Source organism: Quercus robur, chromosome 10, assembly GCF_932294415.1.
Source record: "Quercus robur chromosome 10, dhQueRobu3.1, whole genome shotgun sequence".
Lineage (NCBI taxonomy): Eukaryota > Viridiplantae > Streptophyta > Magnoliopsida > Fagales > Fagaceae > Quercus > Quercus robur.
Genome location: NC_065543.1, coordinates 13313540 through 13373616, shown reverse-complemented (window position 1 = coordinate 13373616; position 60077 = coordinate 13313540). Strand labels below are relative to the sequence as shown.

Genomic DNA, 60077 nt, shown 5'->3' with positions numbered 1-60077 from the left:
AATCACGTGGGAATCAGTTTTAAAGATAACTTCTTGTTCGCCAACATCCCATGCAAACGAAACCACTATGTCCATCGCCTTTGCTTCAGCCTCCAAGGGACCCAACGGCAAGTGCAGATGTTGAATGAGAGCTGCGATGACCGTTCCAGCATGGTCCCCAATCACTGTACCGATGCCCACTGTGCCAAGATTCTTGAAGACGGCTGCGTCGGTGTTCACCTTGAACCACAGATTTGAAGGAGGAACCCAGCGAGTGTCTGATGGATCCCTTTCACAGTTTGCGTAAAAATCTCTCCAATATTAATTTCAGAACATGCGCGCAAAAATCATAACAAGGAAGTCAACTTCAGTTTCTCTTTCCAGTCCCCACCAAGTCAAGTGGCAATGCAGGTGCCAACTGCCAAGTGGTGCAAGCAAAGTTGTAATAAATTCATAATTTTTATTTTATTAAAGATTGACTATTTAAAGAGTGGTCAAATCAGCCTGAACAAAAAAGTAACGTGTGGAATGGGACATCTTCCATCTATACAGTACAATTTAGTGACGTCAAAGTTAGCTTAACTAAGCTATGAGTAACTTTATTACCATTTCTCCCTATACGAGAGTATGACAATTTTGAAACAAACCGAAAAATAAGGAAACATCATTTGTCAAATGGGCAAACTGAGTTAACCCATTGTCCTTACACCTCAAGGCCTTCACAACCAATTTCGAATCAATCTCTACGATAGCGCTGTCAATTTTTAACTCACTGCCCAGCTCCACTACTCTACACGCTGGCATTGCCTCCACTTCCACGAGTTGATATGTGTTAGAGATATATTAGCCCATTAGCATAGGCCCAAGCCTAATTCTACTTTGTGTGCAAGTCAAGTCTCCTACTTATACTAGAAGTCTATTAGTCTAAGGTTTAGTCTACTATATATACACATGTTATAATTCATTGTAACACAGGATTTGTACTACACTATAATATATTATTAATGTAACCCTTTAGGGTTTCCTCCGTAGATGTAAGCCGTTAGGCTGAACCACGTAACCCTCGTGTGTTATTATGTTTTATACTTTATACTTTCGCTTCCACAAATAAGGTTTGTTACCTTCGGCATGCTCTTTATGGCCTTAAACAAGCTCCACGAGCTTGGTTTGCCAAATTCAGCTCTACCATCTCTCGCTTAGGTTACATGGCCAATTATTATGATTCTGCCTTATTTCTTCGTCGCACTGACAAAGGCACTATTTTACTTGTATGTGGATGATATGATCATAACTGGTGATGACCTTAGTGGCATTCAAGAACTCAAGGGTTTTCTCAGTCAGCAGTTTGAGATGAAAGATCTTGGACATCTCAGCTACTTCTTGGGTCTTGAAATCACTCATTCTACAGATGGACTTTATATTACTCAAGCCAAGTATGCCTCTGAACTCTTGTTTCGAGCTGGACTCACTGATAGCAAGACTGTTGACACTCCAGTTGAGCTTAATGTGCATCTGACTCCGTCAGGGGGGAAACCGTTGTCTAATCCCTCTCTTTACAGACGCTTGGTTGGCAGCCTAGTTTATCTCACTGTCACTCGTCCAGACATTTCCTATGCTGTTCACCAGGTGAGTCAGTATCTGTCTGCTCCACGATTGACTCACTATGCTGCTGTTCTGCGCATACTTCGATACCTAAAGGGCACTCTCTTCCATGGTCTTTTCTACTCTGCTTAGTCTACTCTTGTTCTCCGTGCATTTTCTGATGCTGATTGGGCAGGAGATCCCACTGATCGCAGGTCCACCACTGGCTATTGCTTTCTTCTTGGTTCTTCTCTGATTTCTTGGCGAAGTAAGAAACAAACTCATGTGGCCCGCTCCAGTACTGAAGCAGAATATCGTGCCCTTGCTAATACCACATCTGAGCTCCTTTGGCTATGGTGGCTTCTCAAAGACTTAGGTGTATCCACATCCTCTGTTACTCCTCTTTATTGTGACAACCAAAGTGCCATTCATATTGCTCACAATGATGTCTTCCATGAACGGACTAAACACATCGAGATCGATTGTCATTTTATCCATTATCATCTTGTCCATGGTGCTCTCAAGCTGATCTCAGTTTCTTCTAAAGATCAACTTGCAGATATCTTCACCAAGTCACATCCTAAGGGATGTCTTCGCACTTTAGTTGACAACCTCAAGTTGGTCTCACATCCACCTTGAGTTTGAGGGGGGCTGTTAACGTGTATTAGGGTATGTGGGCTTTAGGTCCACCTTGTTTACTTGTATAGCACACTTACTTGTACTGCACACTCTGCCTCCTATATAAAGGCACTTATGTATATTCTATTACTTGAGAAATACAATACAATCATTCAGTATTTCTAACAGTATGCTTGATCCAGCTGTTGAACTAGTGATGCAATTACCTCCCCATGGTACTCCCGAACAACCACACCAATCCCAACTGTGTTGTCTGTGTTTGAGATTACTCCATCATAGTTAATCTTGTATTTGTTGGGTGGCAGTGCTTTCCATCTTGCTTGAGGCTTTGATTTGACTTGTTCTGGTGTGAGTTTACATCTTTTGATCTCATTCCAGTGTTCTTTTGCACTCTGTTGTGGGTCCTTGGTAAGGCAACAAGCTTGGTTCATCCTAGTTTTATTTCTCTGATGCCATATACTTCATACAAGGATAGCAAAAAGATCCATTGACTTCCCATTCTCAACCATCCATCTGCATAATTCCTTAAAATCAGCAAATACTTCCCTTTGCCTAAAGTTCCATCTGTCACCTTCCCATACCTCATCCAAACCCAAACAACTCCAAAGTGCATGCAATGAATCCTCTGCCTGTAGAGAGCATCGGTCATAGATGGGGTTGCCTATTAATGTTCTTAGGGTTAGATTTTGTTTTGTTGGAAAGGAGTTCCTACATGCATGCCACACCAAATTCTTGAACTTGTTAGGAAATTCTAAGGACCAAATACTCTTCCAAAACTTCTTGTCCACCTCTGGTTGAATACTCACCTTAGAATCCATCTCCAAATCCTTGAGAAATTTATACCCAGACTCACAATTGTACTGTCCACTTGCAGTGAAAGGGCAATACAAGATATTCTTTATTTGGCTTCGTGGCAGAGGTATCTTTTTTGCAATTTCCGCTTCAGCTGGTATAAGAACTCCTTCAAGCATTTTAGCATCCCATTTTCCTGTGTTCTCATCAATGAGGCAGTCCACAGTAGCATTCTCCATAGACTCTATGATTGGTGAGGTGACTAATGCAGGGTGCTTTATGGGCAGCTAGTGGTGCTGCCATATTTTGATGCCTTTCCCATTGTCCACCCAGAATCTTGAACCCATTTGTATTACCTCTCTCCCTTTCAAGATGTTTTTCCAAGCCCACGAACCGATTCCCAATTCTTTTGCTTCCATGAACGAGCAATGAGGGAAAAATCTTGCCTTGAAAATTTTGTAATCATCATGTAAAGAAAACATGTAAAGTTTTATTAGTAATTATCCCCTATACTTGTAGGGACCACATTCGAGATCCAAGCCCAAAGTATGAATGGACTTAGGCCAAAAAAGCTTAAAACAATGAATTTGTAGAGAATGAGTTAGAAAAACTGGGCTTTAGTTAGCCGAACAACAAGTTAGGTAGGTTTGATCTCAAAAGAATGAAAATACATGAGTGTATGCTAAAGAAAAATCATCCTCGACAGAGCACAAGGACACTAGTTTTTATATAATGCTCTTAGGTAATGTTACAAGTTTGATTCTTAATTGCTACAGTGTTTCTTTCCTCCTTTTTCCTTGATCCCCTTTCTCACTCACTCCTTCTTATTTTATACTGTCTTTCCCTTTCATCTCCACCTTCCATGTGCATTCTAGATGGTTGGTTTGGATACTTGTCCTATCAGCACTCCTCATAAGTCCTTATGTAGTTGCTGTAAGGCTGAAACTCACTGTTCAGGCATCACCTCCACATTAATACGACCAGAGAGTTAGCTACAGTGCGTTTAATGTGGAGGTAGCAGCTTTCACCCAAGATATTTTAGGACTCCTCCTTATCTGATGTCTCTGCAATGCTTGTCCGCTACAACTGAATTTTCGGGATCGTCACTTTTGCTGATAAACCATCTCTTAAGACCTCGGCTTTGTCTAGCCGAGGACTCCTTCATCCTCGACACACTCTCTTGAGCTATTATGACCAAATCCCACATTTTTATTTATCAACAAAGTCTCATCTGACGAAGACTTCTCCTCGTTGGGTAGATCCTTGTTCTCAGCTTGAGCCACAAGCCCAATATACGAGTAGATAATGAACTCCTGGGCCCAAGGGCCCTACAATAGCCCCACGAGATTCTTCTTTCTGGCTCCTTAAGAAGAAAGGAGGATTTCGATGTCTCTATATTAGCTCCGTGCCCATTTCGCCCTTCCTTTGCTCATAAAGACGCCTTTTTGACTGCCTAAGACACGCTCTTAGTGTTGTAGCATTTGAGACACGTCCTCATTAAATTCTTACAGCTCTTTGTCCCCCACGTTCTATAGTGTGATGCGAATCCTACAGTTGAGGGCTTCGCTAGGAATCGAGCGGGAATATTGCTCAAATCAAATATTGCTCAAATCAAACCTTCTTTTTACTTTTAGCAGTCACTTAGCTTTAACACACATACACTGAACCTACCAACCTTCCTATTTTATTCGTGATCTCTACAAATATCTAAAGTTTGTTCGAGGAGACCCTTCTTATTTCTGTAAGTCTTCACAAATCTCTACATTCTATTTTTCCACATATTTTTTCTGTTTTTCATACGTTTCCTCTTTTCGGCCCTCTTTTCTCCTTCCAACCTTTCAAGTTCCCTCCAAACCCTTATAGATATGGGTACATTTTTGTGTTTGGTAGACTCCGAGGAGGGGATAGAAAACTTTAGGGCTTGTTATAGGATCCCCTCAAGAGTAGGCATTAGGTACTATAGTGAGGGTCAGTGGCACGAGGATAGGCAAGTCGAGGAGGTAGTAATCCCAATGATTGCCTTCATAGAGGAAGGGATGAAAATCCCTATGGGTGGAGTCACTAGAGACTACCTTAGAGCTCATAGGTTGGCTCCCACTTAGTATGCCCCTAATATGTTTATGATCTTAGGCTCCGTAGATGCCCTCAACGAAAAGATGGATTTAGGTCTAACCCACCACAATGTCAATTGGGGCTATAATCTTTACCGTCTAAAGGGGGGTATTACTTGAAATCAAGGTATCTCGAGGTTAGGCTCATCCAATGCCTTCCCAAATCCAATAAGGGGCTGAACACAAATTTCCTGATCTTGTCAGGGGAATGAAGTAATGGTCTCCCCTTCCCGAAGAGAGAGGGAGACTAGGTGGGGTACTAGGTCTAGGGTACTTATTTATAAATCCTTTCTTTTGGTTTGTTGTATTTTCATATCAGATAAAATTCTATTTTCCTGATGAATTTGCAAACAAATGTGCTGCTGAGCCGAATCTTAGCATGGTCAACAAGGAAACTTTAGATAAAATACTCTGCGTCGAGGTCTTTGTACACGATGACGACCAACTGCGAGCGGCTCACATAATCTTATGGTACAAGCTGATCTCGTCCAGCTTTCAAGCATTGAAGTGCATGATCAAAGCCAAAGACCCCCGTCTTCATCACATAACTGTAGCTGTCCCCGACTTTCTCCTTCCCGAAGATGCTCCTGTTCTAGAAGACACCTTCTCCACCCAACCTATCTAAGAAAGTAATTTTTCACTCAATCGATCCCGGAGGGTGTTCCTAGAGTAGATCTTCCCTTCCAACACCCAGCTAGTGCATCTAGTTCTTCTCAACTTATCGATAAAGAAGAAGAAGTAGTTGAAGTACTAGAGTCTAAGGACAAATTTGAAGCCTTCAACCGAGCTTTATCCCCAGAAACTTCAACTCCTGATCCTGGCCCACCATTCTCACCAATAATTGACAAAATGGGGATACAACGCAAAACAAAATCCAGTTTGATGGATTTGATAAAGTCCCAGCTAGGAAGGGATGCACCGATGAAAACTGCCCAGACAAAGCCTCCCACTCTTCCACCTGCTTTGCCCTTCCCACCTGGACCTGCTGACCTAAAGAGGAAGAGGGAGAGAAAAGGCAAGGAGGTGGTGGATGCTAGTAAATTCCACCCCCCTCAAGAGGACAAGGCTCAGAGGGTGGCTAAGCAGGCCAAAGTGGGGTAAAGGGGTGCCGAGAGGAGAGGTGACATTTAGGCCAAGCCTTCAGCTTGGCTCCTCACACCAATGCTAGATGGGTTTGCTCTATTAGCCGATGCCTTCATTAGGGACTTCCAAGGAGGAAAAGCCGGCTATAAGGCCGATGCAGTGGAGCAGCTCCTACTGCTCCTTCGGGACATGGTCGAGTTGAGGTCCATGAGAAGGCATGAGGTCTTCCTCAGTCTCAAGAGATATTTGGCCATGGTATGATTTCTTCTTTTCTTTTCCTTCTTAATTTTCTTCCTTAACTTTCTTCCTTAACTTTCTTTTTCCAATTCTCATTTCTTTCTTTGGCAGGCTGTTCAAGCCTCCTTCTGGATAGAAGAGATGACCAACTATTGCCATTGGCAGATGAAGGAAGAGGAAGGAAGGTGTATTGCTGTTGTGGAGGCCTTTTAGGTAGCCGATAAGAGCCTCCAAGAGCTTAAGAAGAGGCTGCAGGAGGAGGAAAAAGAAAGAAAATATGCAGCAGCCGCTCTTGAAAATGTTGAAAAACATGCTGAGAGCCAAAGGTTACTGTTGCATAGTGTTGAGGACCAACTGGCCTCCTCTAAGACCCAAATTACTGCATTGAAAAAGAAATTGGAAGAGGTTGAGAAAGCCAAGGCTCTAGCTGAAAAGGCCAAGGATGAAGCTGAGCAGTATAGGTATGATGTTGGGGTGGCTGAGATCAAGGATGCCCTTAGGGCTAAGGTCCTTACCATATGTAGGACTTCCTGTGCCCTGATATGGGATGAAGCTCTCAACCAAGTCAAGATTGAGGCTTCTTCCATGCTTAGGAAAGCAGAAAGCGTTTACTAGCCCCTAGCTATACGCCCTTCAAGCTCTTTAGACTCTAAAACCGACCCAGCGTCCTCGAAGACAGGTGACATTCAAGGCAGCCTACCCAAAGTTCCTCCTGCAGCCAACACTCCTTCAAAGGGGGCAAAGCAGGCTGAGGACACTTCAAAGACAAGGGAGATCAATAAGGATGTAGTCCAAGGCTCTGGCTTACCTCCAATTGCTCCAAAGGACCCTTCAAAGGTTGAAGAGACTTCACAAAACATGGAGTTGGTATTGGCAACTCTCACCGTACCCCCAAAAGAGGATCCTAAGGATAAGGCCAAAGTGTCCTCCGTGGCAGCAAGTACACAACCTCCCAAGGACTCAAAAGAAAAACTTGTAATAAAGATGAAGTAATAGGTTGTCTTTTTTTTTTTTTTTTTCTCTTCAAAAATTATGATCAACTTGCCTCTTTGCATCTGATCTACCTTTTTTTAAGGCTGTTTATTAATGAAAATTATGGGCGTTTTCTTTCTTCTTTGTTGTGACTTACATATTGAAGTCAATATGATTTTTGTTTTATCTAACATTTAACGAAAGTAGTGATAAAATAGAATTTCTCTCACTAATCTACTCGAGTGACAGAAAATTTCTCCCATTTCATATGATCAGCAGCAATAATAAGTGAAATTTACTAAGTCCACCATCTTAGCAAGGGATAATTCCAATTTCAAGAACATACTTTATAACATCACTTGCATATAGGTTCAAATGTGCTATGTTCCTTACTTATTGGTAATTTTAAAGGAGCAAAAGGATAATCATCTCTTGAACAAATATAAGTAATCCTGTAAATGCTTTAAGTGATGCTCATCAGCATGTCATTATGACTCTTATTGTAGCGAATATCATTGCCGTTTGAAGTGGTTTTACCTGATATTGAAGTCATCAATAAGGGATACTAACTCACCTTAAATTTGTAATCCAAGAAGTCTTTAATAACTAAGACTTTGCCCTGACCCTTAGTGATTTAATAGAAAGCGTTGGTTTAACCAAAGTGTGTGGTCCGAGGAGCCAGGCACGGGCGAGATTTAGTTCAATACTTAGAACAATGATTGAAAGTTATCAATTTTCCCAAGGCATGTGGTTCGAGGATCCAGGCATGACCAATGTTCTGTTTGATTCTTAGGTAGATGTCAAGGAGTATTAATTTTCCCAAAGCAGGTGGTCCGAGGAAGCAGGCATAGCTAAGGTTATGTTTAATACTTAAAAAAATAATTGAAAGTTATCAATTTTCCCAAGGCATGTGGTTCGAGGAGCCAGACATGACCAAGGTTTTGTTTGATACTTAGGTAGATGTTAAGGAGTATTAATTTTTCCAAAGCAGATGGTCCGAGAAACTAGGCATAGCTAAGGTTCTGTTTAATACTTAAAACAATGATTAAAAGTTATCAATTTTCCCAAGGCTTGTGGTTCGAGGAATCAGGCATGACCAAGGTTCTGTTTGATACTTAGGTAGATGTCAAGGACACATGACAAACAATATAACAAACCTAAATAGGGTGAAGAAAATCTCCGTTAATAATAATATCTCCTAAGGTTATATACATTCCAGGGGCATGGTATAGTCTTTTCCTCTAGATCTTTAAGATAATATGCTCCAATCCCGTCCACTAATGTGATACGATAGGGCCCCTCCCAGTTGGGTCCTAACTTCCCCCATGCTAGATTCTTGGCAATCCCCATAACCTTTCTTAAAACCAAATCTCCAAGTGCCAGTGGCTTTAGCTTCATGTTAGCATCATATGCTTGTTTGAGCTTGTGTTGATAGTAAGTCAATTGGACCATGGCATTTTCTCTCCATTCTTCAATTAAATCTAGGCTTTTTTCCAATAGCCCATTGTTGCCGCTTGGAGAGAAAGAACTTGTTCTTAGCGTGGGAAACCCAGTTTCCAAAGGAATGACAGTCTCGACACCATAGGTCATTGAGAAAGGCATCTCCCCAGTAGATCTATGAGGTGTAGTCCGGTATGTCCAAAGGACATGTGGCAATTCTTTCACCCACTTCCCCTTTGCATCGTCTTGTCTTTTTTTGAGTCCACTCACTATAACCTTGTTAACAGCCTCGGCTTGCCCATTTCTTTGTGGATAGGCCGGAGTGGAATACCTATTCTTTATTCTCATATCGTAGCAGTACCTCCTAAAGGTTTTACTATCAAATTGAAGTCCATTGTCCGAGATGAGGGTATGAGGAATTCCAAACCGAGTGATAATATTCTTCCAAACAAATTTTTTGGCGTCCACATCCCTAATATTTGCCAGTGGTTCAGGTTCAACCCATTTGGTGAAGTAACCCGTGCCGACTAAGAGATACCTCTTATTCCCTGCTGCCTTAGGGAAAGGCCCTACAATATCCAAGCCCCACTGGGCAAAAGGCCAAGGATTGGTCATGGGATTAAGGACTCCTCCAGGTTAGTGAATGTTTGATGCAAATCTTTGGCATTGGTCACACTTCTTCACATAGTCTTGTGCTTCTTTTTGCATGTTGGGCCACCAGTAGCCTTGTGTGAAGGCCTTGTGAGACAGAGATCCACCCCCCATGTGGCTTCCACAAATTCCTTCGTGTAATTCTTCCAAGAGAAGCTCAACTACTTCAGGGTGCACGCACAACAAATACAGGCCTGTAAAAGATCTCTTATACAGTTTTTGGTCCTCAGACAGCCAAAACTGAGGAGCTTTTCTTCGCACCTTGTTAGCCTCAGATTTATTCTCAGGCAAAACATCTTCCTTAAGGAATAGCACAATAGGGTCCATCCAGCTAGGCCCCACCCTTATTTGGTGAACATGAACCACATTTCTTTCCATTTCATAAGGTTGGCACAAGTCCTCCACAAGGATTACTCGAGGCAAGCCCTGTGCTAAGGAGGTTGCCAGTGTGGCAAGAGAGTCTGCATGTGCATTCCTACTTCTAGGAACTTGTGATAAAACAAAAGACTTAAATCTAGATAGTAAGTGTCTAACCTGACTCAAATATTCCTGCATTCTGGGATCTCTTGCCTCCAACTTCCCTTGGACTTGGCCTACAACTATCCTTGAATCAGAGAATATCTCCACTACTTTTCCACCTATTTTCTGAACCATGGTCATCCCTACCAAGAGAGCTTCGTATTCGTCCTCATTGTTTGTAGCCGAGAATCCTAATCTTAAGGATTTCTCAATTGTGATCTTTTCTGGGGATAGTAGAACTAGCCCCACTCCAGATCCTCTGTGATTAGGTGCACCATCAATGTAGACCTTCCAAGACAAAGGCTCTTGTGAAGAGATTACGCCAACCGATTTTCCATCCATGTTTTGCTTTTCTAATTTATCTTCTGATGGGGTCTCGACAAACTTAGCCACTAGATTGGTGAGGACCTGACTTTTGGCAGAGGTGCGAGGCATATATTTGATATCAAAAATCCCTAGGATTGTGCTCTATTTTGCAATTCTCTCTGTGTAGTCGGCACTTTGAAGTAGAGATCTGAGCGGAAGTTGAGTCAAGACAACCACCATATGTGATTGGAAATAATAAGGGAGCTTATGTGTGCCATGCATCACAGCCAAAATGGCCATTTTAAGTGGTAAGTACCGGACCTCGGCTTCTTGTAGTGATTTGCTTACGTAATAGATTGTCCTTTGCATGTCACTGTCAACATAGATCAAAACTAAACTTACTATGTGGGAGGCAACGACGATGAAAGCAAACAAAACCTCGTCCACCTCGAGCCTTGACATAATGGGCAACCGAGAAAGGTACTCTTTCAATTGCTGGAAAGCCAGGCACACTCCTCGGTCCATTCAAAACCCTTCCATTTGTTCAATAGTTGAAAGAAAGGCCTACACCTATCTTCTGATTGAGAGATGAATCGGTTTAAAGCAACAGTCTTCCCAGTTAACCTCTGGACTTCTTTGGGATTCTGAGGTGGTTGTAGATTGTTGATTGCCTTAATTTGGTCAGGGTTGACCTCAATCCCGTGGTGTGTGACCATGTAGCTCAAGAACTTCCCTGATCCAACGCCAAAAGAACACTTGGAAGCATTAAATTGCAGCTAATGTTTTCTCAAGATATCAAAGATATTTCCAAGGTCATTAACATGCTCGGATTCTACCTTGCTTTCTACCATCATATCGTCAATATAAATTTCAATGTTTTTTCCTAACTGTGGCTTAAACATCCCGGTCATCATCTTCTGGAAAGTTGTCCCTGCATTCTTCAAACCAAAGGGCATCACCTTATAATGGTAGTCTCCAACAGGAGTAACAAAAGATGTCCTCTCTTGGTCATCCAAGGCTAAAGGTATTTGATGGTACCCCTAAAAGGCATCCAAAAAACTCATTCGAGGATGGCCCACCGTTGCGTCCACCAGTTAGTCAATCCAAGGCATAGGGAAAGGGTCCTTTGGACAGGCTTTGTTCAAGTCTGTGAAATCTACACATACGCGCCACTTCCCAGTCTTTTTCTTTACCACTACAGTGTTAGCTAACCATTCAGGGTAAAAAACTTCTTTAATAGCCCCAGCTTGCTTAAGTTTCGTCACCTCATCTTTAACAGCGTCTGAGTATTCCTTAGACGAACGCCAAGGTGGTTGCTTCCTGGGGGTGACCACTAGATCAACATTTAGATGATGGCAAATGAAGCTTGGATCCACCCCCGGAGCTTGATAAGCATTCCAAGCGAAAATATCAACGTTCTCCTTGAGAAATATCACCAACTCCTCCTTCTCTCTAGGTGGTAGCTGAGCTCCAACCTGAAAAATCTTTTTCAGATCATCACCTATGGTGAATTTCTCTAAATCTTCACATTTGGCCTGCTCGGCCAGTCCCTTTGCAGATAATTTTGGAGACTTTGATTGCTATCAACCTTTCTTAATCATAGCCGAGGACTCAGCTGTTGGTTGATGCAAAATTGCAGACACGAGGCACTGCCTAGCCATGGATTGGTTCCCTACTAGCTCCTCAATCCGGTCTCCGGACGGATACCTAACCTTTTGATGCAGAGTTGAAGAAACAGCACCCAAGGTATGAAGCCAGGGACTGGCGACAATTGTCGTGTAGAGGGAGTATGCATCCACCACTATGAAGTCCACTTCCACCACTTTTGAGCCGGCCTATACGAGCAACCTAATCTGGCCCTTCGAGGCAACAAGCTTCCCATCAAAGCTTACCAGAGGTGAATCGTACATTGTCAGGTCTTCAGGCTTCAAATTCAGTCTTCTGTACAAGTCAGGATACATGACTTCTACACAACTGCCTTGGTCTACCATTACTCTCTTTACATCATACCCCTCTATCTTGAGGGTGACCACCAAAGCGTCATCATGTGGTTGGATAATTCCAATCTTGTCTTCATCTGAGAAACTTAGCGAAGGTTGGATTTCCAGTATAACCCTTTTTGGCTCAGAGTTGGAGCCCTCAGCTGGTAATCTAGCTACAAAAATCACCCTAGAAGGGCAAGAACCCGTTCTCCCTAGCGCAGCAAAAATGACATTGATTGTACCTAAAGGGGGCCTTGAAGGAGCACTTCCCTGAGCCCCTACCCTTGATTGATCTCTTTATCCATTGGGTCGATACAAAGATTGTTATAATCTCCCTTTTTTACCAGTTGCTGTAGATGGTTCCATGGCGTTCGGCAATCCTCAGTGGTATGCCCCTGCTCTTGGTGATACAGGCAATGAAGGCTTTGGTTGAGACTCAAAAGGTCTCCACTCATCTTGTTCGAACATCTGAAGTATGGCTTATTCTTGATCTTCTCTAGAACTTGATGCACTAGTTCTCTGAAGACAGTGCTCACCACTTAAGAAGTTGCAGGTTTAGACTGTCCAGCAAAATCACTTCGGGCTCTGATATTAATGTAACAGTCCGACCTGAAATCCCTCCTTTCCTAAGGGATAATCTTACCCTTCCCCTTATTCTACTGTTGGTCCTCTTCAACCCTCTTGTACTTGTCAATCCAATCCATGAGTTGGCGTATACTAGTGACAGGTTTCCCAGTCAAAGATTTCCTTAAACCATGCTTGGCAAGTTGGCCGAGCTTGAAAGTACTGATGGCTACATCCTCAAAATCACCATCTATCACGTTAAACATCTCCCAATATTTATCCGAATATGTTTTTAGGGTTTCTCCTTCTCTCACGGACAAAGATAACAAGGAAGCCAAAGGTCAAGGAACCTTGCTGCATGTAATAAAGCGGGACCCAAACGCTTGGATGAGTTCCTTAAAGGAATCAATGGAACCTGCCTTCAGACCGTCAAACCACCTCATCGCCACAGGCCCTAGGCTAGATAGGAATATCTTGCACATTAAGGCTTCATTCTTGGAATGTATAGCTATCCTTTGATTAAAGTGACTAACATGCTCTATAGGGTCTGTTATGCTGTTATACAAGGTGAATGTGGGTTGAGTGAACCACTGAGGAAATCTCCCTCCCTCAATCCAACGGGCGAAGGCGACTTGGAAATTTGGTTGAGTACTTTACTCATGGCGTCATTTCCCAGGCCTCTCAAAGATGAATTTCTGTTTCGACGTTCATGGCAGTAGTCTTCATCATACGAGAAGGACTCGCTGGGGGGAGTCCTTGACCTCTGTCTATAGTCTCTATCCTTCTCATCACTGGAAGAGTAATCAGAGTTTGAAGGAGCTTGCTTTCTGTGTTCATAGCGTAAGCTTCTCTTTAGATAATCAATCTCCTTCTGCATGTTTCTGGAATTCTCTTCATGAAAGACATGGCTTTTACCTTGAGATTGACTCTCACTAGAGTGGGTAGTGTGTACACTTCCCTCCTGGTCTCTCTTTCGTTCAAGTTCACGGAAATGATCTTGATGTTGAGACCCCGCGGATTCTACTTGGTTTGGACTTGATCCTACCATCATTGAACATCAAAATCACTATCACACCAGTAATCCCCATAGACGGCGCCAATTGTAGGGACCAGATTTTAGATCCAAGCCCAAAGTATGAATGGACTTAGGCCCAAAAAGCCCAAAACAATAAATTTGTAGAGAATGGGTTAGAAAAATTGGGCTTTAGTTAGCTGAACAACAAGTTAGGTAGGTTTGATGTCAAAAGAATAAAAATACACGAGTGTATGCTGAAGAAAAATCGTCTCGATGAAGTCCGAGTACACTGGTTTTTATATAATGCTCTTAGGTAATGTTACAAGTTTGATTCTCAATTGCTACAGTGCTTCTTTCCTCCTTTTTCCTCGATCCCCTTTCTCACTCACTCCTTCTCATTTTATACTGTCTTTCCCTTTCATCTCCACCTTCCACGTGCATTCTAGACGGTTGGTTTGGATACTTGTCCTATCAGCACTCCCCATAAGTCATTATGTAGTAGTTGTAAGGCTGGAACCCACTGTTCATGCATCACCTCCATATTAATGCGGCCAGAGAGTTAGTTGCAGTGCATTTAATGCAGAGGCAATAGCTTTCACCTAAGATATTTTGGGACTCCTCCTTATCTGATGTTTCTGCCATGCTTGTCCGCTCCAACTGAATTTCTGGGATCGTCACTTTTGCTGATAAACCATCTCTTAGGACCTCGGCTTTGTTTAGCCAAGGACTCCTTCATCCTTGGCACACTCTCTTAAGCTATTATGACCAAATCCCACATTTTTATTCATCAACACAGTCTCCTTTGACGATGACTTCTCCTCCTCGGGTAGATCCATGTTCTCGGCTTGGGCCACAGGCCCAATATATGAGTAGATAATGAACTCTTGGGCCCAAGTGCCCTACAATACCAAATCAAACATTGGCCTCTCTTATTATTGGCCCCTGCAAGTTATTCACTTTTTTTAAATTGAGAAAGAAATTGAGGAATAATTTTCTTACGACAATGCAGATATAAATTGAAATTCAAAAAAATTTTACTTAAAATTTTTTTTTCCCAATATTCTAGGCCGTCACTACTGTCAAAAGATTAGATAGTTAATATCTGGTTAAATTACAAATACCACTATATTTGTGGTTTACCCTTAAAATATGGAACTATGATATGTTCTATTTTAAGACACTTACCTCTCTTGTAATTTTTTTTTGAAGCATTTATCTCCCTTGTAATTTGCTAATTTGCTTTATAAGACATTTCTGTTAATTTATAGAATTTGATGGTGTGGCAAGTGCGAACAATACCCCTTGGAAAGAATTAAAGTAAAATATTGTTCTACTTTAAATCTAATGTCTTGTAAACTTACAAAAACTAAGGGTCGGTAATAAGTCGGACCAGCCCATTTTTACTATGCCCATGGGTTAGATGTGCCGAGCATGGCAGGATGTCGATTAGCGATGATCCCAACTCAAGAGAAAAATCCAAGCCCGTGGCCTAACCCATGGTATGCCCATTAGGCCTTTAGTGGGTTCTCCTCCCTCGTATCACAGGTTCAACCCATCCTAAAAAGTTTTCTAATAAATTACAGGTTGATGGGTTGAGCTAGCAGGCCAGCCCAACGGGTGCCGATAGGCAGAATAATATGTCCACAACTTGTCCCACCAAACTAGTGGCCTACCCATAAGACTCAATAGTATCAAGCTCAGCTGCCCATTAGCGGGTGGGTGGATGGGCTATTGAGTAGGACCATGGATTGTGAACTTTTCAGTGACACTTAGTACAAGCTCAAATGAGGGTTGAATGAGAAAGCTAGAGAGATAACCAAAAATGTGATGATAGAATAATTTTTTTTTTCTTCAATTTTTTAAAATAATTTTTATGTGTGATGTTGGTACTTGCTACATTATCAATCCTGTTAAAATTAACACAAAGGGCTCATAAAGCAAATTATGAGGGAGGTGAATGTCTCATTAAACAAACCACAAATGGAATTAAGTATCATAAAATAAACTACATAACACTTCCATATTTTAAGGGTATACCATAGGGTATGTGTAATTTACCCTTAATATTTTTTTACCATAACTATATAAATATATTATATGATTGTGTATTCATTCTATTTTATTGAGTATTATTAATTGCACACCTCTTTCCACACTTCTTTACATGAAAAATTATTGCTTTCGTCTTGTCATATATTGTCATAGAGGTTAGGCCTTAGTGCAATCACAAGTGCCTTTCATTAGAAACGATAGGTCAAGGGTTCAAATTTAGGAATCAGCTTCACAATAAAAAATATATATTAAAAAAAAAAAAATTAGGATAAGGGTGGCTGCCTATCAATCACCTTTCCTATAACCCAAAATAGTAGAAGTTTTGTGCATCACTTACGCTCCACTTGAGGCATTAGTTTGTTTATATATAAATAAGACTATACAGCTATTTTTCCCTAGATCATATGGTAATAGGGGGACCATAAGTATAATATAATACAACATCGTCATTTTTGACCATACAGCTATTTTCCCCGGGATCATATGGTAATAGGGGGACCATAAGTATAATATAATACAACATCGTCATTTTTGACCATACAGCTATGCCCTTTTTTGACCATTTTTGACCATACAACATCGTCATTATATTATAATATAATATAATATAATACAACATCATCATTTTGTTGAAGAAAAGGTTTTGCTTAGGATATATATCAAGGGAAAAAAAATAGTTTTCTTTTAGTACCTATCTAGCTGCGGAATATTGTTCGTTATTAGCTCTCCCAGAAGGACTTACGTGGTAGGCCAATTCCGCTTATGCCCTTACAATCTTGCACTCACCAAACAGGAAGTATATTTTTGCATATAAAGATTGGACACGTTAGTTTGGAAGAAAAGCAATTGAGAAACAAATGATTGAATGCAGTGATGGTTACAAGAATTTTTTTGATGCTGTTTCTTAAGAAACATAAATTATACAATCTAATAAAAAGAAAATTTTATATATTGACAACAACAACAATAAAAAAACATGCAAATACATCAAATTTACAATTGCCTTCTACGAGTTTTCATATTTTGAAATAATTACATGATAGTCTCATATCAATGCTACAAGTTACATTTCTTTTAATGTATACAACTAAGTAATCATTCATCCACTGAATGTAGAACAAATTATGGAGCAAAATTTAATTTTGTTAACACAAAAAAAAACTGAGAGTGTTCCCATATTTTTTTTTTTTGAAGAATAGACAAATAATTTTTTTTTAAAATTATTATATATAAAAAGAAATAAAATTTCAGGTCACCACCCTAACCTTAAGGTGGCGCCGCCCTGGTTGAATGTTTCAAAATCATGGACTTCCTGTTCCTCAAAAGTCTTTACGCGGCCCACTAGCTCATCCCTCTCTCTAAAAGCCTAAACGATATGTAAGTTTCTTCACCCAAGTCTTGCCTTAAACGCATGGCAATGGTTTCATCAATACTTCTCTTCCTGTCTGCCATTTGCATATTCATTGCTCAAGCCTTTGCTCAGCCAAACTTCCTATACCATTTCTGTTTAGACAAAGGTAACTACACAAGCAAAAGTACCTACAATGCAAACCTCAATAACGCACTCTCCTCCCTCTCTTCCAACACTGAAATAGACTATGGGTTCTACAATTTTTCTTATGGCCAAAACCCTGACAAAGTATATTCACTTGGACTTTGCAGAGGAGATGTTCAGCCAGATATTTGCCGTAGTTGCCTCAATAATGCTACAAATCTTCTCCCTATGCTTTGTCCCAATCAGAAGGAAGCAATAGGATGGTATAAAGATTGCATGTTACGCTACTCATTCCGCGACATATTTAACATCATGGAAACTAGTCCTTCTTTCCGTATGCGGAACAAAAATAACGTATCAACCAATTTGGATCAGTTCAATCAGGACCTGAAGATCTTGTTGGACAGCAAAAGAGTTCAAGCTGCAGCAGGTGGTTCTCTTCGTAAGTTTGCGGCGGGAAATGCAACAGCACCAAACAATCAAACACTATATTCACTTGTGCAATGCACACCTGATTTGTCCGAGCAAGATTGCAGTGATTGTTTGGCTTGGGCTTTTGAAAAGATTCCGCAATGTTGTGGAGGCAAGCAAGGAGGGAGATATATTACACCCAGCTGTAATATTAGGTTTGAGGTCTTCCCCTTCTATGTCGCCAAAGCTGCTAATGCATCTTCACCATCACCGTCTCCATCACCACCACTAGTACCATCCGTATCTCCTCCACCATTGAACAAAACCGCAGCTGCAAAAGGTACCAATGAATTACTTGCTTTGCTGAATGTTGATTGAAGTATAGTTATATCTTAAAAAAATGACATTAGAAATTTGTATAGAAGCAAATAAGGTCAAAAGCTTACAACTCTTTATAAAGGTGTCCTTTTTTTTTTTTCTTTTTTTCTTTTTTGGTGAATTATAAAGGGGTCCTTGTTACTTTCTTATGTATCCACTTGAAAATTTTAACATAAATCTGTCAGAGTTTTTTATGTAAACATATTTCTGGTTTTTGCAGGAAAGGAGAGTAACAAATCTCGAACTGTCATGATCATAGTTGTACCCATTATTTCTTTTGTGGTACTAATAATAATCTCCTTCTGCATCTACTTAAGAGTCAGGAAACCAAGGGAGAAACCACAAGGTAAGTAAAATAATTCTTTAATTAATTTCTTTTTTCTCATCCAAAAATTTGAATTATTGCAAAGATAATAACAAACAAAGTTAGAAATTATGTGCTTGTTTACATAGATGTGCTTCCTAAAGTTCTCAGGTATGGGTGATATTTGTGGGAGTAAAAAATTCCACTTATATTTAGAGCCTATAAGGACAAATTTCCCAACAACTATTAACGTAAAATACGACATAATTTGGGGATTTCTTTTTTAATTTTTTTAAATTTTTCATAAAATGATACTATACTAGAAATTAATAATGATCAATGTGTTCCGTCAATAAATTGACTTGCACTAAAGCAAACAAAAAGTTATTATATACTAAATAGACATGAGTTTCCTATCTAGAAGATTTTGATAAATAATTAGTTTTTAGAGGTCATTGCTGTTGCATGAATGTATTTTAAATTGTGTTGGTTTTAAATAATGCACTAATGTCTTGTTTAGGCGAATATTCTACGGATGAGATCAGAAGTGTGGAATCTTTGCAGTTAGGCTTTGGCACTATTAAAGTTGCAACAGACGACTTTTCTGATGCAAATATGCTTGGAAAAGGCGGATTTGGTGTTGTTTACAAGGTAAACCTAACATTATCAATAGCCTTAAAATGGATAATTTAATGGAAAGGACCAGCCTCATGATTGAAGTAGGGTATTGATTCAAACACTTTCCCTTCCACCCCCACCCCAAATTGGAAAAGTTTGTAGTTAGGATGCACATGTTAAGTCCAAAGGGTTAAATATGTTCTAATCTAATACGGTTTCAGGGTAAACTCTCTGATGGACAAGTTATTGCTGTGAAAAGGCTTTCAAAAAATTCTAGTCAAGGAGATCTTGAATTTAAGAATGAAGTTTTGTTACTGGCCAAGCTTCAACACCGAAATTTAGTTAGACTCCTAGGATTTTGCTTGGAAAGAATTGAAAGGCTTCTAATTTATGAGTTTGTACCTAATGGAAGTCTTGATAACTTCATTTTTGGTATGATTTTACTTCTACCTTTATTTCAAAATTATATTCATTGTAATTTATTTTGATTACATGTCATTTGTGGATAGATTTTCTTCACATTTTAGTCCAATATAATATATTTGATTGACTATGTAGATCCAATCAAGTGTGTACAACTGGATTGGGAAAGACGCTACAAAATCATAGGAGGCATTGCACGAGGCCTTCTCTACCTTCATGAAGATTCTCGACTTCGTATTATTCATCGAGATCTTAAAGCAAGCAATATCCTATTAGATTCAGAAATGAATCCAAAAATTTCAGATTTTGGTATGGCAAGATTGTTTGAACTTGATCAAAGTGAAGGCAATACAAGCAGAATTGTGGGGACCTAGTAAGTATCAAACCTTTTTTTTTTTTTTTTTTTTTGACAATCTAGTAAGTATCTTACAAAGGTATAATTTATGTTTACATTGTACCAAAAGAAACAATATGAAAGGCTAATAGTATTGTTAAAAATAATTGTGAATGTGCAGTGGATATATGTCTCCAGAGTATGTAATGCATGGACAATTCTCAGTAAAGTCTGATGTCTTCAGCTTTGGTGTGCTATTGTTAGAGATAATAAGTGGACGAAAGAATAGCTCCTTCCGAAATGGAGAGAATATTGAAAACCTTCTAAGCTATGTAAGTACTTTTATTTTTGGGTCTAATGGCACATACACCCCATAAGTATGGAGTGGTAGATCGGACTACATGTTCAAATCCCTCCATGTGGTGGGGTGGGGGTGAGGGGATTAAATGGCTCAATAGGAGTGGAAAAAATTTGAAACAATACCCTTTTATCTTTAGGATGTGGAGTATCAAGTATTCTACTTGTTGGCCTGTACCTATTAGTATGTCACTAATATTGTCCATAAAGTTACAAATTATTGATGTAGCTTGTATAGCTAGTTGGCTTTATACCAAATGCATAGGAATCTAGCACAAATGAAGGATGTGGAGGTTAAAGGAAATGAAGAAATACATCAAGTTGTGTAGCCCAAATATATTTCTTTTTAAAACACAATAAACTAATGTTTTCGTGATGAATACTAAATTAGTCAGTTTAAATTATCTTGCAGGCATGGAAAAATTGGAAAAAGAGTACAGTTTCAAATCTTGTAGATCCCACATTGAAGGCAGGCTTGACAACCGAAATAATGAGATGTATTCACATTGGATTACTATGTGTTCAAGAAAATGTAGTTAATAGACCGACTATGGCATCTGTTGTTCTCATGCTTAATAGCTACTCTATTACTCTCCCAATACCTTCAGAACCTGCATTTTTTATGAATAGTGGTACTGAATCAAACATTTGCTTGCAATGGGAGCATGATTCAAGGTTGACAGAGTCAAATCAATCTAAAAGTAGCTCTGTCCAAGCTTCGATAAATGATGTGTCAATCACAGAGCTATCTCCTCGCTAGTATTTAATGAATTTGAAATGTAATACTACTATTTTCCTTATTTATTTATTTTAATTGAAGAATACACAATATATGAGTTATTGATGATACATTAACAACGTAGCATTCGTTTCAAAACTTGAACTATTTAGTGACCCAAAACAAAATTGGTGTAATTTATCCATTTGTTCTTTCTCTAGCTCTAGTCTTATTCAAGAAAACAGAAAGCTACATTATGATATACCAGTCTTACTGTCTCCAATTTCAATTTTTCTATTTGAATCATATAGTATAAAATTGAATTATGAAAAAAAAGATTTGATATAAAATTAATATTATATATATATATATATATATATATATATATATATATATATATGTATTAAAGATATTGTCATGTGATGTCTTGTAATATTTTACTTATATAGGATGGTAATGGCCTTTTTTTTCATGATTCCGTATTACTGGATTGAAATTAAAAGTTAGTAATTTTGGTGATTCTTAAAATAAATAAAACATGGTAATGTTGGGACATTGATTTTGCATAAGATTTAAAGTGTGGCAACATAAGGGAAAACTAAAGAAAGGGGAAAAAAATGGAGTACTTTTCTATTTTTCATTTCTTGTCCCTATTTTTTATTGTATTTTTGTTGCCTTACTTAAATGAAATAATTCCAATGAAAAGATTTTTATTTTCTTAAAATTTTCAAAATAATTGAAGTAAGAAACTATTAATGATAAACAATTAAAAAAAAAAGTATCAGTTATTGCAAGCCTACTTAAAAATCAATAACTCTATTGTCTTCAGTCAACAAGAACAATAAAATAAAATAAAATCAATAAAAATTGTAAAAAAATAAAATAAAATTGTGGAAAAGATTGCATACCTCTAACATTACTCCATTTAGATGCCATTCCATGTGCCATACGTGTTGAATGGGATGGGGGAGTCCACTAAGACCAGTACACGTGTACGTTGACTACCATTTTTGAAGTTTACAAAAAAGTCCCAATGGTGTAAAGTTGAAGTAGGTGAAGTAAGACTTGGCTTCCCTAACATTTTGATAAACTAGTATTTAACTACTTATTTCCATGATTATGAACTAATTTGATATGAGAAGTATAATGCATATATTGAATATATGTGATAATTGTTGCTATTTAGTAAAGGTAAGAATAAAATAATAGGAGTCTTTTAGTTCAATTAACACCTCCTAAAGTCATAGGGTTCAAATCAAACTACCCTCAACTATCAAATTATAAAAATAAATAATAAATAGAAACTTAAGTGTAATAGAGGCTAACATAATGATGGCTCTCTGTAATAGGTCAACCATGCAAGTCCTATATATAAAGAAAAAAAATTTATGAGCAAATATTTCAGAGCTAATCTTTTTATTTATTTTTATTGATATCCTAATCGAAACTTTATGTTCAACAAAATGAAGGGGAAAAAGGGTATTTATCCCTAGTTTGAAAACTATGTAGCAAAATGCTCATGTTTTGAAATTATTTAGTAAAATGCTCATGTTTTAATTGGAACTTGATTTCAACAAAATCAAGTTTTGTGAAAAACTCAATATCTTCAAAATTAAGTTTTATGTATATTTTTTAAGTAGAACTCGACATTAACAATGTCGAGTTCAGAATTCCACTTAAATTTTCAAAAAATTTTAAGTGGCAAAATATTCATAGAACTCGACATTGGTAATGTTGAGTTCCACCTGTAACTCGATTTTGTTAATGCCATGCTTATATGTTGTATCTCCTCCCCTTATAAAATAAATGGGTAGTTGTGACCACTGGGGTAGTTGGCCTAGTAGTCATGGGCTCATTTCTAAGGATTTGGGAGATGGAGGTCCCAGGTTCAATTCTCGCAATAGAAAGTGCATGAAAAATAACTTCATGCTCACTGGTTGTTACTTATAGTGTGACACAACACTGTGTTTTATCTATATACTCACATTTGCAATTATGAAAACATAATGTGTTTTATCCTTATTCATTTATGTTCTTTCTCTTCCTCCCCATGATAATCTTCTTTTAGGAAAAATAATTAATTTTGTTATAGAAAATTCCCAGTGGTGTAAAATTGAAGTAGGTGAAGTAAGACTTGGCTTACCTAAAATTTTGATAAACTAGTATTTAATTATTTATCTCCATGATTATGAACCAATCTGATATGAGAAGTAAATGCATTATATATATATATATATATATATATATATATATATATATATGTATGTATGTGTGTGTGTGATAATTGTTGCTATTTAGTAAAGGTAAGACTAAAATGATAAGAGTCTTTTAGTTCAATTAACACCTCCTGAAATCATAAGGTTCAAATCAAACTACCCTTAACTATCAAATTATAAAAATAAATAATAAATAAAAACATAAGCACAAAAGAGACCAATATAATGGTGGCTCTCAGTAATAGGTCAACCATGCAAGTCCTATATATAAAGAAAAATTTTTATGAGCAAATATTGCAAAGCCAACCTTTGTTTTTATTTTTATTTTTATTGATATACTAATCAAAACTTTATGTTCAACAAAATGAAGGGGTAAATAGGTATTTATCATAATTTGAAAACTATGTAGCAAAATGTCCATATTTAAAAATTATCTAGCAAAATACCTATGTTTTAATTGGAACTCGATTTCAACCAAAAAAGAAAAGAAAAAAAAAAGCATGAAGTACTACGTCCAAAACAAGGTCACAACACTTTCACAACAAATCATAGTTGGTAAGATGTTATTGGTCATAATTTGAATCAATAATTTAAAAACAACCTATAACAATCTGTCACTTAAAATTTGTTGCAAAAGTGTCGTGAATTTATCATTTCTAAAAAATAGCTTTTATTGTATTGATGTCCAGATAACCTTTTTTTTTTTAAGGTTAGAAAGGAAGATAAATTTAATGGCATGATTGGGGAAGGGGGGGGGGGGGGAACTTATTTTCATATATTTTGAAATCTCAAACATATAAATGCATATATTTTATTTTATTTTATTTTTAAATTTAGGGGGGCCAAGGTCCCTTTCGGCCTTAACATGGCTCCACCACTGCAAAGTCCTTAAAACACCATGCTTGATTCACTTTCGTCATGTCGCATCCCATGGAAGCTTCTAATGCAAAAACATAGGTCTCAACATGGATTCTTTTTAGCCTATTACTAATAATATTGCTCTCATGGTACTAATTATATTCTCCTTCTGCATCTACCAAAGACTTAGGCAGTTAAGGGAGAATCCAAATAGCAGGGATGGAGGCATGTTTTGACTTGGAGTTTCTAGTTGAATTAGCCCTAAATTCAGCTCCAATATTGGCATAAAGGTTAAGAACCTTTATCAATTCATGAATAAGTGCCATAGGATCTTGTGCTTTCAACATAGGCACTTTTTGTTTGGATGCTTGTAGCTTAAAGCAATTTGGGCGTGTATGCCCAACTCCACCACAAAAATGACAAAATCACTGAGGTTTGTGTTGTTTCTTACTCCTAGGTTGATTGGGATTCTTAGGTTTTGACTCACTTAGATCTACCCTTGTTCTTCTAGAAGTCAGAACTTCTTACTTAAGTTAGAACTTCTTCCTTAGGTGCCTTAGCTTCAAGCAAAGGATTGGATGTAGCAAGTACAAACTTAGGAGAATGAACAACAAAAGTAGAACTACTCTCAACAAACCCTAATCCTGTCTTATCAGAAATAGATTTTTGAACATTTAGCATATCATCCAATTTAGAAGTAGAAGACCTATCTAGTTGTTCTCTAGCAATAGATAATTCAAATTCTAAACTTTTAACTTTTTCAATCAAAGACATGTTCTCAATCTTAACAGAATTTAAGAGTTCATTAGCATCAAACAGCCTTAACAACAAATTTTTCATCCGTTGTTGAAGCATGTTTATTTTTTTCAACCCTAGATCAACATTCACGGCATCCTTTGCTGCAATCTTGCAAAGCTTGTTGTAAGCTTCTTGCAAGTTAGCATTCTCAAAGAGTTCTCCATTAGAAGGGTTCGCATCAGCATTCACAATTTCATTTACTATAGTAGTAGCGGTAAAAGTCATGAAGTTTCCCTCTTGATCACTTTCAGACTCATGATCAAAAACTTCATCATCACTTAGGGTAACAACCATAACTTTTCTTTTAGATCTCAAAAATGTGGGACATTCTGATTTTAGATGACCATACCCCTAACAACCAAGACACTATTGGACAACTTTATCTTTTGATTGTTCAGAATTTTTTATTTTTAGTTGTATCATTTTTCTTCACGTTCTTAGGGTCAACATTGTTTCTATTTCTTTCCCTTCTATTATTATTTCTCAGAGAGTTTTTAAAATTCTTGGTAAGATAAACAATCTTAGTAGATGAGAGTTCATCCTCAAATCCACAATCATCAACATCATCAACAAATTTTAAAACCATTGATTTGGATTTGTTAGTTTTAGGTAAGTCGTACTTAGAGGATTGAACAGATCCTACAAGTTCATCTACAGGAATGAAGTCCACATCTTCACTTTCAATTATGGTAGTCATTTTGAGTCTAAAGTTGTCAGTTAATGATTTAAGAATTTTCCTAACAATTTTAGGTAGCCATCAAAGAAATAAGGTTCGCATAATTCACCCCAACTATGGCATTCTAGGGTTGTAAAAAGCTTTTTAACTTAACCTTCGGAGGATTTTTGGCCGGTACCACACCAGTACTCTCCTAAGGTCTTCTTGTTCTGTGTTGTGCAGTTGTTGTCTTAAGCACATGAGGACTGTGTGACTTATTGACAATTTCCAGAATTATCAGTTGGTGCCATCTATAGGAAAGAACAAGCACAACTTGTAAGCCATACTATCGCTTCCCAAACAAAGAGTTGCATGGTGCTTACTTGCTCAATGGTGACTACCAACAATGTTCAAGGAGACGAACCACGCATCGCCACACTTGAGAGACAGGTTCAAACTCTCACTATTGCCATAGAATGCCTCACCAAGCAAAACCATGATCTAGAAGAGCAATTATGCCAGAAGAATGTAGGGCTTAATACTCAGGAGGAGGATCAAGAAGGCACTAGCGTTGAGAGAAAGAACCACGAGGGGCCGAAAGGTCGCAATGCACCAAGCAGACCAGAGCAACAAGACACGAGCCGTCCATCAGCCACAAATGTGGTTCCACATCATATGGTCACGGAGATGCAGATGATGAAAGAATGGATGGACTTCATGATGAACGCCTTCAGAGGACGGGTATCTAGCGACCTCGATGACTTGATCCATAGAATTAATTCACCATTCATTGCATCCATCACTTCATTCCCCCTTCCACTGAAGTTCTGCATGCCTCAGGTGGAAAGCTACGATGAATCTAAGGATCCATTGGATCACCTAAAGTCTTTCAAGACACTGATGCACTTGCAAGGAGTGGCGGACGAGATCATGTGCAGGGCCTTCCTTACTATGCTAAAAGGACTTGCAAGGGTTTGGTTCAGTAGGTTGACGCCCAACTCCATTAGTACCTTTAAGGAATTAAGCACCCAGTTTGCCTCACATTTTATTGGGGGACATTGGTATAAAAAGTCCACTACATGCTTGATAAGCATTAAGCAACAAGAAAATGAGATGCTGATGACAAGATACTCATGGCCACGTTCATGAATGGCCTGTGAAAAGGTAAGTTTCTGTTTTCTTTATACAAAAACGACCAAAAAACTATGTCGGATGTACTTTACAAGGCTACTAAGTACATGAACACGGAGGACGCACTGCTGGCTCGCGAAGAGAAGCCTAAGAAGAGAGAAAGACAGGAGGAATCACGACAGGACAAGGGGTAGAAGATAGCTAGGACAGGAGATAGAAGGGAGATAAACGCTCTAAGCCTCCCATCGGACGTTTCGCGAGCTTCACCCCGTTAAACACCCTGATTGATCAAGTCCTGATGCAGATCAAGGATGAAGGAGCCCTGACATTCCCTAGCAAGCTGAAAGGAGACCCTAATAAGAGGTCTAGAGACAAGTACTATCATTTCCACCACGACTGCAGTCATGACACATCTGACTGCTATGACTTAAAGCAAAAGATAGAAGCTTTTATCAAGTGAGGGAAGTTGCAAAGATTCATTGGTAAAGAAATGACAGACTAGCCCCAAGACCCACTTGCTCGGAGAGAAAACGAGCATCCTAAACCCCCACTAGGAGACATAAGGATGATTGTCGGAGGAACCACGACATCCAGCTTGTCCAAGAAGGCGCGCAAAACCTATCTACAGATGCTTCAAAACATCCAATTGACGGGATTCGCCCCGAAGATGGCTCGGATCAACAGCCCTGTCATTAGATTTACAAAGGAAGCTACCAGGCATCTCCACTACCCTTATGATGATGCGCTCGTGGTTAGTATTTGGATCGGAGACTACAACGCCCACTGAGTCCTTGTATGGAAGCTCTGTCGACATCCTCTACTACAGCGTTCCAGCAGATGAGGATTGACTGATTCCAGTTAATGCGCCACTCGTTGGATTCAAAGGAATAAGGGTACACCCCCTAGGAGCAGTCACTTTATCCATAACAGTCAGAGATTAACCATGGTAGATCACTAGGGACGTCACATTCTTGGTTATTGACTATTCATCCGCTTGTAATGCCATACTGGGTCATCCTGCTTTGAACACATGGAAGGCCGCAACTTCAACTTACCATTTGATGATCAAGTTCCCCACAGAGTACGGAGTAGGAGAGGTTCGAGGAGATTAAGTAGTGGCATGTGAATGCTACATTGTCATGTTGGAAATGGAAGATCATTTACAGACTATGTGTATAGAAGAACAGCAGACGGTGGCAGAACCAGTGGAAGAATTGGAAGAAATACTTCTTGATGACTCCAAGCCTGAACGAACAACCAAGATCAGCATTCTGGCTAGCACACCAATCCGTCAAGCACTGACGACATTTTTAAGGGAAAACCAGGACCTGTTTGCCTGGAGTCATGAAGACATACCTGGAATTGATCCATCCATCATGGTCCACAGATTAAATGTGTCACCTTCCTTCTCTTCCATCCGTAAAAAAAGTGGGTGTTTGCACAGGAACGCGACAAGGCCATAGTAAAAGATGTTCATAAATTACAGGACGCAGACTTCATCTGAGAAGTGTACTAGCCCGACTAGCTAGCTAACATGGTGATGGTCAAGAAAGCCAACAAAAAGGGGAGGATGTGCGTAGACTTCACAGACTTAAATAAGGCTTGTCCCAAGGACAGCTATCCTTTCCTGAGGATTGACATCTTGGTGGACTCAATAGTAAGACACCAACTACTAAGTTTCATGGACGCTTTCTTTAGTTACAACCAGATCAAGCTAGATAAGGCCGATCAAGAGAAAACTTCATTTGTCACCAACCAGGGTCTCTTTTGTTACAAAGTAATGCCGTTCGGACTTAAGAATGCGGGCGCTACGTATCAAAGGCTGATGAACAAAATGTTCGCAAATCAGATTGAGAGGAATATGCAAATTCACGTGGACGACATGCTAGTAAAAAGCATACAAGAGGATGACCACTTGAACGACCTCTAAGAGAGCTTTAACACCCTTCAGTCTTATAACATTAAGCTCAACCCTAAGCAAATGCACGTTTGGAGTGACAGCCGGGAAGTTCTTGGGGTTCATGGTATCACAAAGAGGTATTGAGGACAACCCAACTGCACTATACAGGTTCGTCTCAATAGCAATGGATAAGTGCCTGCCTTTCTTTCGAACATTGAGGAAGTCCTTTGAATGGACAGTCAAGTGTTAGCAAGCATTTAAGGAACTAAAGAAATATCTTTCTTCCCCACCATTATTAAGCATGATCAAACCAGGAGAAGAATTGTTCCTATATCTAGCCGTTTCCCTAGCCGCTATCTGTGCAACTTTAGTCAGAGAGAAGGATGGAGTTCAAAAGCCTGTATACTTCACGAGTCGAGTGCTCTGGGGTGTAGAAGAAAAGTACCCACCAATGAAGAAGCTAGCTTTTGCCTTGGTGACAATAGCATGTAGACTCAAACCTTACTTTCAAGCACACATGGTGATTGTTCTAATGGACACACCTCTATGACGAGCAATGAGCAGCCCCGAGGCAACTGGACGGATGGCGCTATGGGCTATTGAATTAAGTGAGTTCGATGTACAGTATCGCCCCTGTATAGCTATAAAAGGGACAAGTGATCACTGACTTCATTGCAGAGTTTACTTTTGTGGAAAGCTAGGGGCAGAGTCGAGCCCACAACAAAGCATCCACACGAACAGATCTTCGAACAAGCAAACAGGCGGAGCTGGTGTGGTACTCCACAGCTCAGAAGGGGATAAAGTCAAATGCATGGTTCATCTCCCTACGACAAATAACGAAGCATAGTATGAAGCTTTGATAGCAGGGCTAGATCTCGTAAAAGTGGTTAGAGCTGCAAATATGGTCATGTACTGCAATTCTGAGGTAGTGACCAGTCAAGTTAATGACGATTATGATTGCAAGAATGAACGGATGAAGAAGTACCTTGAGCAAGTGAAGAATTGGGTAAGCAAACTCCAAGTAAAATTCGTTCAAATACCAAGGGAGGAGAATGAGAACGTCGACTGTCTTGCTAAAGCTACGTTAGCAGAGTACATGCTTATCCCTAGTCAGGTACTATCCTTCGTTCAAATCTCACCATTAGTAAACAATATTGGTATACAGGAAATAGGTTCCGTGGACTATTAGATGACACCAATAATCTCATACTTAAAGGACAGTGTGTTGCTTGACAAAATGGAGGCTGTAAGGAAGTTGAAGGTTCAAGCAGCATGTTTCATTTTTATTAAAGATGTTTTATACAAAAGGGGTTTCTCTTGACCATACCTAAGGTGTCTTATCCCCAAGGAAGCAGATTATGTCATGCGAGAAGTCCACAAGGGAATCTGCAGAAACCATTCTGGATCAAGGTCATTGGTACACAAACTAATCCGAGCGGGATACTACTGGCCTACCATGCAAAATGATGTCATCTCTTATGTCAAAGCATGTGACAAATGCCAAAGGTTTGCCAACCTCATTTGGCAGCTAGCAATAGAACTCACTTTATTAATGGGCCCATAACCTTTCGCGCAATGGGGATTGGACATCATGGGTCCATTCCCAACAGTAATTCGACAGCTAAAATTTCTGGTGGTTAGTATAGACTACTTCACTAAATGGGTGGAAGCCAAAGCACTAGCCACCATCATGAAGAAGAATGTTCGAAACTTCGTATGGAAGAATATCGTTTATAGCTACTGTATACCTAGAATGTCGGTCTTAGACAATGGGAAGTAGTTCGACAACGACGCATTCAGAGACTTTTGCTCACAACTAGTCAGCAAGAATCACTACTCATCTCCTGCCCACCCTCAGGCCAATGGACAAGTTGAAGTCACGAATTGATCCTTGCTCAAAATCATCAAAACTTGGCTTAAGTGGCCAAAGGGTATATGGTCGGAGGAATTGCCAAGCATCTTATAGGCATACAAGACGACAACAAGGACACCTACAGGAGAGACATCGTTTCGACTAGCATATGGAAGCAACGTGATCATTCTAGCAGAAGTAGGGCTCACAAGCTATAAAGTAGGAAACCATGACGAAGGTAAAAATGACGAAGCACTGCTGCGCCTACAGCTTGATCTAGTGGACGAGGTCAGAGCAATGGCTGAGCGAAGTTTAGTGCGATACCAAGACCTGATGGCCAAGCACTATAACTCTAGGGTCAAGCATAAGGACTTCCAGGTTGGAGATCTTGTCTTAAGAAAGGTGATGGACACCACAAAAGACACCTCTTAGGGGAAGCTAGGACCCACTGGGAAGGACCATACAGAGTGGCATCATGGCATAAGAAGGAAACCTACCACCTGGAGACATTGGACGGGCAAAAGTTGCATCACCCATGGAACTCAAAGCACCTAAAGAAGTATTACTAGTAGACAATGGCAAGGGCGACAAGACTCCTCATTTCCAATTTTTTAGTTCCTTTTAATTTAATTTTTATTATCTAGAGTTTCTTTTAAGCCTGAGGCCAATTTTTTCATTTTCCGAAAGACAATTTTTATTCGCAAATTTTTCACAATAAGAAGAGTTATGCATAAATGCCATGTGTATGCTATCTACATTTCTACATTATCATTATCAAGCCCCAAGTGGACGGATTCATCCTGAAAGGGGGTGACCATGAAATATTGCATCCAAAGTGAACAGGTTCACCCCAAAAGGGGTGTATTGAAATTATTAAGTCCATAAAGTGGACAGATTCATCCTAAAGGGATTATCTAGTCCACACAAGTGGACGTGTTCATCCTAGAAAGATGACTTATGTTTAACAAGTCCATAAAGTGGATGGGTTCATCCTAACAGGTCTATCCCATGAAATGGATGTACCCATTAAATCCACAAAATGGATAGGTCCGTCCCATGAAACATACGTATTCCTTGAGTCCATAATGGGGACGGGTTCATCTCAAAAGGATAAGCTTATTCACAAAATAGAATGGTTCGTCCTAAAAAGATACATCCTATTAAGTCCGCAAAGTGGACAAGCTCATCCAAAAAGGGATAACTTATGTTTGTTTAATCCACAAAGAGGAGAGGCTCATCCCAAGGGATGAATTAAAATTATAAATCCATGAGTAGACAGCTCACCATAAAAGATGAATCTGAAGAATACAAGTCCACACAAATGGACGGATCCCAAAGGGTTCATTAAAAATTGTCAAGACCACTAGTAGACGGACCCACACCATTGGTTATATAAATACTATGTCCAAAAGTAAATAGGTAGACGGGTTCGACAAAATAATAGGAGCACTTTAATGATACTACGTGCCATTTCTTTTTTTGACAAGTACTACGTGCCATTTCTACCAAAAAGTCCGTAAATGGACGAATTTATATGTCCAAGGGCGCCATTTAAGAAATACCAAACTGAATAGGTATATTGAATTTTCGAATAAATAGTTCCTTCAATAAAAAGTAACATATGAACAAAAACAAGCGACGAATAAATAAAGATCGTAAGTACAAGGAAAATGTTTACATCTAAAGTTGACGGAGGAAATGGATACAGTTCTTCAAAGAAATCTAAAGATAATTTACAAAGTAAAAAGAAAAAACTACAATTGAGCTTCAGGGTTCCCTTCATCCTTCTTTTCCACTATAAGGTCTCCTTCAAGATGATGGGCAATGTCCTCGACAGATTTCCCCTGTTCAACCTGGGCAGCATCCCCGTCACCTTGAGGGTTGGGATTTGACTCCTCAGCAAAAAGTTTGTCAGTTCCTTCGAAGTCGACAAGCTGGACTGGAGTCTGAGCTTAGGCATCAATAGAGACGTGTGAAAGGTCTAGATTAGGGAAAGAGGCCTTGACCTGATGGAAGTAGTCATCAAAGCCGTCAGTAATGGAGACTCCAAGCTCCTTTAGAAGGGCGTCGAAGTCATAATACTCTCGTACCGCATCCTCCTTTGCCTAATAGAGTTAACTTCTTGCCTCCAAGATCTCTCTTTCTTTATCTTTAAGTATTTCTTTCAGCACCTCTACTTATGCCTCCGACTCCTCCAACAGTTTCTCTGCCAGGCCTAGCTTGTTAATCTGGACCTTTTTCCAGGTCATCAGCTCTCGAATCTCGGTATCCCTTGCTTCAACCTTCTCCTTCAGATAACCTAGCACTGTCTCATAGGATGCGTAGCGGTCCATCAGACCTTTCATCATAACCAACCCCTACAAGGATCCAAAAACGCTTGTCAGAATAAGGAATAAGACAATGACATGATTGAAAGGAAAGGACGGATATATACCTAAGCCAGGCTAAAGAGACATGTCTTTCCCATAGCCTCGGTAGCATGGTTGCCAGGTCCTCATAATCTTCATCCTTGATGATTGAAGAAATTTGTTTGAGGGCATACTGGGAGTCCTCTCAAATAAGGACAAGGGGTTTCTTGGTGATGGGACCCTCACTAACCATCAAGCCTTTCCCCTTTCTAGGACCAAGCTTGGGGGGTAGTTTGCTGATGGTAGGGGTTTCACCAACCACTGACCCCGTCACCTTGGGCTTTTTAGGTTGACGGTCCACTCTTTCAGTTGGCTTTCTTTTTGTGAATGGGTGAGCTATACTCGTCACCTTAGGAGGCAGGCTTCCCTCATGCTTCTTCTTAGCAGTAGCCTACTGCTCTTCCATTTCTACACAAAAATGAACGAATAAGAGCTATATAACCATACTATAATAAAAGGCAAGTAAGATGATGGACTTGCATTTGCGTACTTGGCTATCGTAGCGATGGGCGATTACTGTGGGTTTCGGACTGTCACAATACCAGTGAAAAGTATCTAAAGTAACTAGCTATGCCCATGTTCTCTCCAACAACTTGATCTTGATTATCCTCTTAAGAAAAGTCCATTGTTCAAGTGTTATCGGTCCCTAACTGCAATAGGAGATGAACACCTACAAGATGGGGGCATTATACCCCAAGTTTTGTCCACTGGCATGTAATCTTGGTTATCGAGGTGACACATCCAGTCATCCCCTTAAAGGAAGAAATACTGACTCTTCCAGTTTCTGTTGGAGTTGGGGGTCTTGCACACCAGCTTAAGGGCCAATTTCCTTGGTAAAAAGTTATACATACCCTTGGATTGGAATATTTTGGATGAAAGGTAGTAGTGGAAGAACTCCTCCACCATCATCCTGCATGCCCCTTTGGATAACACACCGTATAAAACTTCAACACCTAGGAAGACTCTCCAAGCATTTAGAGAGACTTGGGTAATGGCCAATCCTGATAGTAACACTTCTCAAACTTGAGAGGCAGATGGATAGGGATGTTGACGGGGATCTTTCTCTTAAGGGTTTCAAAGTGTTTTCTCTGTATGAACTACCTAAGACCATCTAGCCGTATGACAGATTGAATTGGGGGCTCATCACTACCTATGCCTTCATCCTTGTTGGAGTCACTTTCTGATCCGTCTACATCCAAATCATCGTCCTCCTCCACAGAAGGTGATTTGTAGATGGTACCCTTTCATCAAAAGAAGAGGTGTTAGGGTTATCCTGACCTAACAGATACACCTCATTGTAGCCCACTCCCTCGCGGACACACGATTGTTCACTCGACGCACTAGACATCTGTCACCTATACGTGACGGATAAACCCTAAGACTTTGACGGGTCTAAATAGACGATGGGTACGCAAAGTTTAAATGAAAAAGGAATCAACATAAATAAAAAGATACTTACCGGATTGAACAAACATGTAGAAGGAAGTGGACAATTGTGCCAAGAAGACGGTATGCTTGTTTGATAACTAGGACGGTAGCATTCTGATTATAAATTCTTTATGAAAAGTGAAAATGAAAGGTAAGGAAGCTTGTATATATAGAGGGAATGGTATGAAAGATGAAGGGACGCTTTGGTAAGAGTAATTAACCACTAAAAACATGCCATGTGCCCTTACGGCATTTATGGCCCTAGGCTTGCCTGTCAATCAAAGCATGTTTTTTAAAAACCGAGTTAGACCATCACTCCATAGGTCCGTCCGTGAAAGGACACGAACCTATAGAGTAAGGGGGCAGCTAAAGAGGGTAAAGTTAGAGAAGACGGATTCATTCACCTGAGCCTGCCATGGGCGATGAAACTAAAATAATAAATAAAAGGGGTAAGGTGACGGACCGATATACCAGAAAGAGTATGAAGGAGATGGGTGAAACCTCCATAGTGAACAGACCTTGAATGGACAGACACAAAGGGGGTAGATATCAAGGCCACATGGCATTTACATGACTTAATTAGTCTCCAAGAAACCCTAACTGGGAATGTCTTGTACCCCATAGTTAACCTTAGTCAATGGAATCTCAAAATGGGAAGAATCCCGTAAAATACGCACATTTGTAAGGATCTTCCTCATAAGGAAATATCGTCCTAAGTAAGAAACAAAGGTCGGTTCTAGACTACTATAAAAGCCCTAAGCCATCAAAGAAACAAGGTACGCATAATTCACCCCCAACTTTGGCACTCTAGGGTTGTAAGAAGCTTTTTAACTTAACCTTCAGAGGGTCTTTGACCGGTAACACATCGGTACTCTCCTAAGGTCTTCTTGTTCTATGTTGTGCAGGTGTTGTCTTAAGCACGTGAGGACTGTGTGACTTACTGACAATTTCTAGCATCATTAATACCTATGGGAAACTATTTTCATTTATAAAATGATTTTTCTATTAACTTTTAATTAGTAGTTTTTTTAAATATATGTGATTTTAAATTTAACTATTCAGTGCATTGTATGAGTTAGTGATTAGTTATTATTATTTTAATGTCCACATAGGCACCGTGTGTATCAGCTATATATATATATATATATATATGCAATTCGTCTGCCATGTAAGTGATTTATGTTAAAAAGATGACAACAGAGACCAAAATGGTAACAATTTTAGATTTTCAAGGACAAACATAAACGCTCTGAAAATGTAAAGACCAAAATGAGAATTAGCCCAAAATGTATGGTCCAAAAGTGTATTTTCACTTATATTGTTTACAATTTCATGGCTGCCCATGTTAGCTCCACTTCATATAAATAAGAACTTGCACCTATTTATCCCCAGATAGTATAGTAAAAGGGTAATACAACATCATCATTTTGTTGTTGCTTAGGATATTCGGGAAAAAAAGGGTTTTTACTAATTAGGAATTTCTAGCTCTGCAATATTGCTCTTGTCCACGTTCCCACTATATAGGACTTGCTTGCATAGTTGACCAATTCTAAGGACCCACCAATTATTGTACTGGTCTCTTATTTCCTTCCAGTCTTAATAAAATTTTTGTTTCACATTGTTTATTATATATTTTATCAATAAAATCTTGTTAGATATTCTTCTTTCTTTTTTTTCTTTTTTTTTTTTCTCTAAAAAATAATCAAAACTTAAATGTAAATAAATAAATAAACCATAACAAATTGTATTTGGTGAAATATAAAATAAGACACTGAAGAGTAGGACATGAGGATTTTCATCAAGGGAATATGTTTTCGTTACTTTGGCAAAAAACATTTTAGAAACAAATGGTTGAATGTTTCAAGATCATGGACTTGCAATGCTTCAAAAGTCTTTGCTCAACCCCCCTAGTTCACCCTTCTCCCTAGCTATAAGCCTATATGAAGTTTCTTAGCCTACTTCTTTCCTTACACACATGGCAATGGTTACTTCAAGACTTCTCTTCTTGTTTCCCATTTGCATACTGACTTCTCAAGCCTTTGAGCAATACCTCTTATACCATATGATAGGCCAAGAATGTATTGACCCCTTGTGATAAATTAACCAATTAATTAATTCAATTAACATGCAATACGCATGATAGCACAAACAAATCACCAACTAAGTTAATATGCAGTAGAAAATAAATTTGACATGGTGATTTGTTTACAAATGGGGAAGACCTCCAAGGCAAAATCCTACCAGGTAAATTTAAGGTCACCACTCTTGAGAATTGACTATTATCACAACAAGCGATTACAAGTAAAGGAATCACAGTATCTTATACCAACCTACAGTTGAACCCTTACCCTAATACCCAATTGGACTTGTTTTGTAGTGACAATATCTCTTTTTCAATGCATGGCTCCTAGTACGTGACTAACCAATCAATGCATAGATCCAAGTATATGACTAACCACCAACTTGAGAAGGATGTTGGCTGCAAAGTTCTTCAGTTCATCAACATGATGAAGATCAAGAAGCTCCTTGATTACAAAACCCTACAGCGTATAAACGCAGTAGTTTCTTCAAGAGAAAGATGAACTAGGGCATATGTCTCTGGTCACAATATGCTTGTGAAAAACTTTTGCATTATGTTGCATCAGCTGTGACGGTCCTTAAAATAATCCTTATATATGTTAAGGGTTGTAAGAAAAGAAAGCCTAAACAAATATACACAAATTTGTGTGAATTTAGATCTGAAAACTAATTTTCGTAAATCTCGATAGTTAGGTTATCTATCGATCAGCTGTTGAGCATCGGGTTGAAGATCCCTTTTAAGCCTCGATAGATGCTATCTGTCGAGCTAGCTATCAAGCTTTAAAGTATGGTTTTAACACTTAGACTTGAACTCTTGTTCCTTGAAGTATTAAACACATTCGAGATCTATCCAATTACAAGTAAAGTGCGTTTTCTCAAAGGATTAGCCAATTCTAAATGACATATGTTCCTAACATGATTCACATATGTTCTAACGATCTCCCCTTTTGGCAATCCATGACAAAACCACAACAAACAAATGAACATATGAGAGAAGTCATAAATCACTCAACTCATACTCATTTGTTGAACACAATAAAATTTAATCCTAACACAAACTCTTGAAAAAACTTTGCAAGAAGAGAGTTCATGGCAAGAAAGACTTTGACAACCTATATTTCTGTAACACTTTAAACAAAACACATCATGGCATCTTAGTGTGAAACAAAAATATAAAAGATTGCATACAATAAATAAGATTCATGTGCATAAAGAGAGAAAAGAAGCAACACATGCAGAGATAGGTGAAAGAATGTAATAACAACATCAATATATATATCAAAAAAAAGTACAAGGTTTGCTATCACAATGTAAGAACAATGTATCTAACAAGTAAAGAAAAGTAAGATACAAAAAGTGCTCACTACATCCCTCAAAACAATAACACTCCCCTTAACGAAAATAATCTCCTATACTAACTCTCTCCCTAAGTACGTGACTACTCTCATACCCAAAACTACTCCTCCTTTTTGTCACAAATGATAAAGGGTAAGACACTGAGAAGCTGTCATCTCCTCGTCACCAGAAGAGCTAGCACCATCATCCTCATCAGCATCATCACTATCGGAGCCATCATCACTCTCATCCTCTAAAGCTTGTGGCAATGGAGAAGAAGATGCAGTGAAACCACCCATGACAGCTTGTTGTCATGCGATATGACCAACACGGGTGTTCATCTGACATAACTCATCACTAATAGTGTCAAGGTGAGCATCCATGCACATAAGCTATGCCATGATGGCCTCGAGAGTCACTCCACCCGCAGAAGAAGGAGCGGATGTGGATGGAGTGGAAGAAGACGAAGGAGTTACCGTCTTGGTTTGTGGCCGCTTCGGTCGAAGCTGGGCCTCATTTCGTCTAATGATCGCTGCATCTATGGCACACATGACGGAGAAGTGTGAAGACTCATGGCAGAGAATCCACATGATAGTCGAAGGGAAATTAAGCTTGTCACTGGTCGCCATATCCTTTTAGACATCTATAAGGGAAAGTATAAAGTGAGAGAGAAAATCTACAGTGAGTCACTTAGGTAAGGACAACAAAAATCTAGCACGAGGCTTAGTAATGGAGTTATAGTGAGAAAATGGATGGAGAACAAATGTCATCACCATATTAAGAAACCTCAGACCTTTTGCAAAGCTCAAGCAAGGGGTGTTTTGATGGTCACCCCAAGATGAAGGTGTCTCATAGAAGAGAGATGAGAGTTCGTCTTTGGACACAGTCCTAAGATGATCACAGCTAGGGTAGTCAGCAAACTTTACCCTCGGAACATGTAGCACCTCGGATATAAGATCCGGAGTGACTACAATGTGCGTACTTCAAAGCGAGTGATGAAATGAGGTAGAAAATAATCGAATCCGTGCATATTGGAGTAGAACTCCTGTATGATCACGAAGGGACAAGTGACTAGGATGCCATAAAGTGACTCCCAATGACACTGGGAAGGTCAATATCAAAAAAATACGATAGGATGACTTGGCATTTTAAATGAATGCCTTGTCGAGAAAATTTCTCCGAGAAGTCTTGACAGGCTTTCTCATCACGGAACCGAACATGAGAAGGGGTAGAATCAGAAGTAGATGCTGCCTCGGAATGAAAAGGGTTTCGGGACAGGATAGACTTGCTCTTTTTGGGTGCCATAAAGCAAACTAACCAAAAGAAAGAGAGAGAGGGACAGAGACAAGCAGAATAGTACCAAGTACAAATCAATATCAATAAGATAGAGAAAAAAATGGTACATATGCATGAAAAATGCATGACTGTTTGACATAGAACAATAAAAACACCATGGGCTCAGCCTAATCCAATCCTACTAGAACACATGATTTCAACATAGTAAACACACATCTAAAATGCATAAAACATTGTGAAAATGCAAATGTGATGCAATGCATGAACATTTAAGATCATGTAAACAAAACCCAACCCAAAAATTTCACAAAAACTTCATCAATTTTGAAAGATCTTAAAAATTTTCAAAACACCCCAAAAGTTAGGTCAAAATGAATGAAATGCATGATAAAATGATAGAAAAGAGATCATACTAGAGAGAAAAAGCAAGAATTAGGCCGAAGATTGAGTGGGGAAGATGAAGAGTGTGATTGAGATGTGTTTGGGAAAGGGAGAGACGCTTTTCTATTGAGAGAGATCTAATAAAATGAGAGAAAATATCACACTAAGATATATATAGAAAACATGAAGGTCGATGGATCGAGAGGTGTCAAGAGGTGTTGAGCTTTAAATTTTGACAGATGGAGCTATGCTATCGAGAGGTGTCTATAGCAAAGTGACCTCGATGGATCGAGAAGCTATCAAGCATAAAAAAACTTTCTCGATAGATCGAGAAGCTATCAAGAAGCTATCGAGACAAATTCTCAAAAACTTTAAGCAAACGAAATTGCGATAATAGTTGTCGAGAAAGGAAGATCAAGAGGCTTGATAGATAGCCTAGTTGTGGAGAGGTATCGAGAAGCTGTGGAGAGGTATCGAGAAGCTGTCGAGATTGCTTAAAAACAGTTTTTCAAAGAAGAGAAAAACACAGATATGATTGCAATCAAGCATGCTACACAATCAAAGATCCAAACAACATTTTAAGCTCTTAAAATCATCTCTCAACAAGTAAATGTCAAGCATTTAGATCCAAAACACACATACACACACACACACACACAAACAAGTCTAACGAATTTTATATTTCAAAAACAAGTCAAGATAGTTTAGTGAGCATAAATTAACACATTTATTCCTTATGATGGCTAAATCACATTGTACCTTCACAAGTATTAAGAGTAGTAGAGAATATTATGTGTTGTGTGCAAAAAACATCACAAGATTCCATAAGTGTCTACATATTATGAGAATTTGAGATATGAGAAAATCACTTTAACTCACACACAATCATAACTGCTCAATGGGGACTATCACCTTCGAGGTACATCCTATAACTCCCACATCTCCTAGAAGACACGCTTGCAATCATATATAAAGCATTTTGATTCTTTTTGCCTTTATTTTTCTTTGCATATTTTTCTTTTGTTAAGCATATCATGTATGGGCATATAAGAGAGAGAAAAGAAATACCCAATGAAGTTAAGCTTTCGACATTGCACTTTTATTATGCCGAAGCATACAGATGTCGTTTCATGATTGGTGGGCAACAGTGGTGAGATGGTTCTTTATGCCTTTCTCTTAGGATTTTCTAGTGATTCCCGTCAAAAAGAGTGATACGAGTGTTAAGTACAAGAGATTACTTAATCTTACTCATTACAAACACGAGCCACAAAACTCACTTGCTTAGTTGTGCATAAAGATCCTCATCTAAGTTACAAAAGATACAAAATTTAGAAAATTTTGTTTCAATGGCCATCCAAGGTACACAAGTACCAATGTACACAAAACACACACTGTTTTTATATTTTTTTTTCAAAATTTTTTTTATGAAAAACTAAAAACAAACAAACAAAAACATGTTAAATATAGCAAAGCATAAAATTAGACTGACTCAAAACAAGAAAGCAAACCACATAAGTAATGCAAGCAAAAAAAAAAAAAAAAAAATAGAGGGAGAGAGAGAAAAGTGACAAATCACTTTGATCCTTTTTCCTTCCACACCTTGGAAGAACATTTCCGTTTAGCGAACCTTTGATCTGGCGGTGAAGGGGAAGAGTTGAAACTGTTCAAGTTTAAAAGGAACATTAGGGATTTTAGAAGATCTCCAAGAGGAGCAAAAAAGGATGGAAACTGATTTTGGTTTCCCGATGAGATCATATTATTGCTTTGTTGAGTGGCTAACAACTTATAGCAATTCGGTCGAGTATGTCTAGCTGCTCCACTATGTCTTAGGGTTTTTAATCTCTTTCTTATCAAGCTTAGGGGATGCTTCTAAGATAGATTTACCCTTGTCTATGTTCTCACTAGCTAACATAGTTTTCACATCATTATTCTCAAAATCAACATTATTAGCAGGAGAAACAAACACAATAGTACTAGAAGAAGCAATATTACAGGAAGAGAAATCATTCCCCAAACCGATTTGATTAGAAGCAGATTTCTAGAAGCTAAGCATCTTATCAAGCTTTGCACTTGACATCCTTTCCAACTGAGCTCTGACTTGAAATAGCTCCGCTTTAAGCTTCTTGTTCTTTTTAGACAAGAAATTATTCTCAAATCTCAATGCTCCAATGGTCTAATTGGCTTCATCAAACTTTGATAGTTTTTAGACCTCTTAAAAACAATTGATTTAACCTAGGTAATTAGCCAAGTTGTTACTTAGTCCAATTTAATAAGTCTAGGTTATCACAATAACAAAGATCAAATCATGCAAAATAGCGGAAAATAAATAACACAAGATATGATCACCCAGGAAACCAAACCGGTAAAAACCTAGAGAGGATTTGACCTAGCTATTCTCAAGGTAAACCTGAATCCACTATCTTTAAAGAATCGAAGTTCATACAATAAGACTTACAAGCCCCCACGCTCGACTTCTTATTGCTATCAATAAGTAGAACTTACTAACACGATCATGTGCAACTCCTGAATCCACGGACTCCTTCTTTCTTGGATTCACCACCAGATACAAGCACACCCACTTGTGTTTTCTTTAAGTTTCAATGGCAGCAACTAAGTTGATCATTAAGGTGTAGATAAATCTTCTCCTTGAAAACCCTAAGTTTGTGTAAAGGAAAACTCATCTAGATCTCGTAAGAGATTTACACAAACCGCAATATGAGCAACACTAAAACGTGGTTAGGGTTTGCCTTTTATACTTAGGACAAATTAGAAACCCTAAAAACATTTTAAAACAACTAGGGCTGAGTTGAAAATTCTGTAGAAAAAACATTTTGCCCGAGCTTCGATCGATCGAGCCTAAGCTTCAATCGATCGAGCTAGGCCGAAATGCATTAATCTTTTCTGCATTAAGCTCGATTCCAACTTTACATAAATGCACAACTTTGAGCAAGACTAAAACACTTCTAAACATATTGTTTTGATCATGGTTTGCCAACAATACAAATTAGAGTTCTAAATACATAAAATCCTAAGTCTTTAGAACCTAACAAACTCCCCCTTTGGCAATCCGTGACAAAACACAACTAGAAGCTCAAAGTTTACAAAATAAAAAGCATTTTACAAAAATAATGCTCATAAAATAAATTCAATCCTAACTACTATCCATCAGTTGCAAGTGTAGACAGCAGCTCAATTGAATCAACCTATATATTTCCTGAAACACTAAACAAAACGCATAACTGCATATGTGGAAACAATATAAGTAAACAAATTAAATTCTTGATTTCAAACAACACACAATAAAGACATATATCAATGAATAACTCATAAATATAAATCAATAAACAGTTTGAAACAAGAAACATATAAAGTACCAACAAAAAAAATACTCCCCCTAACATGAATATCCCATCAAAAACGTGGTAAGAACTAAAAAGGTAAAATACAATGTGAAGCACCTAGATACAATCTAAACTCCACAAGCTCCAACCAAAGAAAATACTCTCCCCCTGAAAACGAAAACTCTACAAAGTACTCCCCCTTTTTGTGATGGAATGCCAAAGGGCAAACAAACTCCATCATCAAAAGGGACGTGGTCTAAATTGTTGATGACTTACATAATTGAGTGTAATTTATCACTTCTCAACTTTAAAATTTAGTCTTATTTTATTTATTTTATTGATTTTAGACTTGATTTTTGTTATTTAAATTTTATTTCAGATTTGAAGAAAATAAAGATTTACTCAAATAAAAGAGATATGAAGCAACTAGAGAGAATATTGGGTCTTGGATAAATGGAACCAAAGGAAGATTTCTTTATGGCCTTAGAAGTTGGCAAGGATAAAAATTGAAAAGAAAAAAGGGCTGGAACAGAAAGAGGGGCTGAACTAAAAGGAGCAACACGTTGGGGCTTTTGAAGCAACACATTTTAGGCTTTTTTGGGCTGCAACAAGTTTTGGGCTAGCCTTTAAAAACGTAGGGCTACAAGAAGACAACAAAAAGGAGGTGCTAAAAGAAACAAAAGGGAGGCGCTTAACAAGAAAAGGAGGGCTGAAAAAAAAAAAAAAAAAAAAAAAAAAAAGGGCGCTGAACAGAAAAAAGAAAAGTGGCGCTGAACAGAAACAAGAAAGAGGGCCGAAATAGAAAAGAAAAAAAGGAGGGCTAAACAGAAGAAAGGTGCGGCGCTGAAGCTGAAAGAAAGAGAGGGCTGGAATAGAGAATTTTTAAGCATTTATTTTCTTTCCAATCTTCTCAGAAAAAATTATGGTGAACTCATTTGTGTTGGATTTAATTTTTAGCATGAACTAAACTTTCTTTATTCTAGGAAAACGATGTAATCTAGTTTCGAACTATGCTTGCTTTTCTATGTTAATTTGAACAAATTCTCTTCATGTTTGCCTGATTTATTCTAAGCTTATTGCTTCTCATTAACTGGCCATTAATTAGATAATTTTAATCTTGTGATTTGCTGTCGAAAGAAGGAATTATAGGATAGTTCTTGAATATTTCGACATAGGTAAATATCGAGATCAAAAGACTTTTATGAACTTATGTAGTATTAAAATCGTTGGTCTTAATGTTTTCTTGCTTTATTAAATTGCATACTCTTGTGTAAAATAATGAACAAGAATATTTCCAATTGACTATCGAAAGAGGCTTTTGGATGAGTTTGGAGATTGCTAACGAACAGACAGAATTAAATTCAGTTAACTAGATGAGTAAAGCATAGTGAGGGATTAGGTAAAATCGATTTCCTAGAAGTTTCTTTCTTATTAAGTTGATTTTCAAGCAACAACTTTCTTTTCCTCTGCGTATCTTTTATTTAAATTGATTTTATTTGAATTCCAATTACAAAAACCTTAGTAACTTCTCTAGATAAAATCGAGATTAGCATATTTTTGGTATTTGTCAAAAGTAAGTTACCAATCCCTGAGGACGATACTCTTCTCATCACTTTACTATAAAACTACGATACTGTGCACTTGCAGTTTTGTACCGTTCAACTGTGCCAACCCCACACGCAAGGCACGGATCTCATCGAGCACGTCCACCAAAATCTGTCTATGAGCCGCCTGAACGGTCAAGACATGATCCAACATACGTCAAATGTTTGAATCATCCGAAGCAATCAGTGGAGGAACATCAGCATCAGCATCAGCACCCGATGTCTCAGCAGCATCAGCACCTGTAGAAGAGGGAGGAGGGGAACAACACTAGATGACGCACCTCTAGGACGTGAAGGAGCAACTCTCAAGTGAGTAGCCCTCTGTCTAAGAAAGGTAGCACCTATGGGAGCAACAACATGCACATGCTTAGCAAACGGGAAACCATCTAGACCTAAAAAGAGCAAAATCCTATGAATGAAAGTAGGATGAATAAGCGCATGCCCTACAGCAGACCTCCTATGAACCTTGTTCAAAGAATGAAGGAACAAATGAGGGAAACTGATCAACACACCAAAAACAAAAGCATACAAAAACACACATCGCTCTAGTGGGATGGTGTGGAAATGAGAAATAGGCCACAACGAATGACACGCTATCCTAAAGAAAAGATAGGCAGTCTCGATAAGCTCAATGGACGTGATCCGAGGATCAGAACCCCACTGGATAGATGACCCAGTGATGTATGACATGACAACATCTAATGAGGGTGACTCATCATAGGGATAGTCAGGCTCCCAAATAACAGGAACTCCAAGAGCCTCAGCCACTACCCGAGGGGTAATGGTGAACTCAAAACTTCGTATCCAACTCCTAACAAAAGTGTTGGAATCATAGATGTGGCAAGAGAGGTTCGAGAAGAACTCTCTAATTAGGGCAGTTGGGGTGGATGATCTATCTCTAAGAGAGGCAACCAACCTCTAGACTCAAAGTTGGCCCTAATGGTCGAATCAAGCTCATCTAAAACCACAGCACGCTCAGCCCAAATCTTACGCTTACTATTTAAGGTCTCAAAGGCTTCTCGGCTTCTATCATTCCTAAACACCTCACTCCTAAAGGGAGATTCAGAGGAAGTGGAAGGGGTCCTATAGGCTCTAGTTTTCCTAGGCATGGTGCTAGGATAAGGACCAAAACACAGAGCAAAGGAACAAAAACACAAAAAACAAAACCAAGGGAAGACTGCAAGTCAGCACAAAAAAAAATATAGAACAAAAATCTATATGATGCAAGGCATGATGCATGTCCTAATGCAGTGCAATTAAGTCCAAAAAATTTCAAATTCACATAATTGGCTTGAACATAGAGGTATTAACACAAAAACCCCAAAATTTGGAAAACCACTTGATCAATTTGAAAGATATTAACGAATTGATCATTATACATGATAGAGTTCAAAAATTAATGACCAAATACATAAATTGAACAAGTCAATTTCATCAATTTAACCCAAATTGAACAAAATCCCCAATTCGAATCAATTTCAAACCCTAGAATTTTCAATTTTTCAAAAACCACAAAATTGATCAAATTAAACTACAAGAATCATGATAATAACATCCTAGAACAAAAACACACTGATCAATTTCACCAAAAATGGTTTGAATCATCAAAAACCCCAAAATATGAAAAGTGCCGAAAATACTCAATGAATATGCATGAAAAATCCATGAAATCATGAAATAAAATGCAAAAGGAAGGGCAAAAAGGACTTACTGGCCTTGGGAGACAAAATCCTTGCAAAAATTTTGGAAGAAAACGACAAAAAATCCCTGGTGGAGCCTAGCCAAGTCAAAGAGAGAGGAAAGTTTGAAAAACTTTTGAAAAAGCGCCTTTGAAAAAGTCCAATCTGACTTTTAAAAAACATGATTCACGAGTTTCGATCGATCAAAAAACAACCTAGATCGATTGAAACAGACAGAGACTTTAACAAAACAATTTTAAAAGAGTTCGATTGATCGAAAAACAGTTTCGATCGATCGAAACAGACAAAGGCTCTCTCTAACAAATTTAAAAAATTTCGATCGATCGAAAAATAGAATGGATCAATCGAAATGGGCAGAGACTCACTAAATTTGAGAAAAAAACACAGTTTTTTGAAAAAAAATTCAGAATCAACTCAAAGCATTGAAATTTAAGAACAAAATGCATAAGTATGTGATGATGTGATTTTCAAAAACAAGAATTTTAAGCCCAAATTTCCCAAAAATAAAATTTCTTGCATTCTCTATAAATTTGCAAGTAACAAATTAATTTTGCACAAAATTCAAAGTATTTGCAAAACATGGTTGGTCAGACCATAAACACATACAATAACATGTACAAAGTTTAGCAAAGAGTGACTCGTGTAGTGTGTGCAACTAGCAAAAACTTAAGATAAATGTGAGGTGATATGTGAATAGCAATCAATCACAAAGTCTACAAAATTCATCACAAAGAATTTAAAAGAGACTATCACCTAAAGAGTTACATCATATAACTCCCACATCTCCTAGATCATAAGCTTGCAATCATGTAAGTTTCTTAAATTTATGTCTCATAATATACACACCAATTTTAAGTCATGTGATTTTGGCATCAAGCCTAATAGTACACACCAATTTTAGGTATTAAGCAATTTAAATCGAAGCTTCACCTTATGTTCTTTTCGTGCATGTGCTACACTTTCTCGAGCATAAAATCTTATGATATGTACTAAGGTATTCATGATTGGCTAGTGAATAGTGGTGAGATGGTTATTTATGCATTTCTTTAAAAGTTCAAGTCCGACAATCAAAGACATGTGACTTCAAGATTAAGATAGAGTAATCAAAAACCATAAACATCTTTCTCACACAACATGCACTACAAACCTTCAACTAGTAAAGTGCAATAAATAAGCTTATCAAAGCTAAACAAGGTACAAACGACATGTTATGTGAAAATAAATTGACTAACCTTGTTCTTCAAAAACCAAGAAGAATAGTACAAAATACAATTTGCTTCCTTTTTATTCCCTTAAAAAAAAAAAAAAAAAAAACAAAAACAAAACAAAAACAAAACAAAACAAAACCAAAGAACAATGGTCCCAAAGGGTAGAATAATGAAGCACAAGGACCATTTCAGAAATACTCAATTAGTTCGAGTCTTTTGCATCCAAAAACTTTTAGATGCACCATGAGCATTGGAGTTCTTATTCACATGGGAATGATTACCAACTTCAGGATTGGACTAAAGGTTTAAAGCTTTTACCAATTCACCAATAAGTACCATAGGATCTTATACTTGAGGCACAGGTACTTTTGGTTTGGTTGTTCTCTTTGCAGCTTGTAACAGTTTGGACGAATGTGTCCAGACTTTCCACAAAAGTGACAAACCCATGCAGGCTTATCATGTGTCTTGGCCTTAGACAGGGTAGGCTTCTTAGACTTAGACTCTTTCAGATCAACCCTAATCTTCCTAGATGATGAAACTTCTATGGGTTTGATAACCTCACTCACAGGGGGTTTGACAGTTTCACTCACTATCTCACTCACAGAAGGTTCAGAAGAAGATGAAGGAACAAACTTTGTGGAATGGGGAGCAGACACAGAGATGCTTTCAACATAACCTAATCTAGTTTTGTCAGAAGAAGACTTTTGAACACTCAACATTTGATCAAGTTTAGAACTAATAGATCTAGCAACAGATAAATCAAGTTCCAAAGATTTAAATTTATCAAGCAAAAGCATATTCTCTATTTTCACATTGTTCAAAAGTTCATCAGTATCAAACAGTTTAACAAGCAAATTCTTCTTATCAAGCTCAAGAGATTCAATTTTCTTTAAACTAAGTTCAACATTCATAGCATCCTTTGCAAAGTTTATTATAGGCCTTTTGAAGATCTGCATCTTTAGAGAGTTCCCCATCAGAAGGGTTCTTTTCAATAGATATGCTTTCATCGACTACAGCAGTAGTGGTGAAAGCAATGAAGTTTCCATCCTCATCACAATCAGACTCAATATCAGAAACTTCACCATCACTAAGGGTTACAGCCATAGCCTTACCCTTAGACTTCAAATAGGTAGGACATTCAGATTTCATGTGACCATACCCTTGACATCCAAAACACTGAGAACCCAATGAATTATTAGAAGATTGACCTACTTTTTCTCTAGGATTATCATTATTGTTAACCTTAGTGGGATAATGCTTCCTAAAGTTTCTAGGTTTAGCAGTGTTTGTGCCTCTTGCCTTTCGTTACTATTCCTGAGAAAGTTTTTAAAGTTCTTGGCAAGGTAAGCAATCTCTATAGCAAAGAGCTCATCATCAAATCCACCACCTTCAACATCATCAACAGACTAAAGAGCCATTGATTTGGATTTGGTAGTTTTGGGTAGATCCAACTCATAAAATTGAAGAGATTCTACAAGTTCATTAACAGGGATGGAGTCCACATCCTTGCTTTCAGTAATGGCAGTCACCTTGGGTCTAAAGTCTTCAGTTAAAGATCTAAGAATCTTCCTAACACTTTTAAGTTGATCATAGATTTCACCCAAGTTAAAAGCAAAATTAACAATGTCATTCAATTTAGCATAGAATTCATCAAAAGATGCATCATCAGACATCCTAATGCTTTCAAATTTAGAAGTTAATTGCTGCAATTTCTTGATTTTGACAGCCTTTGTGCCTTCATGCACAATCTGGAGGAAATTCCAAGCAGTATGAGTAGCCTCAACATTAGAGATTCTCTTAAATTCCTCCATAGAAACAGTGTTAAAGATCGCATTCATAGCCTTGCTATTAAATGCAACTGTTTCTTTTTGAGAATTTTGCCACTCACTAACAAGAGTAGTGGGCTTCTCCCATCCGTATTCAATGGAGTTCCACACTCTCTCATCAATAGATTTCAAGAATGCTTTTATCCTTACTTTCCAATAAGCATAATTATTCCCATCAAAGTGAGGAGGAATAACTAGGGAGTGTCCGTATTCCATGACAACAGGGGTCAAGGATCAGCTTAGTGATCAAAGGATCAACAATAAAAGAGCAACCCGCTCTGATACCACTTGATAGTTTTTAGACCCCTTAAAAAAATTGATTTAACCTAGGTAATTAGCCAAGTTGTTATTTAGTCCAATTTAACAAGTCTAGGTTATCACAATAACAAAGATCAAATCATGCAAAGCAGCGGAAAATAAATAACACAAGATATGATCACCTAGGAAACCAAACCGGTAAAAACCTGGGGAGGATTTGACCTAGCTATCCTCAAGGTAAACCTGAGTTTACTATCTTGAAAGAATCAAAGTTCATACAATAAGACTTACAAGCCCCCACGCTCGACTTCTTATTGCTACCAACCAGTAGAACTTACTGACACGACCACATGCAAGCTCTGAATCCACGGACTCCTTCTTTCTTGGATTCACCACCAGATACAAGCACACCTGCTTGTGTTTTCTTTATGCTTCAATAGCAGCAACTGAGTTGATCATCAAGGTGTAGATAAATCTTCTCCTTGAAAACCCTAAGTTAGTGTAAAGGAAAGCTCATCTAGATCTCACAAGAGATTTATACAAATCGCAATATGAGCAACACTAAAGCGTGGCTAGGGTTTGCCTTTTATACTTAGGACAAATTAGAAACCCTAAAAACGTTTTAAAACAACTAGGGCTAAGTTGAAAATTTTGCAGAAAAAACATTCTGCCCGAGCTTCGATCGATCGATCGAGCCAGGCCGAAATGCATTAATCTTTTCTGCATTAAGCTCGATTCCAACTTTACATAAATGCACAACTTTGAGCAAGACTAAAACACTTCTAAACACATTGTTTTGATCATGGTTTGCCAACAATACAAATTAGAGTTCTAAATACATAAAATCCTAAGTTTTTAGAACCTAACAAACTTCGTGGAGATTTCTTCTCGTTCAAGCTCCACATCATTGAGCTTCTTGGTAGTCAACCTATACAACTTCTCATGCTTTTCTGAGACTTTGTATAATTTTGCATAGGCTATGTAGATGTCATCTTTCTCATCCATCTTTTCAAATTTAGACTCCACCTTGTCCTCTTCTTCATCCACTTCTTCAAAAATCCCCTTAGTAAGATTTACAATGGCAGTGAAGGCATTTAGTATTCCATCATCCTCATTGTTCAAATCATCCTCAGGCTCGATGTCACTCAAGGTAGCAGCAAGTGCCTTACTTTTCCCAATGGTCTTGAGATACATAGGGCACTCTTGTTTCATATGTCCAATGCCTTGACATCCAAAACACTTAGTTCCTGAGGGAACAGTGTACTGACCGTTATCCCTAGCATCCTTCTTCCCTTTGTCTTGGCTTTTGAACTAAGACGAATAGGACTGCTTGCGGTCTTTGTCAAATCCTTTAGCATCGGCATTCTTCATAAACTTTTTAAATTGCCTTGTAATAAAGGATTTCATTTTAGAATCTTCATCATCTAAAACTCATCTATGTCACTACTCTTAGCCTTTTGTGCCGTGCTCTTTCCCTTACTCAATTTCTCAATCCTTGTCAAACCCAACTTATAGGTCTGCAGATTGCCAACCATCTCTATCAAAGTAATTTTTTCAATGTCCTTTGATTCTTCAATTGCGGTGATCTTGGCATGAAATCTCTTAGATAAAGATTTGAGCACCTTTCTAACAATCTTGGGTTCGGGAATAGTTTCCCCAAGATTGAAGGCTAAGTTCACTATGTCTTTGAGCTTGGCATAGAACTCATCAAACGACTCATCCTCCTCCATCTTGATCTCGTCAAAGCTTGTAGTAAGCCTTTGAAGCTTTGAATCCTTGATAGCCTTGGTTCCTTCATAGGTTAGCTGTCGATGATGACACATTATCACCTTAGTTTTATACATTTATAGTTAGATGTGGGAGGATTTATAACTAGCATCTCTCCGTTGAAAACATAAAGAGGTGTTATTTATTAGAAGGGTGTTTTTCAATGTTATATGGCATTATATTGCCAAAGTCCTCAAACACAATGCATGCTTTGAATTTCGTTTCTCGAATTTTTCGAATCCCAGGAAAGCTCTTAATGCAAAAGAAAAAGGGTCTCAAAATAGTGTCTAGTCAATGAACCGTGTTTTTCTCAATTTTTTATTTATTTATAAAATAAATAAACGTTTCCAATTGACTTATACTCCAATGGCGCCATTCTCTCTTCCCCTCTTAAAACTAAGGTGATAATGTGTCATCATCGACAGCTAATACATTGTGTATTCTTAAATTTGAAAAAAAGAAGAAAAAAAATATGAAAAATAGTAATAATACATTTAATATTCATCAAATACTAGTGATGAGATAGCTTAGTAATTGAAGCCTCATTTATCGAGTCTTGGACAAAGTTGCTTTTAGATAGACCTGACTCTACCACCCATGAATCTTGCTCCCGTTGCGATGGAATGTTTGATTCAATACTTATGTCCATATAAAATGCAGGTACTGAAGGTATTGGTAGAGTGATAGAGTAGCTATTTAGTATAAGAAGGATTGATGCCATAGTTGGTCTATCAATTACATTTTCTTGAACACACAATAATCCAATGTGAATACATCTCATTATATCAACTGTTGAATCTGCCTTCAATGCGGGATCAATGAGAGTTGAAATAGTACCTTGTTTCCAATTTTTCCATGCCTGCATGATTTGGACGAACAAGCTCAATATTTGAGAGAATATTATTTTCTTTTGTTTTAGAAACAAAATAATTGGATTATATATCATGAGGTAGTTTTTTCATTCCTTTAAATCAGCTCCCATCCTTCTTGTTTGTGAGACTTTACTCTATGTATTTTTATTTTTTTGATACATTAATAGTTGGGGTGGGGAGATTTGGACCCTAGATATTTCTGTTTGAAATACCGAAAGGTGCCAACTAATTGAGTACAAGACTCCTAACAACTAACCATATGAGGTACCAAGATATTTTTTCAATTTATGGACATTATTAGTGCCATACTGGTAGGCACAAGAGACCTGAGCCCAAAAATAATCTCAATGGGTCAAGAGATAATTATATATTTTTTAAATGCATAAATAAGTCAATTTATGTGATGTATCAATATTGTACCATCAGGCCCAAAATAAATTATACTTACATTGCTTAGAAGGTCCTCAATATTCTCCCCATTCCGAGAGCAATTATTCTTCTGTCCACTCATTATCTCTAAAACTAGCATGCCAAAACTATAGACATCAGACTTTACTGAGAATTATCCATACATTGCACACTCTGGAGACATGTATCCATTGCACAATCACAATTATTTTCAACAATATTTGTTAGGACTTTCATGTTATGTCTTTGGTAGAAAGTAAATATCAATTATGCCTGAATAGAATACTTACTAGGTCCCCACAATTCTACCTGTATTGCCCACACTTTGATCAAGTAGTGTGTAAACAATCTTGTCATACCAAAATCTGAAATTTTTGGATTCATTTCTGAATCCAATAGGATATTGCTAGTTTTGAGATCGCGATGAATAATACGAAGACAAGAATCTTCATGAAGGTAAAGAAGCCCTCGAGCAATGCCCCCTATGATTTTGTAGCGTCTTTGCCAATCTAGATGTGTGCGCTTGATTGGATCTATATATTTAATCAAATATATTTTATTGGATAAGTGTGAGGAATTCTATCCAAAGAAGATATGTAAACCAAAATATATTGCAATGAATACGGTTTGAAATGAAGGTAAAGTAACAGCATACCAAAAATAAAATGATCAAGGCTTGTGTTGGGCACAAACTCATAATTTAGAATTCTTTCATTTCCTTCCAAGCAAAATCCTAGAAGCCTAACTAAATTGCAGTGTTGAAGCTTAGCTACTAACAAGACTTCATTCTTAAATTCAAGATATCCTTGTCCAGAAATTTTTGAAAGCCTTTTCACAGCAATAATTTGTCCATTGGGGAGTGTTCCCTGAAAAATGCAATATATAATGGATAATTATTTTAAATGAATGTAATAAAACATATTTGACCGTTAGGAAAATCTACTTCTTGGAGTCGACTTATTGTTCATCGTGACTAAAAATATTTCCAAATAATACTGTCACTTTTTTCCTTCTTTTTACTTTTGGACGATAGAGCTTAATTAACTCCAGTGGATGGAGAGAGAATGCTTGAACGAATAGCCTTTACTTCGTGAGTTTGGATTTATTTGGTGGTTTAGATTAAATATTACAATTTTAAAAGTGAATCCATGTTCCTTGCACTCAATACATTATTAAATCTAAGAAATAAAATGTCAAGCATAAAATTCACTCTCTCTATTCCATGTAAATGGAGAGGATACTATTCTTTAAGGTCAATGATAATGTCGTGTTACCTTGTAAACAGCTCCAAATCCCCCTTGTCCAAGCTTGTTTGCATCAGAAAAGTTGTCTGTTGCAACTTTGATGGTCTCAAATTCTAACTGCAAGTTTTCCACACTTCCAATCTCATCCACTGCTTCACCTGAATATTACGTTAGTTTTTTTTTATTTGAATAGCAACACAAAATACGCACATGCAAAAGCATTCTCTCAAAAACTATTAGTATATAATAATTTTCTGTTTGTTTTAGTTGAAGTCATTTCTTGACAGATCACGTTTAATGTTAATTAATTGGTAGTAGTTAAGTATGTTTTGTTAAATATTAGCATAGAGATGTGTTATATCATGTTGTGTATGCTAGAGTAGATGCGGAAGAGGAAGCATAGATGAGGAACACTGAGAACACGAGGGTTACGTGGTTCAGCCTTACGGCCTACATCCACGGAGGAATCCCTTAAGGGCTACATCTTTATTGTATGAGAGTGTAGTACAATAACTTCCTGTGTTACAATGAACCCTAACATGAGTATATATAAGCGACTAAACCCTGGACTACTAGTTCAAGCAGGAATGGGCTTGGGCCTATTATATTGGGCTAATATGTCTAATATATATCTCTAACACCCTCCCTCAAACTCAAGGCGGAAGCTTGATGAAGACTTGAGGTTGGATAAGCATGAGAAGATCACTTAAAGATGCCTTGTAGAATGCCTTTGAAGAAACCACAATGAAGAATGTGCCAATTGTCCAATTTCGAAGCTTCAAATGAAGAAACGGAGGCCAAAATCGGAATCTACGCGAAAAACTGAGCAAGATAGGCCCTTTTGGAAATTTTGACTTTTGGTCAAAGGTCAACGTAAAAAGTCAAAGTCAACTGGTCCAGAGTCAAAGTCAACAGTCAAAGTGCTCACGGGTCAGATCCGGGTGGTCCGGGTCGGGTCGGTCCAGTCAACGGTCAGCTAGGTGACGTGGTGCTGACGAGACGACACTGTTGACGTGGCTAATGACGTGTCGCTGACGTGGACTAGGGCTGACGTGGACGTGCTTGCGTGGTTGCTGACGTGGAGTGATGACGTCATCCGATGACGTCAGATGACATCAGCAATAGTTTTCCGGCGCGTGGAATGCACGTGATAGCGTTACCGGCGCGTGGAGGAGAAGCCAGAAAACCTAGAAGCGTGTGAGAGCGCGTGTTATCTCAGATGAGGGCCGGAATCGCAGGTTTCGTAGATCGGCGGACGAGGAGGCCGACAGGGCGGCGCGTGCGCCCAGAAGACGATCTAGAAGTAAGGATTCTATGGCGGCGCGTGGGAGATTTTCCAGAGGCTACGGAGGCGCGTGGAGGCACGTGGCAAGGCTTCGGATGACCGGATTTCTGGGTTTTGGTCGCAGGAGATCTTGGAGCACGTCTGTGGTGTTGGTTTCATCAGGCGAAGCTTGAAGTTGCATAGATCTGAGATTGATGTCACGGGTTTGCTTGAATTTGTGAATCTTGGACACAGCACTGCACCACGGTGGCTGCGAGATGCCGTGGAGTCTAGATCCAGCAGAGAAGCATGCGTGACTTCTGATGGTGGTGTGCATGTGATATTCTTCTTTGTTGTGTAGAGATATTTGTTTGATGCCAAGAATGAAGTTTGACTCTGATACCATGTTAAATATTAGCATAGAGATGTGTTATATCATGTTGTGTATGCTAGAGTAGATGCAGAAGAGGAAGCATAGAGGAGGAACACTGAGAACACGAGGGTTACGTGGTTCAGCCTTACGGCCTACATCCACGGAGGAATCCCTTAAGGGCTACATCTTTATTGTATGAGAGTGTAGTACAATAACTTCCTGTGTTACAATGAACCCTAACATGAGTATATATAAACGACTAAACCCTAGACTACTAGTACAAGCAGGAATGGGCTTAGGCCTATTATATTGGGCTAATATGTCTAATATATATCTCTAACATGTTTTATAAGAAATATTCTCCAAATTGTCTTTTTTAAAGCTAATAATTGCTGAGAAAAAATCGTCCTACTGATTAACAAATAGCAAACAACAATAATAAACCAACTCTTTAACTTACTTTCTGGATTCTCCCTTGGCTTCGGGACTCTTAGGTAGATGCAGAAGGAGATTATTAGTACCACAAAAGCAATAGTAGGGACAACAATAGTGACAGTTCTATATTTGTTACTGTCATTTCCTGCAAAAACCCGAAATATGTTCACATAAAAATACTGTGACTGATGATGAATCTTAAAATTTTAAAGTGTAGTACAATTTTCGTTAGTTTGGAAACTAGAAAAAATTTTCAGGGAAAGTAATAAGGAAACAAACCCCCTCCCCTTTTCTATTTTTTAAATAAAAATTATAAGAAAAAAAGAAAACCTGTCTTAGATACTTTTTGCAGCAGTGGTATTTGTTGAAGATTGAAGTGTATTACTGGTGATGCTGGCGGAGGAGATGGTGTTTGTGACGGTGGTGGTGGTGCTGATAACTCTCCCACCTTGCTTCCCATTACATTATTTCGAAATACTTCCCATAACCCCAACCAAGCAATCACTGCAAGTTTGCTGAGACAAGTCAGGGGTGCATTGCAAAAGTGCATATAGTGTTTGGAAGTTCGGTGCTGCTGCATTTCCTACTGCAAATTTACGAAGAGAACCACCAGCTGAAGCTTGACTTCCCAGACTATCCAACAAGGTCCTGAGGTCTTGATTGAACTCATCCAAGTTGGCTGATACGTTTAGTTTTCAACATGGAGAAAGCAGGACTATCTTCCATGATGCCAAATATGTTGCGAAATGAGTAGCGTAACATGCAATAGTCATACCATATTCTTGCTTCCTTCTGATTGGGACAAAGCTGTGTGAGATTTGTAGCGTTATTGAGGCAACTATGGCAAACATCTGGCTTAACATCTCCTCTACGAAGTCCAAGTGCATATACTTTGTCAGGGTCTTGGCCATAAGAAAAGTTGTAGAACCCATGGTCAATTTGAGTGTTGCAAGTGAGGAAGGAGAGGAGGTGATTGAGGTTTACTTTGTAGGTACTGTTGCTTGTGTAGTTATAACCATTGTCTAAACAAACATGGTCTAGGAGGCTTTGCTGAGCAAAGGCTTGAGCAATGAATATGCAAATGGCAGCTAGGAAGAGAAGTTTGGAACAAACCTTTGCCATGTTTTCCGTAAAATTAAAGCTAGATTTTGGACAAGGAGCTTATCATATAGGGTTTTAAGGAGATGGATGAATTATTGAATTGATTAAAAAAAAATTATTGGTGATTGCTCAAGTGAATTACTCAAATTAAAAAAAAATAAGAATAATGAAATTTAGATAAAAAAAATCATAATATAAAACATTAACTAAACTAATAGTTAAAAATGTAAATATTATTTAAGTGATGTTTAAATATAAAAAGACCCATTCAAAATTATTGTCTTAGAGGTATCAAATTGCATTAAGCTAGCCTTGTAATGTTATAAATGACTCTCATCCCTTCTAATATGAGTTTATATGAGCAAAAATTGTAGAGCTAGGAATACAACTATGTTTTTATTTAAAGGCATGTTTGAAAACAGAAAAAATGAAGAAAGAGAAAAGGTGCAGACAATGGAATACATATACTAAAAAATTACTATTAATTGTTTTTTTATTCATTAATTTAAACTTCACTAGTTAATTAATCATTTTTTACGAACCCGTTCGACCCAAAGCCACTTGAATTGAAATCGAACTGATTCGAGGAGAGAGGTGGTAGGTGGCAGGCATGGTTTTGAAACACGGATCGGACCGTACAGCCCAATTGGGTCAATTGAAAACCGTTCATAAACACAATTCTTTAAACCCAAGAACCGGTCTATGTGAGAAAGTTAGTGAACCGTTCCAACCATGGTTGAACTTCTTAGGTTTGAAAATTGTAAATGGTTTTCATAGGCTAGACTGTTAGAGGTTTTTTTTTTGGGATACTTACAAGTTTACAGCCATTGTCGAAGGCTGAAGCTTAAGACAGACCCAAATGGGTGCCCAAGGGGGCCTAAGCCCCCCCAGGTCCAATTTTTTTTTTTAGTTATTATAGATTTAATTATTGTAGTTAGGCCCTCCTTCCAAATCATGTGTTATTCGAGAAGTTAAAGCTAAATTTTTTGCAACTACAACAAACTGATATAAATATCAGTTGACTGTAGCAAGTTGTTAAAAATAAAATACAATATTGTATTAAGATTATATCTCTTCTTTCAATTAAAAAACTCAAATTCTCTATCTTCCTTTATAATTTTAATGAGTTATTTATATTACTTTAAATAAAGTGATAAAAAAAATATAACATTTGATATTGGGTGTATTGAATAACGAGGTAGTAAAATAGATAAAATAGCTTTCTGAGATGTTAAAAGTTAAAATTTTTAGCACCACTATTGTGATTGCTCTAACTTCAACAAAAATAAAAATAAAAAATCCTAGCTAGCCTAATATTAAAAAAAAACATTATTTTGTTTTTGTTTTTGTTCTTATTGGTAAATAATTGCATCTTAATATATTTAGAAATTTGTGTATTTATAATTTTTTAATACTATATAAATGCCTATCTGGAGTTTTTTCTTTTCTTTATATTTCGTCCCGTTAGATTAAAATCCTAGGTCTATCCTTGCTGAAGCTTCAACCACGTGAGATGTTATTAGATGAGATCACACCACCATCTTTATGTTCTTATTCTCCGTCTTGCTTTCTCTCTTTCTCTCTCTACGTTTTTTCATTTTTGCCGATGTTGTTTCTGCATTTTTAGCCTCTGAAGTATACAGTCTTCTTCTTCGCTACTTCTTAAGTCTTCTTCTTTGCTATTGCTTGCTTTACTATCAACCACTAATATTTGCTTTGCTGTCAACTACTAACATTTAATGCTTACTGTCAAGCACTTCCTTCTTGGGTTTTGTTCTTTATTTAACTTTAACCAGTTTTTAAATGCACGGACATCTTCAAATCTTCTAGATTTTGATTTTTTTTTTTTTTAATTCATAATAAATGGTGAACAGTAGACTATTCAAATGGGCTTGGAAAAAAAAAAAAAAAAAAAAAAAAAAAAAAATCAATAGTCAAATTAGCTTGGCCATGGACAAACAAACTCATTTGTCTCTTATCTATTTTATTGGGTCTCATAAAATTAAAAAAAAAAAAAAAAAAATTATTGGATACTAAACTGTGCTTTGTCATGACTTAAAAATATTTTAAAAACTCAATAGCTATTTATGTTTTTTTAGAATTTAATAACTCTTATTTGTATTATGAAAGTTATGTTATAAAAAATACTATTTATGTTTGTTTTGGATTATTTTAGTCAGATTTTCAATTTTTACTAATTTAATATATTTATTTATAATTTAAATAATTATTGAATTAATTATGAAAGCATCACGATTCGATCTCGGTTTAAGCCTGGTCCAACCTTAAAGAGCAAGATTTAGGTGCTGTTTCTTAGGTTCCTTTTTAAGATTTTGCCATGTGGATTTTTCCTCATGGGATAGAAATGTATTTTTTAGTTAAGTAGCCATATAGCTAAATCTTAAGAGAGGAACCTAAGGAGCAACACCTAAGATACTATATCTAAGTTTTGTCAAACCTTAAAAACCTTAAATCTCTCCCTTTTATGATTCATTGAACAGTCCAGGTTTCAAAATCATGGGTGGGTTGCTAAGTTCCACAATCGAAGCCGGTAGGTTGGGTGGCGGGTCTCCTTCTCCAAAAATCAAGCCACCCAATCTGACCACCTTAGTCATTGAAATAGGGTAGATCTACCCAAATCTGTCGAAAACATAGTGGTCTTCACTTAGATCCTTTGAAGATCTTGTGATTTTGGTAAAGATCTCATCATTATTTCTACACATCTAAAGAGTATAATCCAAAATGATTAACATATTTTTACAATTTTTAAGCACATAAATTCTACTTTATAACAGCCTCAATTAAAGTATTAATAGCTTACAATGTAAAAGTTCTTATAAATCTAAATGAATTTTAACTATACACAATCTAAGACAATTAAAATTAAATTATATTTTTTTTTTGAGGGGTGAGTAAAATGGTTAGACTTTAGAGTTTCAATGAATAATTGCGATGCTCCCATATTTATTAGATATTCATTAAATGTCTGCGCATAACTATCAAAATTCCAACATGTGTTCATGTTATTTTCATCACATAAAAAATGGGAGAAATAAAAATAAAAATTCTTTTCATTCTTAAATGCCATCCAAATGACAGTAGGTTCATGTATTTTATCACGTGAAATTCAAGAAAAATCATGTAAAATAGTAATGTTTTTGTTAAATTGTCAAAACATCAACAAATGAGAAAATGGGTATAGTGACATAATGAACTCAAAAAAAAAAAAAAAAAAAAAAAATCCTCAAGAAATTACCCATAATATTGGTTGCATTTAACATTTTCATGCATTATTTAGAATTCACATTCAACTTTGCATTTGAGCATTCTCACATGGTCATTACCATTTTAATCTAATAGAATTCCCTTTAATTTTTA

The 60077-nt window shown here is 37.8% G+C and overlaps 1 protein-coding gene and 1 pseudogene across 2 annotated transcripts; one reads left to right on the top strand and one right to left on the bottom strand.

Annotated features, from left to right (window-relative positions):
• The first annotated feature begins 17253 nt into the window (after positions 1–17253).
• LOC126703461 (cysteine-rich receptor-like protein kinase 44) lies at positions 17254–21244 on the top strand. Of its 2 annotated transcripts, XM_050402415.1 has the most exons (7): positions 17256–18169; positions 18428–18553; positions 19032–19162; positions 19351–19561; positions 19688–19925; positions 20068–20218; positions 20656–21244. In XM_050402415.1, exons 1-7 carry the CDS (start codon positions 17335–17337, stop codon positions 21001–21003), a joined length of 2040 nt encoding a protein of 679 aa, XP_050258372.1. In that variant the 5' UTR covers positions 17256–17334; the 3' UTR covers positions 21004–21244. The 2 variants fall into 2 exon arrangements, with proteins under 2 accessions (XP_050258373.1, XP_050258372.1); XM_050402416.1 differs by lacking the exons at positions 19032–19162; positions 19351–19561 and having other exon boundaries at positions 17254–18169.
• A 28846-nt stretch (positions 21245–50090) lies between these two features.
• On the bottom strand, positions 50091–56720 carry LOC126703858 (cysteine-rich receptor-like protein kinase 29; annotated as a pseudogene).
• Between the last annotated feature and the right edge of the window lie 3357 nt (positions 56721–60077).

Excerpts from the sequence above, each read along its gene's own strand:
- LOC126703461 (XM_050402415.1), top strand. The coding sequence starts at position 17,335 with ATGGCAATGGTTTCATCAATACTTCTCTTCCTGTCTGCCATTTGCATA. Across the intron at positions 18,554-19,031 it reads ACCAAGGGAGAAACCACAAG|GCGAATATTCTACGGATGAG; the intron begins GTAAGTAAAATA and ends TGTCTTGTTTAG. Across the intron at positions 19,926-20,067 it reads AGCAGAATTGTGGGGACCTA|TGGATATATGTCTCCAGAGT; the intron begins GTAAGTATCAAA and ends GTGAATGTGCAG.